The 60,948-nt window shown below is 44.9% G+C and overlaps 2 pseudogenes; both read left to right on the forward strand.

Annotated features, from left to right (window-relative positions):
• Positions 1-29,337: 29,337 nt before the first annotated feature.
• LOC136400016 (long-chain-fatty-acid--CoA ligase 4 pseudogene) lies at positions 29,338-34,167 on the forward strand (annotated as a pseudogene).
• A 19,718-nt stretch (positions 34,168-53,885) lies between these two features.
• LOC136400017 (cullin-2 pseudogene) lies at positions 53,886-56,253 on the forward strand (annotated as a pseudogene).
• Positions 56,254-60,948: the final 4,695 nt, after the last annotated feature.

Consider the following 60,948-nt stretch of genomic DNA (forward strand, 5'->3'; position numbering starts at 1 on the left):
AGTCCATGTTACCTTACCCGACCTGTACCCGTACCTAATCAGGGTCGAGCTTTCCTCATCCTAATTCAAATGTTCAGGCTGGGATCCACCTCTGGCTAATTAGCTGGATGAGAAGTGGCTGAGTTACATAGAACAGATATGGGCCCAGGATCCCTCTGGGCTGGAACCAAATAGAGACTTGTGGCTTGGGCAGGTGCCTAAGAAGGAACCCACTTCCCTCTTGCCTACTCGGGAGACTAGGAGGGGGCCAGTCGGGTCATCTTCCTGCCCAGTTGCTTCTCAGAGCCAGACTTCTCCAGGGATAGCATTCCTCCTTCCGGGACGCCAGCACCTCTGGAAACTTCAGAAGATTCTGGGAGAGTCCAGAGAAGAGTGTGTAGCTCATGCTTTTGGGCCTGTTTAGGACTTCTGGGGACTTGTCTGACTGTTTTTCTTTGTCCCTGAGGGGTGGCTTACAGACCAATCCCAAGGGATTTCCTGTCCTACCTCCTGAGTCACTGCTGAGCCTCAGAAACATGACAGATAAACATGTTGTTTCACCAGCTACCTCTGCCACTGATTCCATCTGGTCTCCGGGGTTTCCTCCCCTGGGTGTATGTGACTCTTTAAATCATAGACGTCTAGACTATCAGGGCTGGGAGATCATGGTCCAGGAACTGAGATGCACAGAGGAGAGATGAATGAACGCAGAGATACCCAGTGGTCGTACGGGAGAGGATTTTACGTGATACGTGGTCAAATACGTTGTGTTGTCAAAGATATACTTAACTGAACTATTGTTTAGGCTGAGGCTAAATGCATTTAAGTGAAATAGTCAAATAAAGAGGAACATGAAGTAAACAAGGTTGTATTGGATAAGGTAAATGACATAAGTAGTACGGGAATGAGTGAAGTTTAGGAAACACTCCATTGATGGATGAGTGAGTGAGTGAACAGATGGATGAGTAAATGAAGAAATAATGGGCAACAGTAGAATCTTTGGATTTCATTTTATACATACATATATATATATATATATATATATATATATATATAGAGAGAGAGAGAGAGAGAGAGAGAGAGACTAAGAATTACTTTCTAGTCCTTGCATTTCAAGTCAGAGACTCATCATGGCCCACAAAACACAGGCCCAGCGTCCTTAGGCACTGTGCCTTAGAGCAAAAACTGTTTACCATGCTGTTCTTGTTGTCCAGGTCAGCAGATCCCGGCCTCAGAGGCCAATGAGTCTATCTTTTCAGGTGAATGTCTTGAGATCTTGTTTTCCAGCTTCTTTTGGAGCTTTGTCCCTAATCTTACAGAGGGGAGAGTCTTGAGGGACCTGACAAGCTCTTTGGCTTCCTGGGGGCATCTTCAAATGCAGCCTTCCTTCTTGGGAAACTCTGGGCTCGAACCAAGACTGAGTAATAGAGGGGAAACCACCCTGGATGGAAGTTGGACAAGCCTAAGTGACCTTGGACTGGTCCCTTTCCTCCTGCTCTGGGTCTCAGATGCTTCCTCTGATAAACAAAAGGTTTTCTACCGAACTCCCACTACATTCCTGGCATTTGCTTGGCACTCGGGCAGATAAATAGAGGAACTGGACTCAGTGCCTGGAATAGTCCACTCTCAGGTGGGGATGGGGGAGGGTACATACAACATCTAATTATGGATATGTCTGGTCAGTGCTAGGTGCTGTGGACAGTCCCCTTAGATACGGGATCCCCAGAGTATGTCAATCCAGGAAAAGGAATATGTGAGTGACTTGTGAGGTCACAGGGCTGCACCCAGAAAGGTGTTGGGGCCCTGGCCGGTTGGCTCAGCAGTGGAGTGTCGGCCTGGCGTGTGGGGGACCCGGGTTCGATTTCCGGCCAGGGCACATAGGAGAAGCGCCCGTTTGCTTCTCCACACCCCACCCCCCTCCTTCCTCTCTGTCTCTCTCTTCCCCTCCCGCAGCCCAGGCTCCATTGGAGCGAAGATGGCCCGGGCGCTGGGGCGCTGGGGCGCTGGGGATGGTTCCTTGGCCGCTGCCCCGGGCGCTAAAGTGGCTCTGGTCGAGGCAGGGCGACGCCCCGGAGGGGCAGAGCATCGCCACCTGGTGGGCGGAGCGTCGCCCCTGATGGGCGTGCCGGGTGGATCCCAGTCGGGCATATGCGGGAGTCTGTCTGACTGTCTCTCCCCGTTTCCAGCTTCAGAAGAAAAAAAACAAAACAAAAAAACCCAGAAAGGTGTTGGCCCTTGAAGGTAAGGGCAGCCTTTGGCCTAGATCCTTCTTCCATCTCATAGCAAACCTGGTGAACATGGGCTTTGGAATCAAGCAGATCCAGGTTTTTAAATTTTATTTTAGCAAGGGAGAGAGAGAGAAAAAGAGAGAGAGATAGACAGGAAGGGAGAAAGATGAGAAGCATCAACTCATACTTGCGTTACTTTAGTTGTTCATTGGTTGTTTCTCATACATGCCTTGACTGGGGTGCTCCAGCCAAGCCAGTGACCCCTTGCTCAAGCCAGCGACCTTGGGGCTTTGAACCTGGGACCACACATCCCAGGTTGATGCTTTATCCACTGTGCCTCCACCGGTCAGGCCAGATCCAGGTTTCAATCCTGAGCAGACACCCAGTAGCAAAGGTAGATTCATTCTCTGGGCCTTAGTTTTCTTCTTCAAAGGAGAATGGTGCCCCCAAGCTCCCCAGGACTTATGAGGGCACTATAAGATATAGAAGTATAATGTCAAGGGCTTATCACAAGGCCTGGCACTAGAGTGTGGTTCTACCATCCAGGCAGGAGGTCGAGGAGCTGGACATCTTCCCCCTCTAGAAATATACCCACTGCTTCTTGCCTCACTTGCTGAGGGCCTCCTGCCCCAAGAGGTCTTGCTTCAGGCCTTTCTTGATCCTATGAATGCTATGGTGGACTTTCTTGTTTCCAGGCCAGAGCCTTTTCCACCAAGCCTCTTGATCTGATCATGAACTTGGCATGTGCCCGAGACAGGGAGGAGGCTGGCAGGGCTGGGTGAGACTCCTCTGAGGAAAGCCTGCCAGGGTTGCAGGTTCTTTCCTCTCTTCCCAGCAGTGGGTCAGCCCTGGATCTGCCCTCTCTTGCTCAACAACATGCTCAGGACAAGGTGATGTTCTTCTTCCCTTCTTGGAGGTGGGACTAAGTGGCTTCCTAGAAGAAGGCAGGCAGGACAAGCCCAGCATCAGACGCACCCCGTGGAAGGAAGAGAAAATCTGGCTGGGGTGAGAGCCCAGCAGCAGTGGGAGAACAGGTCTGCCCGCATTCTTGGCAGGCCTCAGGATTCCAAAGCACTTTCTGTTTTCGTGAGTGTCAGCCAATCACTTCCTCTGCCAAGGCCACAGTGAACCAGACTTTTCAGAGCACCAAGCCCTTCTATCTGCAATTGTCATTCTTCTCATGCTACCGAGAGATGGGTATCACTGGCTGTGATTTACAGATGAAGAAATTGAGGCCTCAAGAGGAAAAAACACATGCCCCAACCCAGAAGGGCTGAGGGTGAGAAATGAACCTTTCATGGAGACCCTGTTATGAGCCAGGCCTTCCTGTACAAGAATCATTCCTTCTTTCAACTGCCCAGCAAGGGGCCCTGTCTTCAAGGTGGTCGTGTTTTCCTCACTTTACAAATGAGCAGACTCAAACCCAAGTTGGTGAAGAGCCAAGACGTGAACCTCGATCTGTTGGCTCCACATCCCACCGTGCTAATTGCTCCTCCATGTTGAAGGCAGGAAGGTTAGACTCAGACAGGTTCACTCTGGGTCCATCAACCAGTGAGTGGCAAAGCTAATTTTCAGCCCAGGTCTGTCTAACTCCAGAACTCCTGCTTTTCTCTCTAAGGTACATTGTCTCAATAATAACTTTTTTCCATGGAGCAACTGGCAGATAACAAATGACCATACATCTGTCTCAAAGACGTAAGGACCCAGAACAGAAAGAGCCACAAATGGTTATCATAATCATTAATGCTATTATTAATCACTAATGTTGCAAAATCAGCATTTACACAGTATGGCTCAGATATGCAGAAACAAAACCTGATTTCCTCTAAAACTCAACCCAATTTGATCACAGCTCTCCCTTTCCCCAACTTTATTTCTGGGTGAAAGTTGATTCTCTTCACAACAACTGAATGCAGCACACGATCCTACATCTTCTTTTGTTATAAAGGACATTTGGGAGCAATTGGTAAAACCTGAAGTAAGTCTATAGCTTAGATAATAGTACCATTTAATATTAATTCCCCAATTTTAATAATTGTACTGTGGTTATGTAGGAGAAGGTCCTTGTTTTTAGGAAATACACCTTGAAGTATTTAGGGGTAAAGAAACATTGTGTCTATCAAGATAACCTGGACATGTTTTCTTTGAATATATGTACCCTGATTTATTGATGTCACCCCATTAAAATTAATAAAAATTTTTTAAAAAATTAAAAAAAAAAGAAACATTGTGTCTATAACTTTGAAATAGTTCAGAAAAAAAATACATGGCTTTCAGGGAAAAAACACACATACACAGAATGTTGGTCAAATAAGTTTGTAAAATCTGATTTTTATGTTTGCTCGTTTATAGTTTGCATTGGGGGCTGGGCAGCACCAGGTATATGTGATCTGTGACATTGCAAATTACCTTCCTGCTTGGGAAAGGCCATTGTTTTGCTAATGTTTGCTGGAGGAGAGGTTTTGGAGCCAGAAAGTTTTGCAGGGAGAGTGGAGAGAGAGAGCAGAAGGAGAAGAGAAAGAAGTCATGTTTGCAGAGTGAGAGCAGAAAGAATGCAGGGTGCGGAAGGAGAAGCCACGTTGCAGGGAAAGAGAAGGTGTGCAGACGGGGAACCAGAGCTGAGGGGCTTTGCGAGCTTCGCTGAGACTGGTGAGGCCTTTGATTCTAGGAGAAACTGGAGAAGATTCTCCTGGTTGTGGAACTGGAGAATGTCAGTGGCTTTGGGAGCCCTGAGTGAAAGGGAAGTGTTTTCCCTGTGTGCTGCTCATCAGCTGGTGCGAGACTTTAATAAAGGAATGGCCTACTATTTTTTGGCTCCACTGTTTCTTTACCATCTGTCTGAATCCAGTGAGAACCTGCATGTGAATGGCTACAATGGTGGCAGCCTCTGGCCATACACAGAGGAATAAAACAAATATAGTAAAATGTCAACATTTGGATAATTTTGGTGGAGGGTATCTTGAAATTATTTGCACTATTCTTTCTAACTTCTCTGAAGTGATATAAAATATATTATAAAGAAATTGTACTCTCATCCAGAAAAATAGTCAAATCAGCATCTGAACTCTCTATTAGGATGGCTCTGTCTCTTGGTGGAACCCATTCCCCACCCTTCAGGATGACATCTGGTAGCAGAGGAGCCTTCCATGACATCCAGAGCTTTCCATGACCTCCAAAGCCTTGGGCCGAGGCTTCTGGGTTGATGGTCCCACTGATTGCCTCACTCTCTTGGGTCTTCGGTGTCAGCTTCCCTCCTCAATGCTTCTCTGCAGCGTTAACTGGTCCAGCGTGGCTTTGGGCCTGAACTTGTGTAACTCTGTGGTCATGGCCTCTGGTGTCAAGGCTGTGCCCTCTGAATCATCCTGACTCTAAGCATCTTACAATTGATGTCTTATTAGGGCTTAGATAGCCCCACTGGAAACTTCTGGTACTTACCATGACCCATGGTGGCCTTTGGAAATCAGGCCCTTATATGATATATGAGTCAGTCCCATCAGAAAAAATGAAAATCACACTGATTGTTTTAAGAGAGAAAATTTAGTATAAGCCCTGGCCTGTGGTACAGTGAATAGAGTGTCATCTCAGAGCACCAAGGTCACCAGCTTGATACTGAGGTTTCTGACTCCAGCCCAAGGTTGCTGGTTTGGCCCTGGTCAGGGCACATATGAGAAGCAATCAATGGATGTACAACTAAGTGGAACATTGAGTTGATGCCTTCTTTCTCTATGTGTCACTCTCTCAAAAAAAGAAAAATGCCCTGGCCGGTTGGGTCCGTGGTACAGCATCAGCCCAGCATGTGGATGTCCAGGTTCAATTTCCTGTCAGGGCTCACAAGAAAAGCTACCATCTGCTTCTTCACCCCTCCCTCTTTTCCTTCTCTCTCTCTCTGCCCCTCCTGCAGCCATGGCTCGATAAGTTCAAGTGCATCGGCTGCGGGTGCTGAGGATGGTTCTGTGGAGCCACCACCTCAGGTGCTAAAAATAGCTCACTTGTGAGCATGGCCCCAGAAGGGCAGAACATTGGCCAGACAGGGGGTTCCCAGGTGGATCCTAGTGGGGGCACATGCAGGAGTCTGTCTCTGTGTCTTCCCTCCTCTCATTTGGAAAAGAAGAAAGAAAAGAAAAAAAAAGAAAGAAGAAAGAAAGAAAGAGAGAGAGAAAGAAAGAAAGAAAAAGGAAAGAAAAAAGGAAAGAAAAAGAAAGTTTAGTATAAGGAATTGGCTACATAGTATTCAATAAGTAGAAGAGTAAACAGTGAGATATCAGAAGTACTAACTCCAGGTAACAGATTGCAGCCCTAGGGATGGGAGGACAAGGGAAGAAGTTGGAATTATTAGAACCTAGAAGCTGGTCTGGGAATGTGGAGAAAACCTGGAACCTGGAACTAGTTGCTACTGGAACCAGTTGCCCCTGCCAGGGTGAAGGGTTGTTGTGAGGAGATGCTGACAGAAAGAATAAGAGAGAACAGCAAGCTCTTTCTTCCTCATTCCATCCTGGACTCTCTGCTGCCCCCTATGGACAAAAGTGGCTATGGAAACAGCTGACAAAACAGAAATGGGGCAGGCGGAGTGTCAGCCCCAGCATCTCAGAACAGAATAGAAAATATAGTCAGTAATATTGTAGTAACTAAGTATGTAGTGACTACATCCCATGTGGGTACCGGAAATATCAGGGGGTACAATTTGTAAAGTTTATAATTGTCTAACCACTATGCTGTACACCTGAAACTAATACAAAGTAATATTGAATGTAAACTGTAATTGAAAAGAACCCCAGAATATAGAGGGGTGGGTTTGGGGCTGAGAGCTAGCAGCTGTGGTACTGGGAGAGGGGTGGGATATGGGGTTGAGCTGGCAGAGTAAATGCGAGCTTCTCTCTCTCCTAAATGCCTGCGCTGCCGTGCACCTCCACGGTGAGGTGGAGTCCCTTCGCTCTGGGCTCTTTTATCTGCTTCCCCCAGTGTTCACCCCGGGCGGGGCCCAGACTTGCATCCCAAGCTCTTACTCTCTCTTCCCTGTTTCTCAGCCCAGGGAGAGCTCCTTGTCTGATGCGAGAAACTGCCTACTCTATGACTTTCATTCTCTGGGTCATCCAAGTTTTATTTAAAGTTTCATATTAAAGTTTATTTAAAGAAAAGATGTTAGAATTCTGAAAAGTTTCCTTTCTCTTCTACATACCTTGACTCTTGGATTTGAAGGCCTGGCTCTTCAAAACAATTTCACTTTGGACCCTTTTAAGAGTCCTACTTGACATTCAGCACTGAACAATGACTTCTTTCTCCTGGGCTGCGCTCCACCGCCCCTCAAACAATGGGAGAAGGGCCATTAAGCAGCAAGAAACATTTGGGGGAAATAAAACCCTCAGTTTAAAAGCTCCCAATATTATGCTGCTCCAATAGCATGAGCTGAGGACGGACTGTGTGCTTGGTGCCATGCTAAGTACTGTGGCTGTCATCACGTTTGTCCTCATGACAAGCCTGGGAGAAAAATACAAAGGTCTCTGTGACTTCAAAATCTGCACTTTCCCCCACTGGGCCATCCTCGTTACATCCTTTCACCTTTTGGAAAACTGAGGCTTAAGAAGGGGCTATGCCCAGTCAATAGATGACTGGATAAAGAAGATGTGGCACATATACACTATGGAATACTACTCAGCCATAAGAAATGATGACATCGGATCATTTACAGCAAAATGGTGGGATCTTGATAACATTACACGAAGTGAAATAAGTAAATCAGAAAAAACCAGGAACTGCATTATTCCATATGTAGGTGGGACTTAAAAGTGAAACTAAGAGACATTGGTAAGAGTGTGGTGGTTACGGGGGGAGGGGGGAGAGGGAGAGGGAAAGGGGGAGGGGGAGGGGCACAAAGAAAACTAGATAGAAGGTGACAGAGGACAATCTGACTTTGGGTGATGGGTATGCAACATAAGTGAATGACAAGATAACCTGGAGTTGTTATCTTTGAATATATGTATCCTGATTTATTGATGTCGCCCCATTAAAAATAAAATTATTAAAAAAAAAAAAAAAAGAAGGGGCTATGCAAAACAGTAATAAATACAAGCTCTGGAACAGTCTAGAACTGGGCAAGTCACTGAACCTCACTATATAGGGTAGGGATGTCATAAGGATTTGAGCTAATGGATGAGAAGTTTTTATCACAGTACCTCAAAAATAAAAGGTATTTGATAAATAGTGATATTAATAATAATAATAATAATAATAATAATAATAATAAATGTTTATTGACCATTACTATGTCAGGCACAGGGCTAGGCACTTTGTGTGTGTGAATTGGTTTTTTTTCCCCATTGATATGAGAGAGAGGTAGGGAGAGAGAGGGGAAGAGAGAGAAGCATCAACTTGTTCCACTTAGTTGAATTACTTTAGTCCCCACAATCGACCTCCATTCACACTGGAATACTCTGCCTCTTCCCACCCAGTCCCACCGGCCTTATTCATGAGGCACCCAGCCTTAGGTTACAGCTCTGAGGGTGAATAATGCCAGCCCCTAAGAAGACATCATTGCACCAAAGTGCACATCCATTGGGATGGTTGGAAACATCTCCGCAGCCCACAGCTTTTTGTTCAAGTTGTTGCTGTTTTCTCTCATTCAGCTCTTCGAGTGTTGTCTAAACTTCAGTTCCCTGCCTTTCTAAGAACACTTTTGTTTGTTGAATTGAGAAATTTGAAGCCTTTGTGATTTTCTTCTTCTGTTTGTTATTTTTTTTACACCATTATTTGAAAATTATTTTAGATTTACAAAAAGAGTTGTAAAAATAGTATTGAGTTCACTCAACTTCCCTGCATAGGACATAGTGTTCCATAGCTATGGCCCATTCATCAAAACTAGGAGACTGAAGTTGGCACAATACTATTAACTACACACTTTATTTTGATATCACTAGTTTTTCCACTAATGTCCTTTTCCTGTCCCAGGATGCCATCTAGGATACCACATCACATGTCATCATTGTATCTCCCTAGTCTCCTTCATTCTGTGACAGTTTCTCAGCCTTTCCTTGTTTTGTCATGACTGCGGCTTTGGAAGATACTGGTTAGGTATTTTGTAGACTATCCTTGAAGCTTTGTCTGATGTTGACTACATTGAGGTGATGGATGTGGGGGAAGAATATCACACAGGTGAGGGGGCTCTCCTCATATCATCTCTGGAAGTACATGGTGCCAACATGCCTTGTTCTTGGTGATATGAATCTTCACTCCTTGGTTAAGGCAATGTTGGCCAGCTCACTCCACTGTAAAATTGCTATTTTTACTTTTTAAAAATTTTTTTTTAATTTAATTTTATTTTTTTTTTGTATTTTTCCGAAGCTGGAAATGGGGAGAGACAGTCAGACAGACTCCCGCATGCGCCCGACCGGGATCCACCCGGCACGCCCACCAGGGGCGATGCTCTGCCCACCAGGGGCGATGCTCTGCCTCTCCGGGGCTTCGCTCTGCCGCGACCAGAGCCACTCTAGAGCCTGGGGCAGAGGCCAAGGAGCCATCCCCAGCGCCCGGGCCATCTTTGCTCCAATGGAGCCTTGCCTGCGGGAGGGGAAGAGAGAGACAGAGAGGAAGGAGGGGGGGGGGGTGGAGAAGCAAATGGGCACTTCTCCTATGTGGCCTGGCCGGGAATCAAACCCTGGTCCCCCGCACGCCAGGCCGACGCTCTACCGCTGAGCCAACCAGCCAGGGCCTATTTTTCCTTTTTCTATATGCTCTAGAAGCAAGTCACTAAGTCCAGTCCAAGAGGAAAAGAATTAAGCTCCACTTCTCACAGCAAAGAATCTCAAAGGATTTGTGGACATCTGTAAAAAGCACAATGGTAATTAATGTTTTGAAGAAGATTCTTTGAGGCTAGGTAGATATTCTATTTAGTCTTAAAATTTCACTCTTTGACATTCATCACTGGATCTTGCCTTCAGCAACTATTAATGTGCTGTCGAGTTCTTTTAACATAAAAAATACCATGGTATTCATTGTTTGAGAAAATCTATAATGTCAATAAGCTGTTGTAAAATCAGTTTTTGTATTGTATAAGCAATACAATACAATAAAACCTACATCTAGATGGATTTTAAACTTACTGTTTTCAGGCCTGATTCAGAGCTGGGACCCCCTGCTGTGGCCACATCAGCTCTGATTTTTTATTGAAATACTTGTGCCCTCATTGGTAAACAGTTCTTGCCTCCACCGTCTCCAAGTTCCATATTTCCCCATGTCTTTGGAAACCTCTCCTCCTGTCTCCACAGTTAAAAACAAACACATCTGCCTCACCAGGCAGTGGCGCAGTGGATAGAGCATTGGACTGGGATGTGGAGGACCCAGGTTCGAGACCCCGAGCTCGCCAGCTTGTACGCGGGCTCATCTGGTTTGAGCAAAGCTCACCAGCCTGGACCCAAGGTCGTTGGCTCGAGCAAGGGGTTACTCGGTCTGCTGAAGGCCCATGGTCAAAGGGCACATATGAGAAAGCAATCAATGAACAACTAAGGTGTCCCAATGAAAAACTGATGATTGAGGCCCTGGCCGGTTGGCTCAGTGGTAGAGCGTCGGCCTGGCGTGCAGGGGACCCGGGTTCGATTCCCGGCCAGGGCACATAGGAGAAGCACCCGTTTGCTTCTCCGCCCCCACCCCCTCCTTCCTCTCTGTCTCTCTCTTCCCCTCCCGCAGCCAAGGCTCCATTGGAGCAAAGATGGCCCGGGCGCTGAGGATGACTCCTTGGCCTCTGCCCCAGGCACTAGAGTGGCTCTGGTCGCGGCAGAGTGACGCCCCGGAGGGGCAGAGCATCGCCCCCTGGTGGGCAGAGCATCGCCCCTGGTGGGCGTGCCGAGTGGATCCCGGTCAGGCGCATGCGGGAGTCTGTCTGACTGTCTCTCCCCGTTTCCAGCTTCAGAAAAGCAAAAACAAAACAACAAAAAAACCCTGATGATTGATGCTTCTCATCTCCCTCTGTTCCTGTCTGTCTGTCCCTATCTATCCCTCTCTCTGACTCTCTCTCTGTCGCTGTAAAAAACAAAACAAAACAAAAAAGAAACACATCTGATGTGAGCGCATATCAAAATTCTGTTATCATTTTGCTGCAAGGGGAAAAGTCTTTAGCAGGCCAATTCCAAAACTCACTTCTTGAAGGAACACTTTCTGAGAAAATAGAATGTCTATAATAATTATTGTTAAATTGGCAAGAAAAAGAGAATCTTGCCTGGTTATCAGTCAGGTGAGAGCACTGGCTTTGGAATGGGTTCCGGGGTAATTTGCTTATTTAACACTATCCAGCGGCTAAAGCATTAATATTTGGCTCAAGACTGGAAGCTCCCTTGTCCTTCAACCTCAGTTTGCAGTTAGGTGGCATTCATTCTGATGGTCAGCCCTGTGTTTTGACTAGTATCCAAGTTTTGTGTATATATACAGACATATTAAATAATTAGTCTACGGTTTGGTTCAGGCATGGCTCAGAGAAAGCAGGCTTTGGAGCCAGAAAGAGCTGGGTTTGAAAACCAGAATTGAATACAAGTCCTGGAACAATCTATTTTTGGGCAAGTCTCTGAACCTCACTTTATAGATAGAGATGTTGTGAAGATTTGAGATCATGGAGGGGAAGTTTCTAGCAGAGTGTCTGGAAGCTAATAGGAATTTGATCATTGTAATGGTGATGCTATTAATGGTAACGCTATTTATAATAATGATAAACATTTATTGATTAATACTACATCAGGCACAGAGCTCAACACATTACATGCAGTATTTATTTTAATCTCCACAATAACTCTATGAGTTAGGTATCTTTAGTATTACCCCCAGTTTATAGATGATAAAATTGAGGCTCAGAGAATTCAAGTAACACATTTTAGGTTCACACCGATAGAATGTTAGTGGAGCTGAGATTCAAACCCAGGCAGCCTGGCATCAGTGTATCTGTGATGAACACAGTCCACATGGGTGCCCACTAATCCTTGGCAATAATTCTAAAGCCTTCCAGAATTCTATTGCCCACAGCTTGGGAGCTCTTGCTTAGATCAAACAGACCTTTGACTTCTTACGAAACATTTCTGACATCAGCAAGGGTTGGTACTTATTTTTATAACTTTATAACAAGACATAAAAAGAAAGAGATTCACACAGCTACCCAGAAACAAATACTGAATGTCTTAAGGTACTTGGCAGGCAGAGCAACTGCTTAAAAATAGTCATTGAATATTACTTCCCTCCAAAATGCTATCTCAGGGTCCACTCATTTGTGACTTAGTGCCCAGTCCTCCACTTTCCTAGATTTCCCCAAATTCCCCCAAACTCTGAAGGTAACCAACCATATGCAAAAAGAAAAAAACAGGGCTTCTCTTTGATAAAAGATGAAAGCAGGGTTGGCCTGCTGAAAACTTTATTTCTGCTTTAGCAGAAAAGGTGCCAAAAATTCCCTCTTGTCTCTCCTCCAAGGGTGAGGATGGATAGAAGGTGTTTTCTCCACAACCCACTTTACTCCACCTCATCCCCTGAGCTGTTTTAAATTCTGAGTTCTGGCCCTGCTGAGGGGCAATTCAATATCTATTGTTTAAAAGGAGTTGCCCAAATCTCAGGAGTCTGGGGTTGAGAACAAAGTGGTTCACTCAGACAGTGAGTGACCGGACACTCAGAGACACAGCCCAAGAGGTGACCTGGGCCCTGCGTGATGTGGGTGGGGAGGGTGACACCCACACTCACTGCTTGGAGCAGGGACAGGAGAGCCACTACAGTGAGAAAGTGTAGTGTGGGTGTCACTTAGGGAACAGGTGCCGCATGGCAGTGACAGTGACTGCCTATGAACTCTTATCGCCACCTTGAGAGTGAAAGTCAAGCAGGCTCACTTCCCTTGGATTAGAAGCCTTGGCTGTTCTTGAATGACCCATAGTGGTCAGAGCAGTGCGGGGGGGGGGGGGGGGGAGACATTGCCCACAAAGGCAATTCTGGACTTTCTGCTAATCTTCCTGGGGGGTATTGAAGACAGTTTAAATTCAATTTGGATTAAAAAAAACCTTTTTTTTTTTTTTTAACAGCTCATGAGTTCTTTCCCAGTTACAAAAGTGTAACCACAGCCTCCTGCCACATCCCCCCTCCATGGGACAGTGACTGCTGGAATGGGGACTTGGCAAGACTCAGCTGTCCCGATCACCGAAGTTTTCCTGGTCCCCATCACCCATCCATGCTTAATCCACCAGGAACCTACAATCCCCTTTGTGTGTGGCGACTGTAGCTTGGGAGGTTGGAAAGGCCTGGGCTGGTGCTGTCCTCAGAGTTAGCAGAGAGAGGCACCATGGCTGGTGAGGCCGGAGCCAGGAAAAACAGAAGGACTAGGAGGAAAAGTAACCTGCCACCGAAAAGCTCCAGTCTTAAGGAAGAGCGGTATCACATTTGATGATCGTTAATGAGACTCAACAGGACTTTCATTATTCATTGTGTATCGAGACAAAAGATCTTTTTCTTTCTGCTTTATACTGAACCATTTTTAAATTACCTGGAGACGGGAACCAGTTTTGAGAGCCCCAGGAACAACCTCTGTTGGCAACTCGCACCTGTCCTTAAGGAGGGTCTCGTGCTTTAGCCAAGACCCCAAATGCCAATCCAAGTACATCATAAAGCCTTAAGGAGTAAGGCCCGATTGGACTGAAGATTTCATGGAAAGATGGAAGACAGTCACATTGCACACCACAGAGCAGAACTTAATACATAGGCTGATTAGACTCTTCTGTTTTTCCCGCCCCAGAATTTCCTTCTTGACTGCCAGCCCCCCAGCCCCAGCCCCCTGTTGTCCCCTTGCCCCAGCCTTCACCCAACTAACTCCGTGTCCATCTCTCCCCATCGCCCCCCCCCCCACTCCTGGGCAGAGCAATGCACAGACCACCTGGCTCATGCGACCTTGCACAACCCACACGTCCCTCCAAACAGGAGACTGCTTAGGAGCCTTCGGGCTCACTCTCCTTAGTCTTGCCCGTGGAGATGTAAAGGAATATTTTCCCTCTCATGGAGATTTTTCTCTCACCCTCCTTTTCTGACATTATTAAACACAAACATCTCTTTTTACTCCCAAATCATCCTATATAAACTCAGAGTTTCTAAAATGTATAGGGAGGGAAATGGAGAAAAAAAAAAGCAAGGCTGAAGAATTAATTGTTAATCTCTCGCCTGGTGAGAACTCCCCCAACATGCAGCAGGTGCTCCCAGGGGCGGCTCCCGGCTTTAGTCTAGTCTAGTGACCTCGGGTCAGCCTTGGGCTCACTCAGCTGTGACCCAGCACAGACATCCGATCAGGTGTCAACAAATGTTTCCTGAACGAATGCTTTTGGGCACACCACCTCGCTTCTCTGCCTCAGTTTCCTCATTTGTTAAAGGGAGGCAGTAATCGCTTTCCAATCTACGTCTCGAGGTTGCAGTGAGGCTCAGAAGGGTTAATGGCTAGAAAGGCACCAAGGAAAGGGAGGTAAAGAAGGACACTTCTCCACTGAGCTCTTGGAACTGAGCCTTTGGCAATTTGTGGGGAAGGTAAATTAGCTTTTGGATGTTACCACCTTTCTCCCCCTCTTTCTTTCCTTCTTGAGTCATTTCTCCTTTGTTTGCTCAGGTTCTGCCTCCTTTCCATCCGCGTCCTCTTCCTAGTCAGGAGCTTTCCTGGGTAAAGGGCCAGCTGTCAATCATTGACATCAGAATGCAAATTTCAACCCACATTCCCCGTGCCAGCCTCGGGCTTTAACCCTGGCCTCAGACTGGGGTGTGAAAGGTTTCCCCGCAGTGGCCCTCAGCTTCAGTGGGCACCAGTGGCGGGTTCCTGGGCTGTGTCCTGGGATTTTGGTTCTGCAAGTTTGAGTCAAAGCCTAGACATCTGCCTTTCACGTGGGCAATCCGAGAGATTCTGATTCAGGCGCCGTGCTTGTGGGACACGGAAGCACATTGATTTCTAGGGTTATGGACTTTAGAGAGAGTTAGGGTAGGTGTTCAGGATGGGCAGAGGATCCTACTGGACTCACACCAAAGCTGAGCCCCCACAGGGCAGGTCTCATGTAACAATCATTGCCATTGTTACAAAGTCTTTTTATTCCAGCCAACCCTCCCCAAACCTTGGGAGGGCAGGTAGTACAGTTCCTAGTTCTGGGGGACAAAGTTGAGGCCTCCAGAGGCTGGGCGATTGGTCTCAGGTTCCCCCTGGACCCCGATGATTACAGCGGATGCGGACTCAGGGGAGGCTGCCCCAGGCCAGTGCTCATGCCTGTGAACTTCATCACTGCTCATGCAGCCAAAGCTCTCTGTTAGCTCTCCTGGGTCCCCCCTTCACCTCCGTCAGCCTGGTGTGATCAGGCATGTGGCAGGAAATGGTGGTGGTGGGGTCCTTCCTGAACATCACTCCCTTCCTCTAATTGTCACTGAATAATATAATGTCTACTTCCTTAATATCTGTGGAACCCACCCACTCCTCTTCATTGCCGTCCACCCCTGAAGCCTGGGTCTAGAGGCCAGCTCCACTCCCAGGGTTCCACTGCCGCGGTGCGGTAGGCACCAGACAGGGTGTCTTCCTGGCTCTAATCATCATTTCTTGGGCAACGTGGCTAACAGTGTCTAGCCTAATGTGGCCCTGTCCCCTGACATAAATTATTGGAACAGAGGTGGGTCCCTGGCCCAGAATGGACCAGCAGAGTCCTTCACAAAGAAGAGGACAGTCCCTCTTCAATGGTGAGCACGGTAGGGTGAGGGGAGGCCTCTAGATGGCCGTCAGCCGTATTCCCCACAGCATGTAGAGGAGGGAAAGCAGACAGGAGCTGAGGGGAGCAGAAGCAAGGGCGAGGGCGAAGGAAGGCACGCCCAGCAGGCCCTGGGACAGAGACCTGACCAGGGCCCTTGGCGACATGGAGCTCACTGATGAGCTGAAAAGGGCAAGGTCAGCAGCAGGGTGGACGCAGAGCCTGCTGGGAGGCGAGGGACGAGTGACAGCCAGTAGAGATCACTCTGTGGACTAAAGGGCAGGAGAACAGCACAAACAATGGGGCTCCATAAAGAAAGTGGGACCACTTTCTGGTTTGTTTGTTTGTTTGTTTGTTAAAGATGAGAGAAATAATAACTTGTCTGTCTGCTTCTGATGATGACCTGGTCAAGGGAGAAGATTAGATGAGTCAGGAGAGAAGGGGAATTACTGGAGAAATGTCCCTGGGGAGGTGAGGGCTGGGGTCTGACATCCACATGGGAGGGGCTGGGTTTTGTGGGAGCTCAGATGTTTCATCCCCAGGAAGGGGTGGGAAGGCCAGGAGCAGGACAGCACAAATGCAGGAGGGGCGGTGTGCTGGCATGGTGGCTCTTCTCTTAGCTTCTGTGTTCACAGGGGACTAGGGGGTAAGGGAGGGTGGGAGGAGGGCTGAAGTTTGAGGATCTAGAACAGGGGTCCCCAAACTACGGCCCGCGGGCCGCATACGACCCCCTGAGGCCATTTATCCAGCCCCCACCGCACTTCCAGAAGGGGCACCTCTTTCATTGGTGGTCAGTGAGAGGAGCATAGTTCCCATTGAAATACTGGTCAGTTTGTTGATTTAAATTTACTCGTTCTTTATTTTAAATAAATATTGTATTTGTTCCCGTTTTGTTTTTTTACTTTAAAATAAGATATGTGCAATGTGCACAGGGATTTGTTCATATTTTTTTGTAGTCTGGCCCTCCAACAGTCTGAGGGACAGTGAACTGGCCCCCTGTGTAAAAAGTTTGGGGACCCCAGATCTAGAAGGAGGTAAGGAGCAGTCAGCTGGGAGAGTGACTAATCTAGGGATACACTGAAGCATTGCCCAGCACACCAGGGCCCATTTGGGGTGAGCAAACATGGATTAAAGTGAGACTTGTTGGCATGGGTCAGTCACCTTCATGTCCTTCCGTCTCCTCTTTGCCTTCCTCAGAAGGGCCCGTCCTCCGGGGAGGCAGAGAAAAGCTACTTGGGCAAGTGCATCTCTAGCAGGTTGAAGCCCAGGTAAAGGTCATCTTGGCCACCTTCAGCTCCCTCTCCTAGAACCCTCAATGACCCCCGCTGGCCTACACTGCAGACGTCCCCCCCTCCTACTCCCTCATCCATCCTGTATTGCACCCCAAGGCTGAGCCAAGCCTGCTCTCTAGGGATGGATTTTGGCACACCGACAGTGAAACAGGTTGCCTTTGGAGCGGTAGTCCGCCCCTCTCCCTGGAGGTGGCAGTTCGAAGGGGGTGCACAGAGAGGGGCAACTTGGAGATTGGGGAGAGCTGCATTAGTTGATTTGGAGTCTGAAGATCCAGGCTCAGACACCCTATGGCTGGATGACATCAGCCAAGTTCATTCATGACTCAGAGCCTCAGTTTCCTCATCTGTAAAATGGAGACGGTGACCTCAAGGCCGCTGCAGGGATTCAGTGAGCTCACACCCCACAGGCACCTGGCACCGTGAGCTAGCAATAGTGGTAACCAGTGCTGTTGCCTTCTGACCCCATGAAATTTCAGTCTGAAGTTAACGGCCAGTATAGGAAAGAAGAAACATTGTTCGGCAATGGGTTGTGTGGGGGTGGAGCAAGGAGAGAAGATGGGGCTGCAGAGGTGGCTGTTCCCTTGCTGAGCGCATGCAGACGGGAAGCCTTTCCCCAAAGCCGCGGGCTTTCAGCGGGGCTCAGGTCCGTATGGACCACACTCTGCCACTTGGCCAAGCTCTCACCGTCTTTGCCGAGTGCTCAGTGACACCCATCTTCCCAGTGTCCTAACATGTGCAGTCACTGGATTTCCTGAGCACTTTTGCACACTGTCTCCTGGGATCCACTGACCATCCAGGCCGGTGATGAGGGTATTATTAGGCCCATCTTTCAGATAAGAAAACTGAGGTTGGGAGAGATCACAGAGCTGGGACTCAGGCTCAGGTCTTGTGCTCTTGATCCAATCAGTGCTCTTGTCACAAAGCCAAGTCACCGGCTCTGAGCCCAAGGGCCCCATCTGCAGGCGAAGATGGCTCTGGATGATCTCTGGAGTGGCAACCACCTCCTCCCATGCCCTCTACCCCCCACTCCCACTTTTTTTTTTTTTTTAAACACTATGAGTTTTGGGTGTGGCTTCCCTGGGGCAGAACAATGCTCTAGGCAGGCCTGGCTCAGGACTCAGGTGCTCCTACCTTGCGGCCCGGGTCCCCAGGCCACTGTGCCTGGCTGATCCCCAGACAGCAGGCAAACAAGCCTCTATTGATTCTGGGCTGAGGCTGAAAGAATGCCCCTTTGTTGAGAGCTCAATGCCCTCCTCTTCCCCACGTCCTTGCCCTCAGCAGAGATATTTAGGTGGAAGCAGCTTCACCACGGCTCCTTCCCCAGGGAACCCCGGGGGAAACAAGGGACAAAATAGCACCCCATATCCTGAGGAGGCCTCCCAAGTCCTGCCCTCTCCTGTCTCCCCTTGGTCACTCCCCAAGCCCCCGCCCCCTTTCCCGTCACCTGCTCACTGCTCAGGGGAGGTCCAGTCCCAGGTCCCTCAGTGTGAAAACCCCCTCTCCTCCTTTCAAGGTCCTGTTGAATGACTGCTGCTCCACGACCCGCAGGAGAGTAGGGGCTGGTTGAGAGGGGGGAACAGGGCTTGTCCATAGCTGGACCTTCGTGACTAACTTGGAACTTGGTCCAGAAGAGACATATCAGAGTCCTGAGAGACAAATGACCTGATTTCTGCCAATGGCGCTATTCGTCTCTCATCACCCAGACCTGAAATTGGACTAACTCATTACCTGCTTGCACAAGTCTGTTGATTCTTCTTGAAAAGTCACTCAGACTCCTTAACCTAGGCTTCACAGCCCTCCCCAGTTCAGCATCAACTTACCCAACCACCTCCTCATCAACCTATTTAACCCCCTCCTACTGCTGGCCTGTACTCGCCATTATTGATTCATCCACCTATTTGGTGAGCACATACTATGTGCTGCCATTGCAAACGAGGCAGACAGCACCTCTCCCTCAAGGGTCTTACAGACAGACAGCAAACACGTACACAAATGACTAGATAATATAGTACCGAAAAGTGTGAGGAGTGCTCTGAAGAAAACCACACAGACTAGAGGGGCTGAGGATGAGGATGAGAGTGTGCGTGTGTACCAGGGAAGCAGCACGGAGGCAGGGTGGGGCGGGACAAAACCCCGGGCGTTGAGGTCACAGAGGAAGAGTTTACGTCTCGTGTGGAGTGTGGTGGGAGGCTACTGCTCCTCCAGTGGGTCCTGCTCGGTCCGACCTCCGGGCTTCGTCCTGCTGGGTCTTCCACCTGCAATGACCTCCCCAATCTTCTCCATCTTTCTCGGTCATACTTGGATTTCAGGACTCCATGTCAGTCCCACCATTACTCTGAAGCCTTTCTTGTTTCCTCCACACCACAATCACCTTTCTTTTTAAATTTCTAAGATGGTACCTCTGGTCTTGGGCTTAAGTGCCTAGATGATTCAAACTCAAATTCTCAAACATCTCCTCAGCACCCACTATGTGCTATACATGGGGACCTCATCCAATCCTTACCACCAACCCAAGAGGTTATAGTATACCCAATTTTTACAGATGGGTAAACTGAGGCTGAGAAACTTATCTGTGGCTTCCCATTTTACAGATACAGAAACTGAGTCTCAGACAGGTAAAGCAACTTGTCTGAGGTCACAGAGCTGATAAATGCCAAAACTCAAACCTCAGCCCCAATCTGGGTCTGATGGATCTCAAGGTCCTTGAGCTCAACCTCTGTGACCCAATCCTGCCACCAGGTGCTCGGGAGACCCGTCAGTGGGCAGGTGAGGAAGGCAGAGTTACTGGGGCTCCTCAGAGAGAAACACTGCAACAGGGGGTGCTCAGGGCCCTGCTATCCTGGCTCTGCCTCCTCCCGGCTGCGTGTCCTTGCTCATGTTGCTTACCCTCTCTGTGCCTTCATTTTTTCAGCTGTGAAATGGGATGATAGTAAGTCCTCCCTCCCCTGCCTGCTGTGAGAAGGAAGCGTGATGATGTTTGTGAACACGTTTTGAGGCCACGAAGCATCCCTCTCACTGTACTGCTACCCATTCCACTAACTTCTAGGATGAGTGAACAGTGGGAGAATTGGAAGCCGCACTAGGAGAGGGGAGAGAGGAAAGACCTCAGTGGAGCTTTCTCTGAGAGAGGCAGGCGAATGTCTTGCTCTGACAGCCTCACATGACGAGAGGAACCTGCTAACTAGGTCACCTTGCAGTAGGAAAGAGCTATTTTGGGATCCGCGTGCCGCCTTCCGGAGCAGGAGCCGAGAACAGGGCTATTTCAGGGGTGGCACAGATTGCTCCCCCAACAGCTCTATCTTGGATCCCAGCCCTGCCTATGTGTCCTGGGCCAGGTGGCCCTGGTGGGCGCTGTGCTGGTACCCTCTGCAAGACTACCCTGGAGCAGGCAGCGGCAACCGGGGACCATCACAGCTCAACCTTCCCTATGCCCTGGAGACCACCATGCCAGGCAGCTGTGGGTGAGAACAGCAGACACTAAGCTGGCATTTCCTAGCCTGGTGGTGACTCTCGGTGCCTGGTTGCAATAGCCCCTGTGACACAGGGCCACTCACTTTACCATTCTGGCCTGGTTTTCTCCACCTGTAAAATTGGGGTATCGGTGCTTACACCTAGGACTGTTTTGAGGATTAAATGAGATAATGACACAAAGCACCAAGCACAGGGTCTGCCCAGAGGAAGTGCTGGTAAGTGGTTATTGTTCCTGACTGAGCTTCTGGGGTTTTCCAGGCTAGGATGACGGGGGTGGGAAGGACAATGACTGCTCAGCAGGCCTGAAACGGGCTGTGTGCTGTGGGGGGCGGGGGCAGAGGGATGGGAGAGATTATGCTGGAGAAGTTGGGCCTCTGAGGCTCTGGTTTGATGAGCACCGTGAAGAGAAGAATCCTTCCGGAAGGAACTTGGGCTTTGAAGTCAACAACTGACCTATGCGAGGGAATTACTCAGCTCTGGGTGGTGTGTCCGTGCCCTAAGCTTCAGGTGCCTCGTCTGCAAAATGGGGGTAGAAACACTTCCTATGCTCGGGCAAGGAACAAATGCAAAACCATTCACATAGTGCTTGGCACCTAGCAACAGTTATTGTTATCTCATTTAAATGTTACCTCAGCCTCACGAGAAAAGTGTTATTATCCCCACGTTATTGATGAGGAAATGGAGGCAGACACAGGTTGAGTAATGGGCCAAGGTCTCACCGTTAGGAAGCAGTTTGGCTGAGGTTTGAATCCAGTCTGGCTCTAGGATTGGCACTTTTTGCCACTCCCTTTGCCAGGCGTGTAGCAAGTGCTCGATAAAGTATGTACAGACGTGAAGATGCATATACACGACAAGTGCCCTGCATGGCACAGTCACATAATCAGTGCTCAGTCAGGGGCACCTGTTGCTATCAGAATTTTTATTCTCATCATGATTGTGGTTCAGAATTTAATTGGAAGTTATAATGCTTAAGAGTGGCTGACGAAGGGGGAGGGTGACCTACTAGAAAAGACAATCTCATTCTCAAAGGAATCATCAAAAATATGGAATAAAAAATGAGAGTTGTAACATTGCAGCACTCTCTGTAATTACAGAAAGTGGGGAAAAATGTATCTATATCAAGCAGTAAGGGAGTGGTTAAGTAAATGAGGGTGGCTCTCTGGGGTGGAAAATCACACGCCTATTTAAAATAAAGCTAATATGACTTATGGAAAATGTTTATTATGCAATTACTATTAAAGGGAGAAGGCTGGATATGAAATTCTCCTTCTGCTCTAATTATACCTCCATTAAAATATCAGGTGCATGTAGAGAAGAGCTGAGAGGGAAAATGCAAACAGTCACTGTGTTAAATGCTGGAATTGAGGGTTTCTTTTCTTTTTTTTTTTTTTTTTTCTTTTTTTTTTTTTTTTTTTTTCATTTTTCTGAAGCTGGAAACAGGGAGAGACAGTCAGACAGACTCCCGCATGCGCCCGACCGGGATCCACCCGGCACGCCCACCAGGGGGCGACGCTCTGCCCACCAGGGGGCGATGCTCTGCCCATCCTGGGCGTCGCCATATTGCGACCAGAGCCACTCTAGCGCCTGGGGCAGAGGCCACAGAGCCATCCCCAGCGCCCGGGCCATCTTTGCTCCAATGGAGCCTCGGCTGCGGGAGGGGAAGAGAGAGACAGAGAGGAAAGCGCGGCGGAGGGGTGGAGAAGCAAATGGGCGCTTCTCCTGTGTGCCCTGGCCGGGAATCGAACCCGGGTCCTCCGCACGCTAGGCCGATGCTCTACCGCTGAGCCAACCGGCCAGGGCTCTTTTTTTTTTTTATAATTGATTTAATAATTTAAATATAATTTTACTGAGCAGTTACTGTCAGTCACTGTGTTAAGCATGGTTATGAGTGTGGACTATATTAGACTGCAAGAAAGCTTAAAAAAGAAAATAAATTTTTATTGCCTCTCCGAATATTCTGGGGATAAGCTGTTCAAAGTTGATATGGCAGCTCCAGGCTGTCAGAGGCCCTGGACCTTGCTGTCTGGTGGCTGTTCCATTCCTAGGGAAGCTAAGTTACCTTTTTCTATGTGCTCCAATGAGGCACACCACCATGTCCACAGTCCAGCTGGCAGCATGAGGACAGGAAGGGAAGGGCATGCTCCTGTCCAGGAAAGATATGGCTGGAAGTTGCCCACACTACCTTCATTCTTATGCTCTGGTGACTCCTAGCTGCAAGACTGAGGGCGTATCATTACTTTGGGTAGTCATGAATGTAGCTAAAAAAAGTCTAGCTAATGTGGAAGAAGGGACAGCAACTGGGAGGGGGCCTCTGCTACAGCATGACAAACTGAGTTAGTTGAGGCCTTGGAGAGACCACTGTACAGTGAGAGAGAAATGCATGTCAAGAAATGATTGATTAGCAGACAATCTGAGAAGTGCTGTGATTGAGTTATGGGGTGACTGGGGACAGGCTGGTCAGTGCCGTGGGGGGCGGGGGCAGAGGGATGGGACACCAGCACCTCCTTCCCTGGAGGGACACCAGCAGCTCCATCTCCCATTAGAGTATGCCTTCACTGCGAGCCACCATGTGTACTATGTGGCACTGTGCCCCGCCAATCCCCGCAGAAGGTCTGATCAATCGGAGCAAGGGCAAGTGGCACTCCTGACCCAAGCTGGGACCATCCATTGCCTTCTGGGAGTGTGAGTGGAGTAGAGTGCCACAGTATTGCAGTCACTGCAGCCCTGTCTCCTGAAGGCAGCAAGCTTCTGTTGGATCCTGGATCTATCCTTCAACTCGATCGTTTGACTCCTCATCCTTCAGTCTGTGAGGCTCCTTGGTAACTTCCCAAGAAACCCATCAAATTCTCATGACTTTATTTATTTATTTATTTATTCATTCATTCATTTTGGCTTAATGAGCTGAACTAATTCAGGGGTCAGGATAAGTCAACAAGCAGTTCTGCTGAGATGCAGTTTTAAGTGGATTTGCCCCCAGGTGCATTGAGAAGCCAGGAGGGTTGTAAGGAGGGCAACGGGGAAGGGGTTCCAGGCAGCTGTGTATAAATCTGAAAGCCTTTTACTTTTGTTGTTGGTTTATTGATTATGCAACAAAACGACCACTGAGACAGAAAATGCTTAGCGAAGGCCCTGGAGGGACAGGAGGCTGGAGGCTGATGGTGGCGTGCGGGGTGAAGAGGCCGTGTCTGCCATCGCAGGCGGGCCTGGTTACTGCTTCGCTGTGTGATGCAGGGCACACCCGGAGAGCTTTCTGGACCCGTTCCTTCAATTCTAAGAGAAAAGAGTATTTAAGTAAGTAAAAGAGAAAGAATAAACAAACACAAACAAAAAACACAACAATATCTACAAAAACTTGACACCACCGCTCTGTCCAGTACCTGGTTTAACCCTCATGGTGTCATCAGTCGTTTCTCCCCAACCCTCCCTCTACAGTCAGTCTTTTGGCAGTCCAGCCTCCACAGGTGTCCTAGTCCACGTACTTTTCCCCACCAGCTCGGCCGCCAGCTTGTCTGAGCCCCTGGAAAATGCTTCACCCCTGACTGACCTTCCTGCTGTTATTAGTATCGCCTTCCAATCTGTTCTCTGCAAACCAGCCAACATGGTCCTTTTAAAAATCTGGTCAAGTGAAAGAAGTCAATCTGAACAGGCTACAGATTGTATGATTCTGACTACAGGACGTTGTGGAAAAGGCAAAATGAGGGAGACAGTGAAAAGATCAGAGGTTGCCAGGGGTTTCACAGGGATGAGGGATGACTAGGTGGGACATAGGAGATATTTTGTACACTCATTCATTATACATTTGTCAAAGCCCATGTACAAAAAGAAGGAACCCAAATGTAACCTATGGCCTTCAGTTAATAATAATGTATCACTGTTTGTTCATTAATGATAACAAATGTATCACACTAATACAAAATGTTAATAACGAGAAATTTGTGTGTGTGTGTGTGTGTATGTGTGTGTCAGGCGGTGAGAGGGTATATAAGAACTCTCTGTATTTTCCATTTGATTTTTTTTTACAAAGACAGAGAGAGAGTCAGAGAGAGGGGTAGATAGGGACAGACAGACAGGAACAGAAAGAGATGAGAAGCATCAATCATCAGTTTTTCGTTGCGACACCTTAGTTGTTCATTGATTGCTTTCTCATATGTGCCTTGACCGTGAGGCTACAGCAGACTGAGTAACCCCTTGTTTGAGCCAGCGACCTGGGTCCAAGCTGGTGAGCTTTTTTGCTCAAACCAGATGAGCCCGCGCTCAAGCTGGCGACCTCGGGGTCTCGAACCTGGGTCCTCTGCATCCCAGTCCGACGCTCTATCCACTGTGCAACCACCTGGTCAGGATCCATTTGATTTTTTTATAAATTTAAAACTACCAAAAAAAAAGCCTATTCATTAAAAAAAATAGATCATAAAGTTTCCCTGTTTTAAACCCTCCAAATACTTCTCATCACACCTTGAAAAAAATGATAAATAATAAAACTCCTTCCTCTGGTCATGAAGCTGCCAGGATGTGGCCCCTGTATCCCTTCAGTGACTGGTTCTCTAGCCGTATTTGACTTCTCTTCCCCAAACGTGACCAGTTTGTTCCCATCTCAGGGCCTTTGCACTTGCTGTTTCCTCTGTCTGGATGCTCTGTTCCCCCTCGTTTTCAGATAGCTGGTTCCCTCTTATTAATCAATTCTTTTTTTTTTTTTAATTCACTGAGAGGAGGGGAGGCAGAGACAGGCTCTCGCATGTGCCCAGACCAGGATCCACCTGGAAAGCCCACTAGGGGGCGATGCTCTGTCCGTCTGGGGCATTGCAACATGTTGCTCAGCAAACAAGCTCTTCTTAGCAACTGAGGAGGAGGCCATGGAGCCATCCTCAGCTCCCGGGGCCAACTTGCTCCAATCGAGCCATGGCGACAGGAGGGGAAGAAAGAGAGAGAGAGAGAAGCGAGAGGGGGAGTGGTGGAGAAGCAGATGGGCGCTTCTCCTGTGTGCCCTGACTGGGAATCAAACCTGGAAATCGAACCTGGGACATCCACACACCAGGCTGACGATCTACCACTGAGGCAGCTGGCCAGGGCGTTATTATTCAAGTCTTAGCTAGAGTATTACCTCCTTAGAGAGTTCCTCCCTGACCACCCATCAAAAGCAGCCACCCAGTCACTGGTTGCTCTATAATCCTATTTTAACTCTGCGTGAATCCCTAGCTGATAGTTTTCTTGTTTGTGCATTCAGTGCCTAGATCACTACTAGAACATAGTTGCCATTGGGACAGAGGTCTTCTCTACCTTTTTCATTGCTATGTTCCCAGCTCCTAGAACAGTGCCTGGCATACCACAGGTACTCAGTAGATACTAACTGAATGAATGAGTGAGTGAGTGAGTGAGTGAGTGAACGAATGAGTGAATGAATTTAATGAAAATCACTCAGGGCTAGGCCTGAGTTGGCTCCTGGATCCTGCAGAAGATACAGCGCTTGTCCCCTGGGCTCTCACCATCTAATACACAGAGGTAAGTGCTGAACCTCCTGAAACAGATAGTAGAATGATTAGCGTATGGGCCATGGAGTCAGATAGCCTGCGATCAAATTGTGGCTGTGGTCTGCAACAGCTGTGGTAGATTCTTAGAGGAGCATATTGCATGCTCAATAAACACCAGTCCTTGTCATGATCATGCAGGCCATATAAAAACACACAAAACAGCATACCTCTAATGCCAGCGTTAAGGAATCTAGGAAATCACTTTATTTATTCACTTGTTTCTGGATCCCTCTATATAGGCCTTTGGAAGTGAGCACGAGGAGGGGCAGGTTATGTGGGGGGCCTTCATTCTCCCAGCAACTCTATGGGGTAAGTGCTGTCGAAGCTATTTTACAGATGAGAGAACTGAGATTCAGGGTGGTGCAATGATTGGTACTGGGTAGCACAGCTGGTAGGTGGCAGGACCAATAATCATAGCCAGGTCTAACCACACACACACACACACACACACACACACACACACACCCCTCACCATCCTGCTCTGGAGGCCTGGGATCCAACCCTGAGCCCATGGGCTTACATGGGTGGCAGGAAAACAGAGTGGGCTGGAGCTGGACTATTGGTATAGATGAACCTGATTCAAATCTGAACCCAGGTGAGACCTGGGACAAGGCTCCTTATTAGAAAAATGGGAACCATCGCCCAAATGGTTTCTGCCTCACAAAGAGATGGCAGCTCTCAGGACAGTGCCTGGCAAAGGGCGGGCTGGCAGTAAGCCTCTGCTGACTGATGCACTGCAGAGTTGTGAGGGTGGGGTGAGATGGGGCTGGTCTGTCAGATATGTGCTAATCAGTTCCAAAATTCTGTGATGGAGGACGAGATCCAGGACTCTACAAGGCAGCACCTGTGTGGATAGGAATTCAGAACTGGGAGGAACACTAGCAAGCATCTGGTGGACATATGAGGTGACCAAAACCCAGAGAGGGGGCATGAGCTGGCCCAGTCATCCAGCAGATTAGTGGCAGGTAGCTCCAGGGTTTAGGTCCTGGGAGAGGACCACACTGCTAAAGGTCTCAGCAGCACACAATGCTTCCTGCCTGACGCAGGCCCACCCTTTTGCTCCTGGCCAGCCGAGATTTGAGAACAGGCTCCGCCCTCACTAGGTGTTGGCAGGTGGTGCAACACTTCTCTGAGCCTCAGTTTCCTCAATGCTAAAGTACGAAAGACTGCACCTAGCTCTGCAGAGTTGTAAGGATGAAGTGCACCTGTATATGTCAAGTGCTAGCACAGTGGCTGCAACACAGTCAGAATAAATGCTAGGTTTCTTTCTTCCACATATTCATTCCCCGCACTGACACCGGAGGCAGCCGCCTACCGCTCAGCTGCAGTTAGGTCGCCACCTTGATTAAAAATCTTTTATTCTTCCAATGGCCTCTAAAGTAATGTCAGAATTCCTTAGCCTGGCTTCTAGGACACCCTAAGCTATTTCACTCGCCTGCATTTCTGCCATCTCTTTATAACTAATGTGCTGTCAAGTTAATAAATGAGTCTGTAGCCCTTTTTGGAAATGCTGAACATATAACCCTGTCTTGCAGACCAATGCACTTTAACATGTTCAGGGTTCTGAGAAAGCCTGCAGGAAAGAAATCTGTTTCACCTTGTTAAATCCAGAATTTTCCAAATGAGTTTGACTGTGGAGCCCTATTAATATCCCACAGAACATGCTTTTGTTTCCTGAACACCCTTGGCAATTTCCTGCCTGCCTGCTCTGTGTAGGTTAGTCTTACTTCCCACCAAAGCCTTCTTCGCAAGCACATATTTACTTACCCCGAGGCCCGCAGGAGAGACCTCTCCTTCTCTGGTAGAGCGAGCCCCTCCTCTGGGCTCCCTCAGCTCCGTGCACATGCCCCACCCTCCCTCTCCCGCCCCGCACTTTGGGCGCCCCTGCCAGGCTGCCAGCTTCCTCCCAGCTGCTGCTTCCCTGCTTCCCCTTCTCCTGCCCATGAGGTGTTTAAGTCTTATCTGTTCTCTGTTCCTGGAGGGTCATCAAAAAGCACCTCTTCTAAGAACCTTATCTATATGCCCCAGTCAGGAAAAATCTATTTTAAATAAAGAGATTCCCAGACAAAAAAAAAAAAGCTAAAGTTCATTAGTTCATCACCACCAAACCACTACACAAGAAATGTTAAAGGGTCTGAAGAAGAAAAATAAGAGTAAGAGGAAGAAGAAGACAATGACAGAGGAACATAGATATAAGGAATAAAATGGCAATAAATACATACTGGTTAAAAATCACTTTAAACGTGGGTGGCTTGTTCTAGTCAAAAGACATAGGGTAGCTGAATGGATAAGATAACAAGACCCATATATGTGCTGTCTATAGGAGACCCACCTCAGAATAAAAGATACACACAGACTAAAAGTAAAGGGATGGAAAGTGTTAATTCGTGCAAATGGAAATGAAAAAAAGCAGGGGTAGCAATTCTTATATCTGACAATATAGATTTTAAAACAAAGGTATAATAAGAGACAAAGAAGGACACTACATAATGATAAAGGGATCATTCCAACAAAGGGATATAACCTTGGTAAACATTTATGTATTCAATACAGGAGTATATAAATATGTAAAGAAAATCTTGATGGATATAATGGGAGAGATCAACAGCAATGCAGTCATAGTAGAGAACTTTAACACCCCATTGACATCAATGGTTCAATCTTCCAGACAGAAAATCAACAAGGAAATAGAGGCCTTAAATGACACACTAGATCAGATGGATTTAATTGATATCTTCAGAGCATCTCACCCCAAAGCAGCAGAATATACATTCTTCAAGTGCACATGGAACATTTTCTAAGACAGACCACATGTTAGGATACAAAACCAATAAATTTAAGATTGAAATTATATCAAGCATCTTCTCTGCCTATAATGGTGTGAAACCAGAAGTTAGTCACAGGAAAAAAACTCAAAAGCACACAAAGACATGGAGGCTAAACAACATGTTACTAAACAATGAATGAATTAACAATGAGATCAAGGAACAAATCAAAAGATACTTTGAAACAAATGAAAATGAGAATACAACAACCCAAAACTTATGATACACAACAAAAGCTGTTTTAGGAAGGAAATTCATAGCACTATAAGCCTACCTCAAGAAACAAAGAACCCCGCCCCCGCCCGCGCCCCCGCCGGTCGTTGGGGTGCGCGCGCCGCTGCGGCTTTTTCTCCGGCCTCGTCGGCGCGCCCCTCTTCGCCACGGAGCTAGCGGACACGCGGCTCCCTTCCGCCAGCTTCCCGGGGGCCAGGCGCCGGCGGGCTGCGAGGACGCCGTGGGCACCGCCTCCGATTGAAATCACAAAAGATTTACGTGTTCTTAAGAGAAAAAGAGGAAATCTACCACAGTTGACCGTGGGTAACTGAAACTGCAGAAGGCGAAACCGCAGATAAGGGGGACTACCCTACCATATTATTCATCACTAGGACAAAACACATTTATTATAACAAAAAACGCTATGGCAAAGAGAATAAAAGCTAAGCCCACTTCAGACAAACCTGGAAGTCCATATCGCTCTGTCACGCACTTCGACTCACTAGCTGTCATAGACATCCCGGGAGCAGACACTCTTGATAAGCTATTTGATTATGCCGTCTCCAAGTTTGGGAAGAAGGACAGCCTTGGAACCAGGGAGATCTTAAGTGAAGAAAATGAAATGCAGCCAAATGGAAAGGTTTTTAAGAAGTTAATTCTTGGAAATTATAAATGGATGAACTATCTTGAAGTGAACCACAGAGTGAATAATTTTGGTAGCGGACTCACTGCTTTGGGATTAAAACCAAAGAACACTATTGCCATTTTCTGTGAGACCAGGGCCGAATGGATGATTGCAGCGCAGACCTGCTTTAAGCACAACTTCCCTCTTGTGACTTTATATGCCACACTTGGCAGAGAAGCTGTAGTTCATGGGTTAAATGAATCTGAGGCCGCCTATCTGATTACCAGTGTTGAACTTCTGGAAAGTAAACTTAAGACTGCATTATTAGACATCAGTTGTGTTAAACATATCATTTATGTGGACAATAAGACTATCAATAAAAGAGAATACCCTGAAGGATTTGAGATTCACAGCATGCAATCAGTAGAAGAGTTGGGATCCAAGCCAGAAAACTTGAGCGTTCCTCGAAATAGACCAACTCCTTCAGACATGGCTATCGTCATGTATACCAGTGGTTCTACTGGCCGACCTAAGGGAGTCATGATGCATCATAGCAATTTGATAGCTGGAATGGCAGGCCAGTGTGAGAGAATTCCTGGACTGGGACCAAAGGACACATACATAGGCTACCTGCCTTTGGCTCATGTCCTAGAATTGACAGCAGAGATATCATGTTTTACCTATGGCTGTAGGATTGGATATTCTTCTCCACTCACACTCTCTGATCAGTCCAGCAAAATTAAAAAAGGAAGTAAAGGAGACTGCACTGTACTGAAGCCCACGCTCATGGCAGCTGTTCCGGAAATCATGGATCGAATTTATAAGAATGTTATGAGTAAAGTCCAAGAGATGAATTATATTCAGAAAACTCTATTCAAGATAGGTTATGATTACAAATTGGAACAGATCAAAAAGGGATATGATGCACCACTTTGCAATCTGATACTATTTAAAAAGGTGAAGGCTCTGTTAGGAGGGAATGTCCGTATGATGCTATCTGGTGGCGCTCCGCTGTCACCTCAGACACACCGATTCATGAATGTCTGCTTCTGTTGCCCCGTTGGTCAGGGTTATGGATTAACGGAATCGTGTGGTGCTGGGACAGTTACTGAAGTTACCGACTATACTACCGGCAGAGTGGGAGCCCCTCTCATTTGCTGTGAAATTAAGCTAAAAGACTGGCAGGAAGGCGGTTATACAATTCACGACAAGCCAAATCCCAGAGGTGAAATCGTAATTGGTGGACAGAATATCTCTATGGGATATCTTAAAAATGAAGAGAAAACGGCAGAGGATTATTCTGTGGACGAAAATGGCCAAAGGTGGTTTTGCACTGGTGATATTGGAGAATTCCACCCAGATGGCTGTTTGCAGATTATTGATCGTAAGAAAGATCTGGTGAAGTTACAAGCTGGAGAGTATGTATCCCTGGGGAAGGTGGAAGCGGCACTGAAGAACTGTCCACTTATCGACAACATCTGTGCTTTTGCCAAAAGTGACCAGTCCTATGTGATTAGTTTTGTGGTTCCTAATCAGAAAAGGCTGACCCTTTTGGCACAACAGAAAGGTGTGGAAGGAACTTGGGTTGACATCTGCAATAACCCTGCCATGGAGGCTGAAATACTGAAAGAAATTAGAGAAGCTGCAAATGCCATGAAGTTGGAGCGCTTTGAAATTCCAATCAAGGTTCGATTAAGCCCAGAGCCATGGACCCCTGAGACTGGTTTGGTCACTGATGCTTTCAAACTGAAAAGGAAGGAACTGAAGAACCATTACCTCAAAGACATTGAGCGAATGTATGGGGACAAATAAAGCGCTCTCTTTCCAGTTGTGCAGGAGGTGGCTGGCGGTTCTTCAGTTCTAGAGTTCTACGCCTTTTTGAGCTGTGTGTTAGAATGTGAAGTATATCATATCATTCTAAAGACATGGTAATTAAAAAAAAAGTGATTCAAGTAATTGTTGAGTAAACTTTAACTTAGTTTTGCATAGTTCTAGTAAAGCTAAAATTGAAAAGTTGTTTCTCTTTAGCTGTGTTATGAATTTTAGAGGAAATACTCTGTTTTTAAAAATTAGCCTGATACTTTTTTATGAGAAAAATATTAAATGTTGAACAAAATAAATTAGAGTTGGAGTAGAATGTAGTTTGAGGAAATTTGCATCTTCCAATGTCTATTGTCTTCCTAGTTCAGAAGAAGCTTAAAAATATTAAGCATGACAAAAAATATGTATTAACACTACTCAAAGCAGAAATGTTACAGGCCTTTAAAATTCTTTTCCAAGCATTTATCCTGAAGGGAAAATTCAATCATAATATAACAGAGAATCAAAGAACACCTTGGAAACCATTTTAGGATTGATAATTGTTGCCTAGGTTAGACATAGAATTATTGTATATTGTGAATAATTACAGTGCCTGAAGTAAGAATTAAACAACATAAATACACCAAAAATATCCAGTAATATATTTAAAGGGAAATTGAACTGCTTTTTTTGAAACTTGGAAGTCTAAAGTCAGTAACTGTTAATTATTTGAATGACTTAAGAATACTTAAATACATTTGAAAAAAATGTTGAAAATTGCCTTTCTCTGTTCAAAATATAATGCTGAGGGCAAGAGTGAAATGATAGGAAGTTAATAAAATGTTCACAGGCAGCGTTTTCTCTGTTAGAAAAGGTGAGGAAGTCATGTTTCGAGTTAAGCCCCTTACACAGCGCTGAACCTGGAAAGGATTTAGACTCTGCATTTCTCTCCAGTGGCAGGATGGCTTTTCACATGTGCTCATGTTAAATTACACTAGGATTTAAGGTCTGTTTGCGGTTGCTGGTTAGATTCTTGAGCAATAGTTCATATTTCAGAAGCCTTTCATTTTGCTTTAATTTTAGCAAAGCGGGTTATGATGAAAGACTTCCCAATATTTTCTTTGAATCTATGAATGATTGATTAACTTGGATGTTTGGGGAAGTCAAGGGAAGAACACACTGTTACTACTTTTTCCCTGTTTGTGGGAAGAGCTTAGAAACTGGAAAATGCTGGATTTGGGAGAAGGGAAGTTACTTAATAAGGGAGTGAGTGATATTTGTGCAGTAACTTGACGCGTGGGCTCCTTTTGAATATTTAATTAAAATCAGGGATTTTATATCCCCGATAGATATTCACACTTGAACCATGGTTACTATAAACAGCAAAAATTCTTAATACTGTTATTCTTTGCACTTTGTTTCTGAATCATTTTATATATATACATACATACATATGTGTATATATATGTTGCCTATATTGTTTGTACAGATGTGGGCCACCACCACTGCAACAAAATACATTCTTTTTGCTCTAAAATATTTATAAGGAAACTATTTAAATGTTTGTATATGGTGGTACAAAGGAAAAAATCATCTGGTGTTATTATAAGCAAGAATGAAGGTTTTTGTAAAGATTTCTGTTCAGTGTTCTGCAGTGTAAAATTCGAGGCAAGTTCTCCCTGCAGTTATGTATATGTGAGTATTCTCTTTCTTCCCAACTTGCCTTTGAAGAGTGACGAACCATTATTATCAAGTAGACTACTATTCAGCTTCTACTGTTCCAGGCCCACTCTTGATCCTTCAGGAATGATTTCCTTAGATTTTTTCAATATGTGACTCCCCCCCCCCCATTCGGAATGATGATTTTAAATATGTGAGTGCATGCATATTCAGATATTTGCACCCCACCCACTTCCATCTCCCCGAAAGCTAGAACACTGCCAACTAATCTGTTGTGTAGGTCCTTAGAAACACGTAATTAACACTTAAGGTTGGGTGCTGCTAATTCTTTGCGAAAATCCAAATATTGTTAAGGGACCAGGGAGATGCCACTACCCCCTGATTTTTCATTATGAAATATACATATTTATGTAAACAGATATTTCCATATTCATAGTGACTTTTCAAGTACTTGAGCCTAAAAATTTTGATTCTACATTTTTATACCTGTTTAAATCATTCACTGTTGTTACTACATGTCAGTCATTCAAATAAAGTGTACTTTAAAAAAATTTACTACAGTTATGTACATTTCTTAGTTGAACACTTGTGACCTTTGCTTTAATTACATGAAAGTCTCCTGCCTCCTTGATTTTTGTATTCATTCTTTTTTGTTGTTGTTTTCTAGAGGGGAGGTTAACTGTGTGGTTTTTCAGAACTGAGGTACAGGTGAATGATTTAAAAAGTCAAAAGTTCAGGAAAGTAAATGCTTCTTTGGTCATAAAGATTGATTAATAATCCTCACCTATATTTTCTTGATAGCATAGGACAAATGTTTCTGACTTAAGATAAAAAACAGGTTAAAGACTTGTGTGGTATTTGGGGTTTGGAAAGAAATATTTTAATTTTCAAATGTAGTTATAAATTAGAATGTATTCATATTTGTAATTTCTGTTTAAGTGCACGATTACAGTATTGTGACTGAGATTTTTGTGTTTATTCCTGATGAAAAGCTCTGTTCTTGTTTTTAAATTTGTACTCGAATCTTAAGAAAGAAATCCACCCATGTTATCAAAAAAAAAAAAAAAAAAGAAACAAAGAAATCTCAAATAAACAATCTAACTTTACTTTTAAAGGAACTAGAAGAAGAAAAACAAACAAAGGCCAAAGTGAATAAAAGAAAGGAAATAATAAAAATCAGAACAGAAATAAATGAAATAGAGTCTAAAAAATTAGCCTACCCTGTGGTGGCGCAGTGGGTAAAAGCATCGACCTGGAACACTGAGGTCGCCGGTTCAAAACCCCGGGCTTCCCTGGTCAAGGCACATATGGGAGTTGATGCTTTCTGCTCCTCCCCTTCTCTCTCTCTCTCTCTCTCTCTCTCTCTGTCTCTCTCTGTCTCCTTCCTCTCTCTAAAATGAATAAATAAAATCTAAAAATAAATAATTAATTTAGCCTGACCTGTGGTGGCGCAGTGGATAAAGTGTTGACCTGGAACACTGAGGTCACCAGTTCAAAACCCTGGGCTTGCCTGGTCAAGGCATATATGAGAGTTGATGCTTCCTGCTCCTCCCCCCTTTCTCTCTCTCTCTCTCCCCCCTCTCCCCCCCTCTCATTCTAACTCTCTCTCCTCTCTAAAATAAATAAATAAATAAAAATTAAAAATTACACAAAAGGTCAATAAAACCAAGAGCCAATTCTTTGAATAATAAGCAAGATTGACAAACATTTAACAAGTCTCATCAAGAAAAAAAAGAGAGGACCCAAAGAAATAAAAAATAGAAATGAAAGAAGAGAGGTAACAACTGACAGCACAGAAATACAAAAGATTGTAAGAAAATATTATAAACTACTATATGCCAAAAAGTCGGACAATATGAATGAAATGGATAAATTCCTAGAAACACACAATCTTCCAAAACTGAATCAGGAAGAATCAGAGAATCTAAATAGACAGATTACAACTAATGAAATTGAAGCAATTCTATAAAATCAATAAATAAAATCTTTAAAAAAAATGGGCAAGTGATCTGAAAGACTTCTCCCAGAACAGACAGATGGTCTATAGACACATAAAAGATGAAAATTAAAACCACAATGAAATATCACCGCATGCCTAACATCAATGCATCAACAAACAACAAGTGCTGGAGAAGATACAGAGAAAAGGGAACCCTCCTGCACTGCTGGTGGGAATGCAGACTGGTGCAGCCACTGTGGAAAACAGTATGGAGATTCCTCAACAAATAAAAATGGAACTGCATTCCACTTTCAGGAATATATCTGAAGAAACTTGAAACACTAATTTGAAAGAATATATGCACTCCTATATTCATATCAGCATTATTTACAATTGCCAAGATTTGGAAGCAACACAAGTGCCCAATTGGTAGAGGAATGGATAAAAAAGCTGTGGTACATTTATACAAAGAAACACTTGGCCATGGAAAAGAAGGAAATCTTACCTTTTGTGACAGGATGGATGGACCTGGAGAGTGTTATGCTAAGTGAAATAAGCCAGTCAGAGATCCACAAATACCATATGATTTCACTTATATGTGGAATCTAATGAACAAAATAAACAAACAAACTGAAAACAGACTCAGAGATACAGAGAACAGACTGACAACTGTTAGGAGGTTGGGGGATTGGGTTAAAAAAGGTGGAGAAATTAAGAAAAAACCCTCAGAGACACAGACAACAGTATGATGATTACAACAGGGAAAGAGTGGTTGGGGGAGGTAGAAGGTGCAGGAGGGATGCACGGTAATGGAGGAGTACAAACGACACAGCGTACAGATGGGTTATAGACTTGCACACCGGAAACCTATATCATCCTATTAACCACTATCACTCGAATAAATTCAATATAAACATTTTTTAAATCTCTCTTTTCCTCATGCTTTTAGAGTTCAGGTTTGGTGAGAGTAGGATCCATATTTTTTCTTTCTCTGCAGTGCCTTTTGCTTAGTAAGTATTCAATGAATATATGTTTATTCCTAAGTCTACCAATATTTATCACACACCTCTCATGGGTCCTATGCTGAGTGCTGAGGATATGATGGAAAAGGGATCCGATGGAAAGAAAGACAGACACGGAAGGCAGTAAGGGAAGTGGGGAAAAGCAAGAACTCTGGACCAGACAGCTTGGGATCAAATCCTAGTTCTAAGATTTATTAGTTGTGTATCGCTGGGCAAGATATTTGACCTGTGTCTCGTTTTCCTCATTCTTCTTTTTTATAAATAAATTTTTATTAATTTTAATGAGGTGACATCAATAAATCAGGGTACATATATTCAAAGAAAACATGTCCAGGTTATCTTGTCATTCAATTCTGTTGCATACCCATCACCCAAAGTCAGATTGTCCTCCGTCACCTTCTATCTAGTTTTCTTTGTGCCCCTCCCCCTCCCCCTCCCTCCTCTCCCTCCTTCCCTCCCCCTGCCCCCCATAACCACCACTCTCTTGTCCATGTCTCTTAGTCTCGTTTTTATGTCCCACCAATGCATGGAATCCTGCAGTTCTTGTTTTTTTCTGATTTACTTATTTCACTCCGTATAATGTTATCAAGATCCTACCATTTTGTTGTAAGTGACCCGATGTCATCATTTCTTATGGCTGAATAGTATACCATGGTGTATATGTGCCATATCTTCTTTATCCAGTCTTCTATTTTTTTTTAGAGTGATTAAAGCCTTTAAGCAAACTCTTGGCCAATACAGCAAGAATCCATAAAGAGTAGCGTCCTTAACATGTTCACCAAGTCCAAGTTGGCCCCAACACCATGCCAAATCCCTGAAAAATGCAACCCAACCCCAGTTCAGTTTGTTAGGAGCAGGAGTTCAGGAAAAGTCCACCTCCAGGAAAAGTCCGCATGGCACTGGAATCGTTGTCACAATTCTATACTTTGCAGCTCATGTCCAAGTCCCAATGACCGCTGCTTCTAGCTGGTAATGATTCAGGTAGACTGGAAAAGCCATCTGCAGCATGCGTGGATATGGAGTTTCTGTTCTCCTCTGCCTGGAGAGATGAGAGCAGGTTGCTTTTCCCTGGAGCTCTGTGACTGTGGCTTGGTAAAGAGAACCTTGGGATACACTAAGCTGGGTGGCAAAGGTAGATTCATAACAGAAGTTGGCAAAAGGGGGAAAGAGAGCTCTAAATTAGGAGTAGGTCCCAGCCTGAAATATGAGTGGGGCATTGAGGTAGGAGGAATAAAGGAAACACTATACATTAAACAAAGCAGCAGAAAATAGGACTATCAACACCCACAACAGAGATCTTCGAGGGCGTTTTCCTCATTCTTAAGACAGGGAAAGATACACTATGGATCTTAAAGGGTTACTGTGAGGATTAAAGGAGCTGATAAATGTCAAGAGCTTAGAATAGTACTCAGCACATATTAAGGGCTGCATATATAGTGGCCATTATTATGATAATTAATAGTTTTTGGCTCATAGAGCTTGCAGTCTAATTGGGAAGACAGACGTTGAATAACTAATTATTCAAATCATTATTTAACTAAGAAGTATCAAGAAGGAAAAGAACAGTACACAACAGAATTAAAAAAACTAATGGCCTGGACTTTTCTAGAGACTCAAGGGTGGCTTCTCAGAGAGCATGACATTTAAGCCATGACCAAGGGTGAACAGAAGTCACCAGGCCAAGCAGAGACTGAAAGGCATTTCATGCAGACGAAACAGCGAGTACAGAGACACTGGGTCGGGCAGGAGATTGGCATTTTGGAGGAGCTCGGAGAAGACCAGAGTGACAGAAGCCCAGAGAGCAGGGGACAGAAATAGAAGGTTAGTTTGCAGAGTGAGGCAGATCTTGCAAGGTCTTGGGGCTTTATCCCTGGAGCTTTGGGAAGCAGTGATCATATCTGCCTCTTAGCAGACCATTCCTGAAAATGGTAGAGGACCCCAGCAGGAGACTGGCCCAAGTGAGAGAAGCTGGTGCTTATACTGGGGTGCTGGCTGTGGGGCAGGGGAGAGATGCCTGCGTTAGAGCCTCGTTAGGGGATCAAAGAAATGACAGGCTGGAGTCACCAGTTGGAATGGGCAGCAACGGGAAGAGAGAGACACTGAGCATGCACCTAGGTTTCCAGTCTGAGCAGCAGAGAAACTGAAGATGAACCTCCTTACGTGCGGGGGGATGTGAAGAGTCCAGTTCGGGGCATGCTGAGTGTGAGGCTGCAAGGGGGTCAACAATTTATGGGAAGTAAAAGTAATATATTGAGCCAAATCATACTATATTAAGAATATAAAAGTAGGTGAAGTCATTATAGGTTGAACAGAGACTTTGGGTTGGGAGATAACTTGGGTGCTATATATTAAAAAAGGTAGGCTGTTCCTTTTTTATGGAAAAGAGGTAAAAAATGGAGATGGTTTTAGGGGGTGAGGGGAGTAGGAGAGGGTATAGGGGGATAAATGGTGATGGAAGGAGACTCGACTTGGGGCGGTGAACACACACTACAGTGGACAGATGATTTATTACAGAAGTTTTACCCCTGAATCCTATATAATTTTACTAACCAATGTCACCCCAATAAATTCAATGAAAAAAAAATTAAAAAAGAAATGGAGACAGTTTTTTATTTTTTTTAAATTTACTTTTATTTTATTTATTCATTTTAGAGAGGAGAGAGAAAGGGAGAAAGAGAGGGAGAGAGAGAGGGGGGAGGAGCTAGAAGCATCAACTCCCACATGTGCCTTGACCAGGCAAGCCCAGGGTTTCGAACCGGTAACCTCAGCAAGAAATGGAGACAGTTTTAATAGAGATGAGGGTGGGGAGATTTGGTGTGGTTTAGACCACAGCAAGCTCACAGAAGTCCCTGGCTCTCACCAGGACTGGGAGTGGCTATGGGCAGGATCCTGACAGGAATCACAGTGCAGTCTTACTCTGTTGTTGCTGAAGAGATTCACTCGCTCACTCAGTCGTTCAACAAACACTTATTTATCTATCAATGATCTAGGGTTTGAGGATATAACTGATTTAAAAATTCCTTAGCACCCTGGCCAGTTGGCTCAGTGGTAGAGTGTCAGCCTGGCGTGCGGGAGTCCCGGGTTCGATTCCTGGCCAGGGCACACAGGAGAAGCACCCATCTGCTTCTCCACCCCTCCCCCTCTCCTTCCTCTCTGTCTCTCTCTTCCCCTCCCGCAGCCAAGGCTCCATTGGAGCAAAGTTGGCTTGGGCACTGAGGATGGCTCTGTGGCCTCTGCCTCAGGCACTGGAATGGCTCTGGTTGCGGCAGAGCGACACCCCAGATGGGCAGAGCATCGCCCCCTGGTGGGCGTGCCAGGTGGATCTCGGTCCGGCACATGCAGGAGTCTGTCTGACTGCCTCCCGTTTCCAACTTCAGAAAAAAAAAAAATTCCTTAGGTTCTACTGGAGGAGACAGACAACAAATACATCAGTGTATCACTTAACATCAGACAACTGCTATAAAGGGGAAAAAAGGAGGGTCAAGGATTGGAAAGTGACCAGAAAGTCCAATGGTCAAGGCCTCTCTGAAAGAGAGACTTTTGAGTTTCAATATAACAATTGAAAGATTACAGATTTCTTATTTGGATATATAAAGGGGCACCTTTATATTTTTGTCATCTTTAAATACATATTATTAAATAACTGACATAAATATTTAAAACTTAATCATGTATGAAATCAAACCCATAAGAATGAACAATGAAGGAGACCTGTGGTGGCGCAGTGGATAAAGCCTCGACCTGGAACACTGAGGTCGTCGGTTCGGAACCCTGGGCTTGCCTGGTCAAGGCACATATGGGAATTGATGCTTCCTGCTCCTCCCCCTTTGTGTCTCCCTTCTCTCTCTCTTTCTCTCTCCTCTCTCAAATGAATAAATAAAATCTTTAAAAAAAAGAATGAACAATGAAACCAATAGAAAAATCAATAAAAGAAAATTGTACCCCCAAACTTTCAGGTTATTCCAAAAGCAGTAACTCATTGAGAAAATAGATACATTGGAAAAGCAGGTAGGAATAGTCTCCTAGGGTCTTTGATAATCCAATAAATTGAAAAAAGTGGATCACACGGACACAGTGGATAAAATATTTTTTTTCATCCTTCACAGATTACTGAACTAAGAGAACATAAAATGTATAATGTGCCATTATGAAAGACATTGATGACAAGCTGGATAATGAGTTTCATCAATTAAGAGAGGATTTAGGATTAGTCATTGCACAAGAAAACTTAAAGAGACCTGACAAAGATTTTCACAAGTTTGACAACAATCCTAAAAGTTTAAACATATGAACAATAGCAAGTTGTGAAACTGGAAGAAGTTTTTCTAAATTACCAATGATTTTTTTTTCCAATGCTGGAAAATAAATCATGCCAGAGGGCAGGCTGAGTCAGCTCTCTCTTTTCTCTGTAAAAACACAAAATTACAAAGTTGTCATGTGTGATGAAGCAACCAAAGAAAATGCAGTCCAAAGCATGAAAAACTATATAGGTATGCCATGGTGACAGGCAATGAATAAAAATGTCATGTACTTTATACTCTTCTGGATTCTGTGACTTTGAGCTATTAGTCAGCTCAAAGATTATTATAATTTAACAATCTGCTGTGATTTACTCTCATTACAAAAAATACCCTTACACCTTCTACCTGCATTTGTTAGTTACTGCTATGTAACATATCACCCCAAAACTTGATGTCTTATAACCACAATGGTTTATGTGCATAGGTCTGCAAATCAGCTGGGGCACTGCAGCAGCTGGGCGTCAGGGACCAAGGGACAGCTCTGCCCCATGGGTCTCATTTTCCACCTGGGACCAGTGTGCTAACCAGGGAATATCTTTCTCACGATGATGGCAAGGAACAAGATGGCAATACCCGGCCTCAGAAATGGCATGCTGTCACTTTCCCCATTGCAGGGTAGCTGCCGGGTGATTGCTCTAACGATAAGAGTCCAAGTGAGAGCTTCACGGGGAGCTTGAAATACTTGCTACAACAAAATTTGATTGCATTTAAGTCCACTTACATCATGTCAAGCAATTGCATTTCTCAGTGACAGAGAAAGGATGCTGTTAGAGTCTTTAAATAAAATTTCAATTTTTGTAAGTGCTTGCATGGTTGCAAAAAAAAGTGGTGATAGTCATTTGTAGAGGTGCTTATTTAAAATTTTTGATTGGGAATTTCGTGTAGCCATTGCAAACACAAAATCTGATCTAGAATTGATATCCACAGAAGCAAGTTCACATCTGTAAGTCAAAATTTTGAAAAGATATTTTTGGAAGTGTTTACAAATTCAACATTTGGTATCTTTGCTACTTGTCTTTCAAGGGGATCCCAGGTGCATGGAATTAAATTATCATAAACCTGGGTTTATGATACACTCTTAACATTGACATATGTATAGTACACTTGATTTAGTTCTTTATCATAATGTAACATCTTATCCAAAGCCAAAGCCAGTAACTTGATAACCTACGAGTAACCATAAATTCCCTCATCCCTTCCCCTGACTCTCCCAGAGCTACGTTTGGACTTAATGGATCCTGAAGGCTTTTGTCTTTTTGGGCCTTATTCTACACACACACACACACACACACACACACACACACGCACACAAATGCACACGCAAATACACATGCACCCCCAACACACACTTTCTCTTTCTACATATATGTATATTTGATGACTGCATTGATATAAAGAATATATTAATATTATATATTAAAACATTTTCTTTGACATAAGTTTATTTTATTTTATTTTTTTATTTTTTTGTATTTTTCTGAAGCTGGAAACGGGGAGAGACAGTCAGATAGACTCCCGCATGCGCGCCCGACCGGGATCCACCTGGTACGCCCACCAGGGGGTGACGCTCTGCCCCTCCCGGGCGTCGCTCTGTTGCGACCAGAGCCACTCTAGCGCCTGGGGCAGAGGCCAAGGAGCCATCCCCAGCACCCGGGCTATCTTTGCTCCAATGGAGCCCTGGCTGCAGGAGGGGAAGAGAGAGACAGAGAGGAAGGAGAGGGGGAGGGGTGGAGAAGCAGATGGGTGCTTCTCCTGTGTGCCCTGGCCGGGAATCGAACCCGGGACTTCTGCACGCCAGGCCGACGCTGTACCACTGAGCCAACCGGCCAGGGCCGACATAAGTTTATTTTAAAGGGCCCTACAAGTATTGTGAGCCCAAGATACTGAGTCTACTATGTCTCATGGATAAACCAGCCCTATGCCCCTCACGTAAGGTACCTGTCACCCTGGACCCTGTTCTTACCATGCTTTGTTTTCCATTGTATATCATAATTTAATGCAACTATATGTGTTCCTTAAAAGAATACTTTTTATGTTAGTCATTTTTAACCTCACAAAAGGATATCATATTGTATCTAATTTTTGAGTTTTACTCTTTCAAGTTAGATTGGCAAAATTAGTTTATATTTGAGCCATATCCCTGTAGCTCATTAATTTTGACTGCTGTCTAACATATGTCATGTGTAAGCCTGTCTCAGTTGATGCTTTTTCTCCCACTGATGGGCATTTAGGCTGGGTATTTTTTATCCTGTTCTACAGGAACAAACAACCCCAATATTTCAATGACCTTAGCCCCAAACATTTATTTCTAGTTCTCATTCTGTGAGGCTGAGCGGATTTTGGGGGAACAGTCTTTACCAAACAGGGTGGCCTGGTAAGAGTGAACAGGAAATAAATAATTATGAACAGATAATGCAGTTGGCCCCAGATGGTTACCAGGTCTTACTACGTGACAAGCCCTGCTTTGAGCAAAGTGGCAGGGTCAGAAGCTCTGTTAACATTCAGCTTCAGAAGATAATAATGCCAGACTTTCCCAGAATGGTTTCACCAATTTACATTCCTGCTGGCACCGTGCAAAAGGTCCTGGGGGTCCACATCCTTTCCAACACTCAGCATCAGACTTTTCAGTAATGTATAATTGAATGGATGCAAAATGGTGTTCCACGGAGGCTTTAATTTGTATTTTCCTGATCACTAACAATGTTTAGCGTCTCTTCACACTTATTCACCATGTGTTTTCTTCCTCTCTCATGCTCATTCCCTTTGTCCATTTCCCTTTCCTTTTTTATTTTCTTAAAGAGACAGAGAGAAGGGAGAGAGAGAGAGAAAGAGAAAGAGAGAGAGAGAGAGAGAGAGAGAGAAGCATGCATTTGTTGTTCCACTTAGTTATGCATTCATTGATCACTTCCATATGTGCCCTGGCCAGGGATCGAACCCACAACCTTGATATTTTGAGACAATGCTCTAACCAACTGAGCTAACCAGCCAGAGCCTCCCTTTCCTTTTTAAAAATGTACTTTCAGCCCTGGCCAGTTTGCTCAGTGGATAGAGCATTGGCCTGGCATATGGACGTCCCAGGTTCAATTCCCTATTAGGGCACACAAGGAGAAGAGACATTCTGCTCCCCCCCCCTTTCTCTCTTTCCCTCTTGCAGCCAGTGGCTCGACTGGTTCAGCAGCAGCTGGGGCACTGAGATTAGCTTGGTTGATTCAAGTGTCAGCCCCAGACGGGGGTTGCCGGGTAGATCCCAGTCAGGGTGCATGTGGGAATCTGTCTCTCTGTCTCCCTTCCTCTCACTTAAATTTTTTTTTCTTTCTCTGATCTCTAAGAGTTCGTATTAATTCTTTGTTGCTTATATGTATTGAGATTTTTTTCTTTCCTACTTGATTATTTGTCTTTTTACTTTCGTTAAGGTGTTTTTTATTGTATATATAAGTTCTGAATTTTAATACAGTCAAATTTCTCAATCTTTCATTTTATAGTAAATGTCTTTAGGAGCTTATTTAAGAAATCGTTCTGTATTCCAACCTCCAAAAGATATTTACCTATATTATCTACTAAGTGTTTTAAAGCTTTATTTTTGGAATTTAAGTCCATAATTAATGTGCAGCTGATCTTTGTAGATGTTGTGAAGTAATTTTTTCCAGTTCCATTTTTTGGACATGTTTTCTTTTTTCACCATGGTACACCATCTTTGCCATCTACCAAAGTCCCGGACATGTGTGGGTCTGATTCTGGAAATCTCTATTTCTTCTCATGGGTCAATCGGTGGGTCCCTGTGTTGACACTACTGACCTTATTTATAGGGCGGCTTCACAGTAAGTCCTGGTGCACAGCAGGGCACTAGCTCTGCTCTTCTACATGAGTGGCATCTGGCATATCAGTTTCCTTTTAGAACTTTGGGTTTCTGTGGGTAACCCGGGGATCATGATGCTACTTAATAAAGGTGTTCTGAAAATCAGATAAAACTGAATATGAGGGCCCTGGCCATTTGGCTCAGTGGTAGAGCATCGGCCTGGTGTGTGGAAGTCTCGGGTTCGATTCCTGGCCAAGGAACACAGGAGAAGCACCCATCTGCTTCTCCACCCTTACCCTGCTCCCTTCTCTCTGTCTATCTCTCTCTTCCCCTCTTGCTGCCAAAGCTCCTTTGGAGCAAAGTTGGCCTGGACGCTGAGGATGGCTCCACGGCCTCTGCCTCAGGTGTTAGAATGGCTCCCGCAGCAACAGGAGCAGCGCCCCAGATGGGCAGAGCATCGCCCCCTGGTGGGCACGCCGGGTGGATCCCAGTCGGGTGCATGTGGGAGTCTGTTTGACTGCTTCCCCCCTTCTAACTTCGGAAAAAGACAAAACAAAACAAAACAAAACAACCCCCCCCCCAAAAAAACAAAAACACAAACAAAAAAAACTGAATATGAGGAAAGGTCTCAGCACAGTGCCTACGTATTGACCCTGATTCTCCTGAGATGGGGTCCAGAGAAGTTAACTGACACGCTCAAGGCCACACAACTATTGTAGATTGACCCCATGCTGCCTTCTCCACCGCCAGGATTCAAAGGTAATTTCTAGATAAGTTAATTTTCTCAGTTTCTTCCTCTCTCTTAAAAAAAAAAAAAGTCAATTTCCGAAAGCTCACGGCACACCATAGTTCCCAATGACCCCATCTGCTTTGCTCTTTCTTATCTGATGGGAACAGAGTGACTTGGATAAGGGTCTCTCAACAATGTTGGAGAGGAAGCCAGGTTTATTTAAAACCGAACTTTTGTTGGCCCCGTTACCATTGGCCTTGGCTGAGCCGTGGCTCGGGGGCATCTGAAAGCAACCAGGTCTGGCCTGGCTTCCAGGAGAGTCTCCGGGCTGACAGCGAAGTGCCCTTGGAACTCAGGAATTGTGGAAATACAGTGGCCTTGAGGGTTAACTGCTAAGATCTGTGACACAGAGCCCATGTCTGTGTTGTTCCCACTGTCTCCTCTGACCCTACTGCGGGCCCTGGCACGGAGTGGGTGCTCAGTAAATATTTGTTGAATAAGAAAATGCACGTGGCCAGAGAGAGGAAGAGTCACTTTGAGTGGACTGTTTGATCACATTCTAAAGACACTTAAAGCCAGATAAAAGGTAAGTAGTTTACCAGCAGATTTGATAAGGTCTTACAGAGAGAAAAGTTTAAAAAAGTTATCAGTACATTAAAAGTTATTTATATAATTATAAAAGTATATTAAAATCATAAAAAATACTAGAAGAAAATATCAGAGAATGTTTGTTTCCATAATCAGGGAGTGGAGGAAAACATGACAGAAATCCGAGTAGTTATAAAAAGAAAAAAATGGACAGTTTAGACTACATAAATATTTTTAAACTTCTATGGGGGAAAACCATATACATAAAGCAAATGACAAACACTAAACTGAACAAAATATTGAATTCCTTTCCATGTGACAGACGAGGGCTAAGAAACTGATATACGAAGAACGTGCATACAAATCAACTTTAAAAAAATTCAAAAGAAGAAAAGTAAGAAAGAAAATGATGAGTAAGAAAAATAGGCAAATAACGAGGGAAAATACATTCCACAGGGATGACATTCAAACAGCCAATAAACACACGAGGAGATGCTCGACTCCACAGAAAAATCGATTCAAGTGAAAACAACAATGTGGTAATGTTTTTCGTGTATCAGATGGGCAAACATTAACAGGTGGAGGGGTGGAGTGTCTGTAGGCTTCCAGTCACTGCTCGGCAAATGCAAATTGGGTACAATATTTTTAGAGAGAGACTCACCAATGTCTACCAGGACTTTATTTTTATTTGTGTGTGTGATCAATTCCACCTATGAGAATGTATCTGATAGAAACCCTGGCAAGAGTGAGCAAAGATAAATATACAGGAAATGCTTTGCGGTGTTGTTTGTAGTAACCAAAGACTGAAACTATATACATGCATATGGGCAGGACTGAGGAACTCATGGTATGTTCCTCGTATTCAGCCGGTGAAGACTGAGATCTCGCAGTACATGCCAACGTGGGAAGAAACCCCAATTTAGTGTCCGATTTTGAAAAAAAGCAAGTAGGTTGAGTAGCATATATATAATATTATCTATACCTATAATATTATTATACAGATAACATAACATATATTTAAATGTTATATTTTTATTTAGGTTTTGAAATGATCTTTCACCCTCTCCATATACACCGCTCACAAAAATTAGGGGATATTTTATCGCTTCATATTCATTTTGAAATAACCCCTAATTTTTGTGAGCAGTGTATATTTGTATATACGACACACATACATCTATCTGTATGTATATAGATGACATATATATGATTATATACGAAATCTGCACACCAAAGCATTAACAGTGATTTGGATTGAGGCAATGGTTGAAATTCACATTTTATTTCTCTATCACTTAAAATGTTTTCCATGAGCCCACATTACTTTTGTAGCAATTTTTAAAAATTACTTTTTTTTTTAAGTCTGAACAATGTTTTATTTTTTTATTTTATTTATTTATTTTACAGAGAGAGAGAGAGTCAGAGAGAGGGATAGACAGGGACAGACAGGCAGGAACGGAGAGATGAGAAGCATCAATCATTAGTTTTTCTTTGCGTATTGTGACACCTTAGTTGTTCATTGATTGCTTTCTCATATGTGCCTGGACCACGGGCCTTCAGCAGACCGAGTAACCCCTTGCTCGAGCCAGCCACCTTGGGTCCAAGCTGGTGAGCTTTTGCTTAAACCAGATGAGCCTGCGCTCACTGGTGCCCTCGGGGTCTTGAACCTGGGTCCTCGGCATCCCAGTCCGACACTCTATCCACTGCGCCACCGCCTGGTCAGGTTAAAGAATCACTTTTATGAAGAACATTTTCCCTGGCACTGTGTCTGTGAGTTACTGACAGCGTGCCTCTGGAGACACAGTCAGCCTGCTAACACGGGGTTTCAGTTGGAGCTTGCTTCCCTCGCCTGGCTCTTGCAGACTTCCCACCAAGAATCCTGGCTTCCTTTTGAAGCTCTAGTTTGCAAGGACTGCTCTGTTTCCTGAGAGCTGCAGAGGCCACTCATGTTTGCCCAGCACTCGCTGAGGCATAATAAGTATACACCACGTACAGTGCAGGCGGACCCTTAGCAATTAAGCTACTTTGTTCAGTTGCCCTTTCCCGGCGTGGTAATAGCAGCCTTCCTTCCCACAGCAGACCATGCACTTGCCAGGGCAGACACCAGGTCTAACTTTTGTCTGCATTCCTGGGAGCTAGCCCAGAGAGCGTTATTTGACCTATTTTATTAACACAAGTACAGACTGAGGGAGCTCGCCCACCTGGCAGATGGTGAAGCCTGCCTGCAAACTGGCACAAGGAAGTGAGAAGAGATTCTCAGGGCGCCATTGACGGCAGGAGGGCAAGAGGGAGGAGGGAAGAGGTGGGAGGGAGGAGGTGGGAGGGCAGGAAGGAGGAGGGAGGAAGGCAGGAGAGAGGAGGGAGGAGGGGGGAGAGAGGAGGGAGGAGGGGGGAGGGGGAGAGAGGAGGGAGGAGGGGGGAGGGGGGAGGGGGAAGGGGGAGGGAGGAAGGGCAGATAGACCAAGTCAGTTTACAGAACAGTTTGCCTTTCGAGAAAGGGAGGGGCAACTAGTACCCCCTAAACACCTCGGGTAGGGGTAATGGGGCATGGAACTTGTTCATCTTAGGAACAGAGGGCAGAGAGGCGGGTAGAGGTGGAGTAGGAGATGGGACAGGCTATATACTATATTCTGTCCTGCAAAGCCAGTGGGTGAGGCTCTAACTGGTGCTGCTGCTGATGACATCAGCTGGAAAACTGCCTTTGTGGTAGAGATAGCGTAATAAAAGCATGTGCAAGCAAAGTGTTATAGCCCATGGGAAACTGAAAGGCTGGCATGAAGTACCTATCTGTCTTTGTCTCCCCAGTGCCCAGGGCCTCGCTTAGAGCAGGGACACGGTAGACAACTGAGCAGGAAGGAAGCAAGGGAGGACAGCAGAGAGAGGAAGAAAGGAGACCAGGGAGATAATGACCCAAGGACCAGCAACTTCTTTTCTGGTTTCATGATATCAGGGATGCTTCCAGGGGGTCCCAGAAGGCAGCCTCCACTTTAGTGCCTCTCCTTGGGCTTCCATATTCTCATATAGACAGAGAGAATGTTCGAATAGCTCAGGGACTCTGACCTGGAGGCCCAGAACCCGAGGGAACTCTCAAGATAGAAATGGGCACCATGAGCTATTTTGGTACTTCTGAACGCTAACAGGAATTGTGCATTTACTTAAGATAAGACTGTATGTGCTGACGCGCCAGGTATCTTTGTTGGGGGCTGAAAGTCCATCACTCCCAAGAAACAGAAAAGCAATTGGATCGAACCTGCTCTGCAGGAGGGCTGACCTAGGTTAGATCAGACCTAGTTGGGTCTTTGGCTAAGTGACTGGCCTCTCTTTTTTTTTTTTTTTTAAGATTTATTTATTTTTAAAAAAAATTTTTTAAGTTTATTTATTTTTTACAGAGACAGAGTGAGTCAGAGAGAGGGATAGACAGGGACAGACAGACAGGAACGGAGAGAGATGAGAAGCATCAATCACTAGTTTTTCATTGTGCGTTGCAACACCTTAGTTGTTCATTGATTGCTTTCTCATATGTGCCTTGACCGTGGGCCTTCAGCAGACCGAGTAACCCTTTGCTGGAGCCAGCAACCTTGGGTCCAAGCTGGTGGGCTTTGCTCAAACCAGATGAGCCTGTGCTCAAGCTGGCGACCTCGGGGTTTCAAACCTGGGTCTTCCGCATCCCAGTCCGACGCTCTATCCACTGCGCCACCGCCTGGTCAGGCTGACTGGCCTCTCTTGAGCACTGGTTTCCTCTTCAGTGAAATGGGGGTGATAGCAGCACCCTATCCAGTGGTGGACGGTAGAGATTGAGTGAGCTAGCACGCATAAAATACTTGGCATCCAGCCTGGCCCAAAGTCAGCCCTTGGCAAATGGTAGTAGTGACTGTCATTATTAATTCAGGGTAGGAAGTCTGGACATCTCATGCTAATTAGAATCTCTGTACCTGTATAAATTGATTCATAAACAGTGGGAAATGAATGAATTATTAATTTTTTAAGGCAGCTTTTTGAAAGACGACATCTTTCAAAACATGAGATCCCCTGGAGAGAACTCAGGAATGTACATAAGGGGACAGAGATCAAGCCCCTTTGTGTAAGTTCCCTTCGAGCTGGAATCTAATAAGAGACAAAGCTCTCCCTTTAGGACCTTAGCATAAATATTCCCTCTGTTTGGAATGCCTTTCTTCACTCCCTCAGACCCCTCTGCCTGACTCCTTCTATGATACCTCTTCCAGGAAGCCTCCGTGTGGCCCTGATCTTCTGGGTTGGGGCCCTTCTACAGTACACTGGACTTGCTCCTTTGAGGGGTCTCACTGCGTTGTGCAGTGGTTTCTTAGACCCGTGATTCTCAACCTAGAGTGTGCATCAGAATCAAATTAAGGGCTTGTTAAAACAGAGGTTGCCAGCCTCCGCCTGGACCCAGAGTGTCTGATTCAGTATGTCCGGGACGGACCCCGAGAATCTGCATTGCTCACATGTTCACCGTGGTGGCTGATGCTGCTGGCCCCATTTTAAGAACCTCTGGTTTTAGACCAAGTGTTCTAAGACACCAAGGGACTTACCTGTTAATTTCCCACTGCACCGCCAGCAGTACCTCAGTTTCAGTTATTACTACGTGGAAAGAGAAAGTCAGATAACAAGAGACAATACAAATTATATCTCAAGGTCTCCTGCGCTGACAGGCAGACAGTGGTGCTGACCTGGCTGGAAGTGTGTCTGATTGTGAGGGCGAGGAGCGCAGGAAGAGGTCAGGGAAGGCAGGAGGCCCTTGTGCGAGGTCATAGCGCCCTCTGGTGCCAACAGCTCAGGTCTGCACCTGGAGCTGCGAGTGAATGAGTGACAGAAGGGATGGGTTTTCCCCTTTCTGCCTTGTTCATGTCACTTCCAGAGGCAACTTGCTAAAACCCAGCTCCCACCATACTCCCCTTTGTCCATTCGATACCAAGTTAAACCCCATCCATGGCTCTCCAATGCCTTCTGGACAAAGCTAGGTCCTGTTCGAGGTCCTTCGTACCACACACACATACAGGGTGGGGAAAATAGGTTTACAGCTGTTTGTATGGAAAGTAATACAATAATTAATAAATACTAACACAAGAATAAATTCTGTGTTTCATCTACTCACAACTGTAAATCTACTTTTGCCCACCTTGTACTCTTATCCCTCAGGTGCCTGCTGCTCTCATCGGAAACCCTTTATTTTATCCAGCAGACAGGCCACGGGCTGGACACCTTCCCACATGCTAGGTCACCTAATTGGACTGCAACCACCTTCTTCCTGAAAGAAAATTACTTTCTTTTAAAACAAATGTGGCTTCTTCCATGAAGTCTGCCTGGATTATTCCAGGCAGAAGTGGTTGTTTGTAAGGCCCTGTGCATAGACCACTACAGCGATTTCAGTGTATGTAATGTAAGTACTGGTTTGTGGGGGTCTGAATCCTTGAGACCATGAGAACTTTGGGGGCTCCCGACTCATCTTTGGTGTCTCAATCAATGCTTATGGATTATTTATTTATTTATTTATTTATTTATTTATTTATGTGAGAGGGACAGAAAGGGACAGACAGACAGGAAAGGAGAGAGATGAGAAGCATCAGTTCTTTGTTGCGGCACCTTAGGTGTTCATTGATTGCTTTTTCATATGTGCCTTGACCGGAGGGCTACAGCAGAATGAGTGACCCTTTGCTTAAGCCAGCAACTTTGGGCTCAAGCCAGCAACCATGGGGTCATGTCTATGATCTCATGCTCAAGTCAGCAACCCTGTGCTCAAGCTGGCAACCTGGGGTTTCAAATCTAAGTCCTCTGCATTCCAGACCAACACTATCCACTGTGCCACTGCCTGGTCAGGCAATGCTTATGGATTTTAAAGAGTTGTTTTTCTATCTGTAAAAAAGTGAGCTCCAGTAGCTACGGGCAACTCCACCCTCTAAAAAGCCATGGAGACTGGGTGTTGGAAGCTAAAGTGTAAAAAACTGGGGACCACATACACAGCGAGGGAAGAGGAGGATCTGGGTGGAGCAGTAACATTATCTGTTATAATCAATAAAGTCAAAGAACAGACATCAAGGGGAGAAATTATGAGATGAGATCCTAGTCAGCTGAGACCACATTAGGTAAATCAATATCTGATTTTGCTCAAGGAGGCAACGTGCCAAGTTAAATAAAAACTCTTCACTTCACACCCTTCCTTGCATGTGGGGTAACCAGTTCTAGACACTGTGATGTAAGTAGAAGTGTGCTGGAAGCTTTTGAAAAGGCACTGATTTTCTGTTGGAGGTACCACCTCTTCCTCCTTGCTGCTCCCTTCTTGCCTGGATGTGAACCTGAGGCTGGAGGTAAAGCAGCCATCTTGTAATCATGAGGCCACAATAAGGCAAATATGAGAATAAAGGCTTCATGCTAAGGATGGCGGAGCTGAGATACAGAAGGGGCCTGAGACCCTAGTGATGTTGTGGAGTGGCCGCATCAGCCTGGGATACCTATCACCACACTTCTTTTTTGAAAGATAACAAACCCTTGGCTGATAAAGTCATTGACTTTCTATTACATGCAGCCGGGCATCATTCCTAACTAGTACTCCCTCTAAACAATCCGTATGGCTGTACAGAGCCTCCTACTTTGTATAAGAGCACCTGTTCCTACTCAAATGCACTGCATGTTTCTGTGTTTTGCCCAGGTTTTATTTGAGAGTCAAGAAGAATCCACAATGGGCACTGGAATCTTAAAGTTTCTGAGAATTCCTGCAGTTTTAAACCTGTAGTCTAACTTTGGTATAGACTCCTTCAAAATTATTTGACCACAGAACATGTGTTGTCTTGGAATCTCTTTTTCTATTAGTTAGGACAGAACTTTCCAACTGGTGTGCGGTGAATGGACAATGTTGACCTATTCAACCGCTCAGAAACTTACTGCCGCTAAGAATGTATTTGAACACTTAAGATGGTTCCTTCTGTAAACTTCCTGAATTTGGTAATAATTACTTACGTGGCTGAGATTTTATACAAAGCATCTGCTGCCAGAAAGGCTCTGTCATGACTACATTATGCCGCGTTCCCGAGAGGTGCCCATCAAATCATCTCACGGGGTCTGATTATGATCCTAGTCATGGCTTGTTTCACATCTGCAACCTTTTATTTTGCAAGTAGATATAAAATGTTGACATTTATGTAACTTGATTGTCTCTTATTTTCCACGTTTCTAACAGAAGTACGGATATTACTATTTCATGTTGTATTTCCATATTGAAAATAATTTTGTTAATTTTCTCAGTTGTTATTTCTTGATTGAGTGAAAGACAATGAATTTTTAATGCTACCATTTAACACAGTTTGATTCTTAATGGAATTTCAGAATGAACTTGTTTGCTTTTAAGATTTTATTTATTGATTTTACAGAGAGAGAAGAGGTGGAAAGAGCAAGAAGTATCAGCTCATAGTTGCTTCACTTTAGTTGTTCATTGATTGCTTGTCTTATGTGCCTTGACTGGATAAGCCCATGATTTTGAACTGGCAACCTCAGCGTTGCAAGTTGATGCTCTATCTACTGCACTACTACAGGCCAGGCAAACTTTTTTGCTTTTAAAAATGAGAAAATGGAGTGACAGCCACTGCCGCCGCCCACCCTCCTCGCCGGACTCCGGACTCCGTCCTCGGTTCCTGCGGGCCGCTGTCCGCCCCTGCCCCCCGCCCCGGGCCCCTTGTCTCTAGCTCCCCTGCCGCATCAGATTTCAACACTAAACTTGCACAATGTCTTTGAAACCAAGAGTAGTAGATTTTTTTTTTCTTTTTGTATTTTTCTGAAGCTGGAAACGGGGAGGCAGTCAGACAGATTCCCGCATGTGCCCGACCGGGATCCACCCGGCACGCCCACCAGGGGGCGATGCTCTGCCCACCAGGGGGCGATGCTCTGCCCATCCGGGCGTCGCTCTGTTGCACCCAGAGCCATTCTAGCACCTAAGGCAGAGGCCACAGAGCCATCCTCAGTACCCGGGCCAACTTTGCTCCAATGGAGCCTTGGCTGTGGGAAGAGAAGAGAGATACAGAGAGGAAGGAGAGGGGGAGGGGTGGAGAAGCAGATGGGCGCTTCTCCTGTGTGCCCTGGCCGGGAATCGAACCTGGGACTCCTGCACGCCAGGCCGACACTCTACCCCTGAGTCAACCGGCCAGGGCCTAAGAGTAGTAGATTTTGATGAAAAATGGAACAAACTTTTAACGACAATCAAAGCTGTTGTCATGTTGGAATACGTTGAAAGAGCAACATGGAACGATAGCTTCTCAGATATCTATGCTTTATGTATGGCCTATCCTGAACCCCTTGGAGAAAGACTTTATACAGAAACTAAGATTTTTTTGGAAAATCATGTACGACATTTGCACAAGAAAGTTCTGGAGTCTGAAGAGCAAGTACTTGTTATGTATCATAGGTATTGGGAGGAATATAGCAAGGGAGCAGACTATATGGACTGCTTGTATAGGTATCTCAACACCCAGTTTATTAAAAAAATAAGTTGACAGAAGCTGACCTTCAGGATGGCTATGGTGGTGTAGATATGAATGAACCACTTATGGAAATAGGAGAGCTAGCATTGGATATGTGGAGGAAATGGATGGTTGAACCGCTTCAGACTGTCCTTATCCGAATGCTGCTCCGAGAAATCAAAAATGATCGTGGTGGAGGAGACCCAAACCAGAAAGTAATCCATGGGGTTATTAACTCCTTTGTTCATGTTGAGCAGTATAAGAAAAAATTCCCCTTAAAGTTTTATCAGGAAATCTTTGAGTCCCCCTTTCTGATGGAAACAGGAGAGTATTACAAGCAAGAAGCTTCAAATTTATTACAAGAATCAAACTGTTCACAGTATATGGAAAAGGTCGTAGGTAGATTAAAAGATGAAGAAATTCAATGTCGAAAGTACTTGAACCCAAGTTCATATACTAAAGTGACCCATGAATGTCAACAACGAATGGTAGCAGACCACTTACAGTTCTTACATGCAGAATGTCATATCATTCGACAGGAGAAAAAAAATGACATGGCAAACATGCATGTCCTACTCCTCGCCGTGTCCACAGGCTTACCTCACATGATCCAGGAGCTGCAAAACCACGTCCATGACGAGGGCCTTAGAGCAACCAGTAATCTCACTCAGGAAAATATGCCAACACTATTTGTGGAGTCAGTTTTGGAAATACATGGTAAATTTGTTCAGCTTATCAACACTGTTTTGAATGGTGGCCAGCACTTTATGAGTGCATTGGATAAGGCTCTTACATCAGTTGTAATTACAGAGAACCCAAGTCTGTTTGCAAAGCTCCTGAATTGCTTGCTAAGTACTGTGACAACTTACTGAAGAAGTCAGCAAAGAGGATGACTGAGAATGAGGTGGAAGACAAACTCACCAGCTTCATTACTGTTTTCAGATATATCGACGATAAGGATGTTTTTCAAAAGTTTTACACAAGAATGCTGGCGAAACATTTAATTCACGGGTTATCTATGTCTATGGATTCTGAAGAAGCTATGATTAATAAGTTAAAGCAAGCTTGTGGCTATGAGTTCACCAGCAAACTGCACCGGATGTACACGGACATGAAAGTCAGTGCTGACTCAACAACAAGTTCAGCAACTTTATCAAAAGTCAGGACACTGTGATCGATCTGGGAATTAGTTTTCAAATATATGTTCTACAGGCTGGTGCGTGGCCTCTGACGCAGGCTCCTTCGTCTACGTTTGCAATCCCCCAAGAGCTGGAGAAAAGTGTCCAGATGTTTGAATTATTTTACAGCCAACATTTCAGTGGAAGGAAACTTACATGGTTACATTATCTCTGCACAGGTGAAGTTAAAATGAATTATTTGGGAAAACCCTATGTAGCCATGGTCACAACATAGCAAATGGCAGTGCTTCTAGCCTTTAATAACAGTGAGATCATCGGCTATAAGGAGCTCCAGGACAGCACTCAGATGAATGAAAAGGAGCTGACAAAAACAATCAAGTCATTACTGGACGTGAAGATGATTAAGCATGATTCAGAGAAGGAAGATATTGATGCAGAATCTTTGTTTTCATTAAATATGAACTTCAGCAGTAAAAGGACAAAATTTAAAATTACGACGTCGATGCAGAAAGACACCCACAGGAGATGGAGCAGACCAGAAGTGCTGTGGACGAGGACCGGAAAATGTACCTGCAGGCCGCCATAGTTCGTGTCATGAAAGCGCGGAAAGTACTCCGGCACAACGCCCTCATTCAGGAGGTGATCAGCCAGTCCAGAGCAAGGTTTAACCCCAGCATCAGCATGATCAAGAAGTGCATTGAGGTGCTGATAGACAAGCAGTACATCGAGCGCAACCAGGCCTCCGCCAATGAGTACAGCTATGTGGCATGACGCAGATCTCCTGTATGTGCGAGAAGCTCATTGCCGCTGCACGTAGTCTGTTCCTGTGTGCAAGAGCAGGCCTGTGCCTCCATAATCTGGTCCTTCAGCAGCCCCCTTCTCTCTGCTGTTTACAACATCACCAGTGCCACGTCATGAGCGTCGGAGGAGATGCCTGGAGCTATTTCAAGCTCATGTCATTGTGACATTTCTTGAAACTTTATTAAAGAGTGAGTGGAGCATTTTCTGACATGTGGAAATCTGGTGGGGTACCATGCTTTCTCTCCCCTTCACGTTTGCAGTTGATGTTTTTTTTTTAATGTATCTTAAAGGGCATAAAATAAAGAACTTAAATATTGTAATATGACAGATAACCTAATAATTGTATCTACATTAAAATGACAAATATGATATTGCTGCTTGTCAAATAAAAAAATAAAGTAGAATGCCTTTTCTATGTGGACAGAGCATCACATAAAAAAAATGAGAAAATGATTCTAAAGTTAAATATATGCCTACTCTGACCTAGCAGTTGTGGTCCTAGGTTTTAATTTATCCAATAGCAGTCCCTGGCTGGTTGGCTCAGTGATAGAGCATCGGCCCGGCATGTGGAAGTCCCAGGTTTGATTCCTGGTCAGGGCACACAGGAGAAGCACCCATCTGCTTCTCCACTCCTCCCCCTTCCCCTTTCTCTCTCTCTTACTCTCTCTTGCTCTCTGCTTCTTTCTCTCTACCTTCCCCTCCTGCAGCCATAGCTCAAATGGTTTGAGCAAGTTGGCTCCGGGCACTGAGGTTGTCTCCATGGCCTTGCCTCAGACGCTGAAGTGGCTCAGTCGCCGAGCAATGGAGCAGCGGCCCCAGATGGGCAGAGCATTTCCCTGTGGGGGGCTTGCCGGGTGGATCCTGGTCAGGGCACATGCAGGAGTCTGTCTCTCTGCTTCCCTGATTCCTCACCTCTCACTTAATTTAAAAAAAATTACCCAATAGCATTGACTGTAAATGTTTGCAAAAAGACGTGCACAAGCATGTTTGTAGCAGCTTTATTCATAATAGCCCAGACTGGAAACAACCCAAATGTTCATCAACAGATGAATGAATAAATTGTGAAATATACACACAGTGGAATACTACTTGGCAATAAAAAATAACCAATTCATAGCTACATGCAACAATGGTGAACTTCTCAAACATGATGCTGAGTGAAAAAGCCAGATAAAAGAGCACATGCTGTATAATTTCATTTATACAAAGTCCCTAAACAGGCAACTCTGATCTATAGTGATTTCCATCTCCACCTGGGAGGATGCAAAAGTTCTCATGGCATCTGGTACATGCATAACTGCACTTCACAAACCCTGTTCTGTATATTTTATATAGCAGTACAAATAGTTATAAATAAAAACAAAAATTTTATATTTGAAACAAAAACTAATTAAAAAGAAATTAATCCAATCAACTATTCAATAGTCTAAGACTTGACAGCTCTAGAAAGTGATTTCAAAATATTTTTATCATACTTCAATATGAACAATAGTTACATGCTGCGGATTTTCAGAATTTTAACTACTAAGTTAAATGAAAATTAGTATTTAATACTTCCTATTTTGCTAACTAAATTTTTTTTAATGCAATGTGTGTAAAACATTCTTAATGAGGCAGAAGACCACAGGCATAAAGGCCTATAGTAACCTTAAGTACTTCATATTTAAATAGATTTAATTTTTATGGATAATTATTATCCCACCACAATGACCAACTTTTTCATTAAAATTGGGATGTTATCAGAATCACTAAACACAGGAGTACAAAAAAGGTCTGTCATCCAACAGGAAGTAAATGTACCAAGGGTGATCCCACACGTGCACTCTGGGGCCCTCCAGCTATATCCTTTGGCCCAGGAGCCTTATGACCTGGAAGACTCATCCCGTAGAGCCAGGGGGCCAGGCCAGCTCTGCCTACACCTAACTGCAAACCATTCAGACCATTACTGTTCTCTTCTGACCCTGAGTACCTGTCCTAGAGAGACCACCCAAAGTCGACAGTCCTAATGAGAGCAATCCACACGCAAGTGCATTTCTAGAGTCTACCCTGGAATGCATTCTTAAATCCACCACCTGCTCCGTGTTATTTTCCAGACCACTTTGTTCTCATGCTGTATACCAGATGGTAGGAGGCTCCCTATCAATTTCCCTGAAAATGAACATGATATCACCTTCACCAAGCATTCTTCATAAAGTTCAATGCACCAATACTCTGATTCTCCTAGAATTTTATATTCTTCTTCTATGGGGCATGAGCCCAGACAGCCATGCCAAAATGCTGACAGGCTCCAGACTGAGCATGTCATATTTTTCAAGAACTGTAAAAGGCAGTGTTTGTCCTGCTGTGGTGTTTTATTTTGCATAGGACGCAGATGAATTCATGCTTTGTTTTCCAATGAATTTTTCCTCCATAAAATTCACCTCTTTATCATTTTTTTAAAAAAAAATTATTGATTTTAGAGAGAGAGTAAGGAAGAGAGAGAAAGAGAGAGAGAAAGAAGCATCAATTTGTTGTTCCACTTATTTATGCATTCATTGGTTGCTTCTTTATGTGCTCTGACTGGGGTTTGAACCTGCAACCTTGGTGTATCCAGACAACATTCTAATAAACTGAACTACATGTCCAAGGCAAAAATTCACCTCTTTAAATACAATATGAACTAATCTAAATTATCATCAATAGGTGTCATTGGCCAAGTTTTGTATTTTTCTTGAAGCTTAATTGTAAGATTACATGAAGCCTAATTTCTAAGCCATTGCAATACTATGATCATTGCTCTAAAAGAAAAAAACCACTCACACTCTAATTTATCTCATATATATAAAAATATAATTTATGGGAATATTCACTTATAAGAGGAGAAAGCATAAGATAATACATTTTTTTGTAAAGAAGAAGGCCAGTTCTGCTTGTTAGAATCCATTGGAGTCCGAAAAGACCAGTGTAACAGGCTTTATTGAAAGAAACCCTGCCAGGCTGACTCGTAAGGGAGAGTTGCACCAGGCACAGGCCAGGACCTTTTTAAGGGTTAGGGGAGGGGGAGTAGGAAGGGTCATGGGGCATCATCCGATTGGCTGCTGGACAAAGGATCATCTTTTATGGAAGTTTGAGTATGTTTAACTTCTAGCAGTTTTCAATCATCAGGACTTCTCAGCTAGTGACATCAGACATTCCTCTGTGGTTGGTCATCTGCTGCGAGCCCTGAAACGAGATTTACTGGCAGGGTTAAAGAAATAAAACCTAAGACTGCTTACACCTAATTGCAAACCGTTCAGCTACTGTAGGAAAATATGGATCTTTGGGAAATGCCTGTCATCGCAATACAAGAAACAAAGTTATTTATTTAAAATGTATATATATAATTTTAGATTTTACTTATTCATTTTAGAGAGGAGAATTGAGAGAGAGAGAGAGAGAAGGGGGAGGAGCAGGAAGCATCAACTCCCACAAGTGCCTCGATCAGGTAAGCTCAGGGTTTCAAACCAGCAGCCTCAGTGTTCCAGGTCGACGCTTTATCCACTGCGCCACCACAGGTCAGGTGAAACAAAGTTCTTTAATGGGCTCTGTTACAATACTTTGAGGCAGAGCTCAAGAAATTGGTTGCAAGATCTTAACGTCAAAATACCTCCTCTACTTTCAGAATCACTCGTTGTAGCTGCCCGCATGAAAATGATCAACACTAAGTTTGGGGCTTAAGAACAGTTTTACAGCAAATTTTTGGCCAACCACGCATATGGATGATAACTTAGACTAGTTCATATTGTATTTACAGTTTTACAGACAATTGAAAACATCTCAGACGGCATAGAAACAAAGCTAATCTGGAAGCTCCAATAAAGCTGTGAGACAGACTAAGACTAGTGACTCTGCAGTCATCAGTAATGATGGTCAGTTGGAAGCACCAGCAGAATTCTCAGAACGCAGCAAAGAGGAAATCATCAGAGGTCAGTGAGCACCTTCAATTGACCAAGATACGTGACAACACTGGATGAGTCTGTGGTCTCATGGGGTGGCTGCAACAATAACAGGAGGTGAAGCTTTTTACTCACAGGTTCATTCCACAAACTGGGATTTGAGCAGCACGTTCCTGGTCAGTCACAGAAACATATCATGTGTAAAGCTGTCCTTGAAGATCTGAATTCCACAATACATGTTGTGATCAAAGTGGTGACTTAACCCCAAGCCTCTCAGCCCTGCATGTCTTCAGCCCTGACACAAGCAGAGGCGGATTTAATGGCGGGCGCACTGGCCACATGCCGGGGGGGCCCCCACAAAACCCCAACTTTACATTTTTTTCTAATGTAAAGGGCCCAATATTTTCTTCTGCGCCTGGGGCCTCAACCGACCTTAAATCCGCCTCTGGGTACAGGACAGTGAAACTCCCCTCTCGGCTCTTTCCTACAGAAATGGGTTGACTCTCCAAAGAAGAGTTTTCTCAAGAGTTTCTGAACTTAAAACATAATAAAAATAAAATTCGAAAATTGTGAAGAAGTTGGAAGCATCAGCACTTCACAATTTTTTTTTGAAAGATAGAAATTGGCTTCAAAATCTGACTTCGTCGACATTTTTTGAGTCTCTGCATGAACATGATCAAAAACTGTCAGAATCACCTGAAAGTATATTTGTGCTGTAACAAGTTAACTCAAAAGGCCTGGACTGCCGAAACCCAAACATCTTCCAGATTAGCCCTTGACCTTTGAGTCCTTGGAATGTCCTGCCCAGTGAAAGAGTTTTTGTCCCCGAGTCCTTGGACTTAGGCTGCATCAGCTGACCTCTGGGGGCCTGGAAGTTTAATCTCCGAGGTCAGTCCTGTGGGGGCCGCA

The sequence above is a fragment of the Saccopteryx leptura genome, chromosome 3, assembly GCF_036850995.1.
Source record: "Saccopteryx leptura isolate mSacLep1 chromosome 3, mSacLep1_pri_phased_curated, whole genome shotgun sequence".
Lineage (NCBI taxonomy): Eukaryota > Metazoa > Chordata > Mammalia > Chiroptera > Emballonuridae > Saccopteryx > Saccopteryx leptura.